The following is a 72,089-nucleotide window of genomic DNA, read 5'->3' on the forward strand; positions in this document are numbered from 1 at the left end:
GTCATATATATTCCCCAATCCCCATCCAGTTCCCCCCACACCTCTCTATACAACTGTAATTCTCGCTTTATTACTCCTTACTTCTGCATTCTTTCCCCCAAAATATGCACTGCTGAGATGACATGGGAAAGGGTCCCATTATCTGCATCTTCAGAAGGTACGGATGTTCAGCAGGCACTCACGGTTTTTCGGCAAACACCACCGTCCATTGCTGTGAGGAGATCCAGGACGTAGCGGTTCTGCATTGTAATTAACCGGAGGGCGCAGAGTTCAATCCTTCATCAGTGTCGTTGGCCAGTTGGATCAGCTCCCAGTGCACGAACTGCAGCCATTTGGCGTTTGTTCGCGCCTGAAGTCCTAGCACCAGGAGGGAGGCAAAAAATGTTTCAGCGGAGTTGAAAAGTTTATATTTATCTGGGATCTCAGCCAGGAGTTCTGATGGTTTGCTGGAGATGTAGTTTGATGATCTTCTTTTGCGGGACACTCTGTCTTGTAGTTCGTTTTTAGACAGAATGTCATATGCAGAGGGCTCTGTAGTTGCTGGCTAAGGTGCTGCCGATATGTCAGCCAAATTTTTCCCCCCTTGGATATGGCTTTCTGGAATTACCATTAAGGCCGAGTGCAGTGTGGCCATGGCATCGGTACCCCTCCATGATGGTGGGAGATGCAGGTATGCTTGCTTGCCACATACCATTTACATGTCCATGAGTGTTGCTGTACCCTTTTTCATATCTGGAATGATGATCGTGTTGTTGTCTTGTCCTATCTGTACCTTCCCTTCGCCATGGAAACAGAGTTGATGTGCGATTTCTTTCTGTGTTTTGATGGGTTTCTCGAGTGCTGTAACCCACGTGAGTTTTGCGATGTGCTGTGAACAGACCGGAGTGCATGTCTCTTTAACCCATTGAAAGTTCTCCTATGTTAGACTTCACAATGCCTCTGCTTTGCACATGATTGTCTTGTCATGCCACTTATTTTCAGTGAACTGTGTCCCTTTGATAACAAAAAATGGTTCCTTGAAGCAGATCACTCCTTGTGGCTTACTCGTGCAGGTTTTTTAAGTTTGCAGAAATTCTATTGTAGCTGTGTGTGATTGGAAGGAGCTTTGAATCCTGCACAATACTAGACGGACCAAACATTGGGCATCTGACAAGGGCACTTCTTGGGGTATATGGACTTTGGGTGTGCCAGAGGCATGAGGAATGAGACAGCAAATGTAACAGCTCTCGTTCATTGCTTGTTTGGCTGTGGCGCTCATGTCTGAGTACCATTTGTGATGTGATTGATAGGGGTGGCGGGGGTCTTCAGTCTTGTCTAATCCCAGACCATGGTAAGCATCATAACTCTTTCCTCCCGCCCCCCTTTTCCACCTCCTGCTCCCCCCTTGACCATTATATAACATTTTTACTCTTTGATATTTTATAGGAAATATGTATGCTCATGTTGCATCACTTCATTCATTATCATTTTGCCAAGACTGTGGAACCAAAGGATCTTGGGTGGTTGGGGCTTTGGGGCTAAAGTGCATATCAGTGCCATAGGAGGTAGGTTCTGTGGTTGTGTGTGCACATTTCTATATGTCAGATCAGGTCTACCGAACAGGGAATAATCACCATCATATTGATTAATTTCATCATCATTCTCAAAACCCATAGCAGCATATGTAAGGACAGGGGTTTTGACAGTTCGTTTTTTATATAATGTTGTAAGATTATCATTTAGGGAGGCATTATGTGACCAAATAGCCTTAATTCCAGTCCATATAAGGCTTGATCCTTCTCGTATTAGGTTTACCCCACTCCCCCCTCTTTCATATCCCCAATTATGAAAGACACACTCCAGTACATACCAAGGTAAAATAGCAGTACATGGTAAAATATAGACCGCACTCGTAATTATAGTATCTATTCACTCTGTTATCTACCCTATCACTATCTAAATTGAAGTCGTTGTTAGTGGGGGCCCTCCTCTCCGTTATATTTCCACCTGAAGGGGCGATATAAAAGGGTTAAGTACACAAAAAATTATTTTATTACACGGCCACGGTAGTGGCCGTGTAGTTATGGTTAAGTTGCTGTTTCCATAGGAAGAGCACTTTTTGGCCGGCTTATAACTTCGCTCCCCCTGGACGAATCCTCACCAAACTTTGCAAGAGAAGTATATGGCCCACTTTGCAAAGTTTGATGAAGTTTGGTCCAGGGGGGGCAAAGTTAAAGGGGGGTCACAAAACTTATTTTTTTCCCATAAACTGAATGGGGGAAAAACTTTGCGCACGCCTACAGCCCAAACCACTGGACGGATTTTCACCAAATTTACGGCAGGGGCTTGTTCCCAAAAGCATGCTTTTGTAAATTTGGTGAAAATCCATCCAGTAGTTTTCTTTAAAACGACCAAAAAGTAGGTCTAAAAAATGTAGTGATATCTATGTCCGCTCCGCAGAGACACTTCCCTGTTCGCTCCACGGGCAGGACACCGATTGGCTAATGGCCTCGTGTCATGTTCGCGGACACGCGACATGTCCGCCGATTGGCTGAAGTGAGGTGTGATGTGCGTCAGTTTGTTCCGATGCACCCGCCATCTTGGATCCGCCGACAGCGCTGCGGTGAACAGTGGTGAAATGCAGTTTTGGAGAGTGTTTTGGTGTGCAAGAGTGCTTAAGGAGGTTTAGGGATGAATTGATGGGTGAAATACTTTATTTTTTAGGTGGGCTGTCCGGCATGTTCTTAATTACTGAAACTGAGGGGTGTCCATAGGATAGTATTCCCATCCGTGCTGTGCACAGGCAAGTTGAAACTGTTCTAAGGACACACCTGGTGTCAGCGGACTTTAAAAATGAGTATATGTCGCAGTTAATTTTTTTCAATCTATGGGTGTGATACTGAGTTATAAACCACCATGGGTGTGATATGCTGTAGTGGTTGTGGCCAGGGCCTAGAGTCTTGTGTGCATGGCCGCAGGCCATAGGCCATAGGACGACAATATGTGCCACATTTGTGTCTTTGAAATTGTACAATTTGTGCATGAAGGTCACTATGTATCGTTTTGTGAAGGGATTTCACAAGTGACATATTTTTGAATGAACTGCAAAACAGTGACATCACTGTCCTGGCCAAATTTAGGAGCATCTTTAATCCATAAAAGCATGTCGATATGTCGTGCTCCTCTGGCTTAGTATTCTTTTCTCCAAAAGAAGTGTTGCACTTCTCCGAGAGGAGGAACAGTTTTATTACAAATAAAGGCCCTCATTCCAACCCAGGCGTTAAGGGTTTAACGGCGCAGTCGGCGCCGTTAACCCTTAACGCCTGATTTCCACCTTAATGCCTGCTTTTAGCAGGCGTTAAGTACCAAGGCGCTAAGCGTCCTTGGCGCTAATTACGGCACCGTAATTTACGGTGCCGTAATTAGCGCCTTCCCCACTCCCATTATGCCCTAAGGGGCAAAAATGGGAATGGGGAAGGGTAAATGGGGATTGGGGATTTACCGCCCCACTCACCTTGGAATGGGGCGGTAAATCCGCCATCCACCATGGTGTAAAGTAGGGAATTTACCACCTGGGTTGGAATGAGGGCCAAAGTGTAGCATAGCAATGAAACGATGGTGGAAATATCTTGAAACATTAACAGGATCTAGAGAGAAAAGTTCTCCAGGTGTTAGTATATCTATGTTTGTTTTGTGCTTGTTTGATATGCGTAGGAAATCATGTAAATGTTCCCATGCATATTCTGCACAACTTAATGTAACAAACCAAGTAGGCGGTCCAAGGTTTCTTATTATACAACATACATCTCTGTGACGTCGGAACCAGTATTGTTTCGTACCACGCATGTTTGCAAACAGATTTGTAATGCTTGTTTGTAAAACCTCATCTTTTTCTTGCACTTTTTGTATTAACATATTTTGAAAGTGGGTTCCCAATTTCAATATGTGTGCAACTCTGTAACATAGAGTTGCTAGTTCACTTTCAAAGAGCAGGTGGAATATGTATTGAACATTTTGTCTAAATATGGGATCTTCAGAATACATTTGAAATGAGCGGTATTCTGATGCTGTTATCTGAGTGGGTCTATCATCGTTCCTTCCTCCTTTGCCAGTGGGAAATAGTACAGGAAAAGCATGGGCTTCTATACATTTTCCCATATGCTCATTGGTGAACCTTTGGTTTGTCACATCTGGTACGTTTATAGTGCATCATCTATGCTGTCATTAGAGTGCAATGGATGAATTGTTTAATGGTCTAAAATATTGGATACTGCAGCAGGATCCAGAAGTTCAAATTGACCAGTTTCTGATGATTCTTGAATTTCTTCAGTTGTTTCCCTTACATTTTCTTCAATATTTATTTCTTTGTAGTATTCATTATTGTCTTTTAGCTATTGCAAGGCTTGTCTAAATTTATGTAAGAATTCAACAAAGGTAGCAGGCGCCCCTCTCTCGGAAGAAAAAGGCATGATGAGCGGTTGAGTGGTTGTTAACCACATTGAGAGTTCGCAGCCATCTGTTTTTTGCTCACTGTACCTTTCACAGATGGGAAATATTCATTTACATATAAGTCTTTGTCCCGACCACATGGGCAGTCCAGCACCGAAATGCTATGGCAATTCCTCTCTGAACATGAGTACCAACAGAAAACCCATACATGTGTTTCAGCCTTGTTAGGCATCATCAGTGAGGTGAAGCTGAGCCTCACTAAGCACAGTGAGCAGGGAGTCCATGTCTGGTTGCCCCCAGGTAACCTAGGGTGACCAACCCCAAGTTCCTTCAAAGAATTCAACAAAGGTAGCAGGCACCCCTCTCTCGGAAGAACAAGGCATGATAACCTGTTCCGTGGTTGTTAACCACATTGAGAGTTTGCAGCCATCTGCTTTTTGCTCACTGTACCTTTCACAGATCGGAAATATCCATTTGCATATTAGTCTTTGTCCTGCCCACATGGGCAGTCCAGCACCGAAATGCTATGGCAATTCCTCTCTGAACATGAGTACCAACAGAAAACCCATACATGTGTTTCAGCCTTGTTGGGCATCATCAGTGAGGTGAAGCTGAGCCTCTCTAAGCACAGTGAGCAGGGAGTCCACATCTGGTTGCCCCCAGGTAACCTAGGGTGACCAACCCCAAGTTCCTTCAAAGAATTCAACAACGGTAGCAGGCGCCCCTTTCTCGGAAGAACAATGCATGATAACCTGTTCAGTGGTTAATAACCACATTGAGAGTTCACAGCCATCAGCTTTTTGCTCACTGTACTTTTCACAGATGGGAAATATCCATTTGCATATCAGTCTTTGTCCCGCCCACATGGGCAGTCCAGCACCGAAATGCTATGGCAATTCCTCTTTGAACAAGAGTACCAACAGCAACCCCACACACGTGTTTCAGCCTTGTTAGGCATCATCAGTGAGGGGAAGCTGAGCCTCTCTAACCACAGTGGGCAGGGAGTCCACGTCTGGTTGCCCCCAGGTAACCTAGGGTGACCAACCCCAAGTTCCTTCAAAGAATTCAACAAAGGTAGCAGGCGCCCCTCTCTCAGAAGAACAAGGCATGATAACCTGTTCAGTGGTTGTTAACCACATTGAGAGTTCGCAGCCATCTGCTTTTTGCTCACTGTACATTTCACAGATGGGAAATATCCATTTACATATCAGTCTTTGTCCCGCCCACATGGGCAGTCCAGCACAGAAATGCTATGGCAATTCCTCTTTAAACAAGAGTACCAACAGCAACCCCATACACGTGTTTCAGCCTTGTTGGGCATCATCAGTGAGGTGACACTGAGCCTCTCTAAGCACAGTGCGCAGGGAGTCCACGGCTAGTTGCCCCCAGGTAACTTTATGTAAGTCCACGAGTTGTTGCCAAGTCTTTTCATCTTTTGTTGGTACACCATTTACTAAGACAATTAAAGATTGCTCTATTGGACGTTGCACTCCTAGAGTGTGCACATTTTCTGTCAGATGTGTGTGGGAGCGAGGGGCCAGCAGGCCCCTCTCATCCTTTACTTCTCAGTACAAGACTCGGACCAAGTGCCTCCAGTAGTGGGTTCCCCTTTGCCCTTATGTGATGTTAACTTTGGGTTACATTTGCGTAGATGGGACCACTGAGCAGGACACAGGGCATTCATTTTTGTACCCCCTTTCGACTCCATCTTGGTGACCAGGCCTCACTGTGATAGTACGAAATGCTTCTCTCCCTTTCCTCGGAGCGCCCAGGTGCAGGGCACATGGCCCCCACCCTCGTTCCCACTCTGACTGGAAAACTCTGCGGCTCCATTCTCACGCTGAAGCCAGAGGTATTTGCAAACTAATAAATGTATCACATCAGTTTTCCTCTGAGATCACTGTCCTGCATGTGAACCGGCATGAACTAAGCCCATAGCTCGTTCATCTGCACAAATGTGTCCTTGCCCCCACAACCTCGCCTGTGGAAACTTACTGCCATTCTGACCCTGTGTCCCTGCAAAGTATTCCTTTTATGTACCAGACCATTGACCACGCCATAATGCCCACCCAGCAGACCCCCAACTAACATTAGACCCCTGCTGCAGTATATCGTGCCCAGTACTAACAAACGCCACATACCTGAGATTATTGTAAGCATAAACCTACACTCTGGACATTGTATTATATTGGTGAAGACGCCTAACCTTTGACTTGTATAATCCAAAGGTTATAGATGATATAAATACCTGTGTGACTTTTATAGAGACATGACAAATTACTGAGAGTCTTTGAATCACTATTATTATAGAGAATACATTATGTTACCTGAGATAGTGACCATCCTGTTTCACAGCGACCTGACCTTCACCCATCCAGAGCACAGATGTCTGACGTCCATCCTCCCGCCAACCGAGCAACCAACCAAGAGTACAAGATGATGCCCACACCTAAGACACCACCCTGGCTGACCAATCCGGGTCCAACGTAGTATCATATGTTAGATGCATCATTGTACCTATATAATGTACTGTAACATTATTTTTGCCACAGCGCTCTCAGAGATCTAAATAAACTTTTCCTTGAACTCTCGCAGCCCTCTCTTTTGCCTTATTCCCTGTCCGGGGAGTGTCTGTTTTATTTTCTTGCACGTGTAAGACAAGGAGGGCACAAACAGATCTAATGGTAAATAAACTACTTTGCCATGAATGCCTTTCACCAATTCAGAGGGAGGTAATTTTGCTGTTTTTTGTTGAAGTCTTATTATTGCTTGAAATGGGTGCACTGTTTGAATTATGATGCTCTCATATAAATTGAGTTGTTGCAGGGGTTTTGGGAGTGGAAATAATTCCAGGTTATTTGTGATAGCACGTGAAGGAGTTTGGTTGTTGTCAAGTTTTGTAGTGTATTAACAGCAAAGTATTAAGGGGTCACTTATTTCGTATTTGTTCTCTGCTACAAGGTAGAGAGCTAATTCAAACCATTTGGAATCTTCATTGTCTTCTATTTTGTATGTTACGTCTATAGTTTTTGTGTTACATTTGTAAAAAGTTCTGCAGCGGCAACATACACACACACGCACATGGTTTTGTACTTCAGCGGATGTACTTTTAAATGTTAGTATTTCTTTTTTGTACGTTTGTAGTAGAAGGTTGCCATGTGCAGAATTGTTGCTAATCTGTTCTAAAGCTATTGCATTTTGTAAGTGGCTTTTACATCCAAAATATTTTCTCTGGATACGGTCGGTTTCTTCTTGTAGGTCTTTGGGCGTACCATGTAGAAGAGTGTTATTTAAATTGGCTAGTTCTACAGCAGAACTTTCAGCATAGTACAGTTTATAGACTAGATTTTGTACAGTTGAATGATGTGTTGATATCATTTTGATATCATGGAAGGTGCTTTTGCAAATAGGTTCTGAAATGCAGGCTAATGAATGTCCTTGTAGTCCTGTGTATTTGCGCACTGGACAGGTAGCCATATTGTGCAGCACTTTCATTTTGATTTTGTCTTTACTTTTCCCATACTGATTGAGGAACTGCCGTAAAGATTTGAAAGATTTGTTGGGAATGTTATACATTGACGTGCAGGGCCATTTGTATACTGGAAGTTCTGGTTCAGTCGAATGGAGAGGTAATTCTGAGTTTTCTGGGGATATTTTTGTAAGCAGTGTTTCTTGTTCCATGATGGTATTATTAATTTTTTCATAACCTCGTCCACTGCTATGGATGGCAATTGTGTTTGTTTGGTTTTGTTTGTATGCTTCTTCATTAAAATATGGTTCTGTGGTCGTGGTGTGACTCCATTCACCTCCACAGATATTTAAGAAGTTATTTTGTTGACATTGCGTTTATTGAGAAGTTTTTTTGTGTTAATGGTTTCATCCTGTTTAAAACAAAAATAAATAACTTTTTAAAAGGATTGCACTGTCTATGAGAACTTCTAGGATTCATTTTCTACGGTAGGCTTTAAGGGTTGTGCATGATTTCGCTCCTGTTTTTCTAAGATTCTGAAGGACTCTGTGGCATAACATTTTTGCTAAAATACATTTTTTGGTATGGTTACTTGCCACTACATCAAGATTTATAGGAGCAGTGTTAGCAGTAGTGTTAATCACTTTCTGTTTCATTTTACATTTTGCATTTTGATAGAGGAGGCAAAGTTTCTGTACTAGAAGCTTCTTTTGTTTTGCTGAATGACTACATTAGCTGTTTTGTTTGAATGTTTTGTAGAAAGTCTGGTACAGATGGATGCTTATTTTGGACACTTTTATTTTCATTTGCTCTATTTCTGCGTTGTTTTCTACGGACTTGCTTTTTGGTAGGCATTCTTTGGGGTCTGTTAAAAAAAGAAGGTATGGGTTGATCAGTTTTGCAATGTATGTGTGCTGTGTGCATGTGTGTATGAGTATGATGGGGAAGATGTATGATGTGGTGTGTGAATGTTCATTGGGCAATTACCATGAGTAGGGAAGGCTATTCTTCTGTTTGTATGTTACTACATTGCAGTTCAGCTGAGAGAAGAAAGTGAGCTGGTGGTGAGGAGAAGCATTAATAGTAAACATAATGGTGTAAAATTAAAACAGTTCTTTGTTTTGTAGTACTAACATTCTAGGGTTGAGTATGTTATTTGTGTTCCAAACAAACAGGGATTTGTGTGCCATTCTGCCTGCTAATCTCTGTTTTATAAATGGGGATTTGTGGGCAGAATGGTTCAGAAATCAATGTTTTTTTTGGTGTGCATATTACATGAATGTCTTTGAGGAACAGTAAGCATATAAAGGTAGTATTGTACTTAAATCTTTTTGTGGAATGAGGAGGTTTCTTCGGATATGTTGTTTGTATTTTAGATGCTGCTGATTTTCAGGAGAGTGGTCTTCACTGCAATTGTAAAAGGAAGAAGTTTGTAATTTTGTGTGTCTATAGCACTGATGTTAATGTACACATTGATTTTATGTTTTTGTGGTAGTATTCTTGTTTGATATCTGAACATAGTGTATGCATGCATTTGATTTCACTATGTGCAGCCTTTATATGTTATTTACAGTATGTTAGTTCAACATGCTTCGCAAATGAGTAGAATTTTAAGTTAATGAAATTCACGTGTTTTTTTACAGCTGTGTTGTAGATAGCAGAGAGGTTTGGAAGTGATAGTTCATTATAGTAGATGGGAACAATTTGAATAATTTCATATTATAACTTGACATGCGAACAATCGGGAGCACCTGAGAGGGAGATTTCACCACAGCAATCGGGAACATTTATTTTTCTCATACAATTGCATTGGGATGAGCATTAATTTACGCGGGAGACGGTTAAAAATTGTGACATTTGTCAATGAAAAATCGAGTCTCGCACTTACATCGGGAGGGTTGGAATGTATGTATATGTTATGCGGGAGACAGTAAAAAATAGTGTGATGTTTCAATTAAAAATTGGGAGTCTCGCGCTTAAATCGGGAGCATTGGCATGTATGTATTGGCTATGTTTATATGGAATCATAAGAGTTGTACATGTACTCTGAATAAAATATGCATACCTATACTTTGTAATCATGCATGTGGATATGCATGGAGCTGTAAATAGAAACCTTCGAGACTTGTACTGTAGTTTTTGTAGTAGGTGCTTTCCAATGATATGAGATTTGTATTCAGAGTGATCAATAGTACATTTGAAGTGCGGAACTCTGATGATGAAGTTAGATGTTGAGGTCATAGATGTGATTGGTGGATGGTTGTGTGACTGCTTAGCTGTATCCAATGAGGGAATGGAACCGAGAGTGATGTGGAAATGGTAGAATGGCTGGCTAAGAGTTACGTGCCGCGTGGACACGGTGGCTGTCTGCGGCTAGGGCGTGCCACATACGGGGTTTTCCAGCAAATCCAGCATGGAACGGGGACTGTAGGGATCAGCCAATCAAATGTTGACGTTGTTGATTTGTACAGAAAGAGAGTGTGTGTAGTGAAGATGGCAGAGGTGCAGAACGTCAGGGTGTTGGTGCTCGGAGAAATGTTTGTGCATGGTTTACAGCAGTATTCTCAATGCAGGCATGTGGCAAACAATTTTGAAGTTAGAGGAGTGGAGGTGGTGTGGAGCGCTGTGACTGACTGCAATGCAGAAGCAATTCTCCAAGTTTGTAGAGATATGTGTAGGATGAACAGTCCCCATGTGGTAGTTTTGCACCATGGTGCTTTCCATTTGGGCTACGTGAGTTCCCCTACTTTGTTGCCAGATTTGGAACTGTTGGTTCTAGCAGTAATCAACATTTTTCCAAATACAAAAATATTTTTTTCTGGATTACTGCCTAGAGCAATATGGGACAACAGTTCTGTGTTTTGTCCTCAGCAAAACATTGCTAGGTGTGCAATCAATCACGGCATGCATGCTTTCATGCTAAGAGCTGGTATGTTTTTCTGTAACAACGAGAATATTGTTTCGAGTAATGCTGCTTATTTTGAAGCAGATGGTGTTTCTTTATCTTTTTTGGGAAATGCCATGTTCTTTTGGAATGTAAGGGTTGCTTTGCAACAGGTTATGTGAAGGATTTAGTTGTAAAATAAGAAGAAAAAAAACCCAAAAAATAAAACAAAGGCTCTTTTCATAGCCCACCTCAAAGGGTAATTGGGGCACACTATTTAAATGTACTTTCACCGCGCTCAGATCTTCTACATGTCCGCGGACATGGCGGTAGTCTGCGGACAGCACGTATTACATACAGGCATTCTGGGGTGGAGAGACATGCAAATGAGAATGAGCGGAGCTAGGGATTGGTCAGTAAAGATTAGTGGGTGTATTGTGTAAGGAGAGATTAATAGTGACAACGTCTTTTTCCTGAGAGAAGAACAGATAGCTATGGCTGTGTGTTTTCGAAAACTGATTATCTGGATTTTGCCAGACTCATGGATACATTGGTTGGAGGTGCATGCAGTACGTTGTGGTGTATCTGCAGATCTTGGATTCCCTCATGTGGAAGTGTACTGGCATGGAGTGCGTGGAATTAAGTGGCTGGACTTGGTACCGCTCTGTGCTACTTTACAGACAGAGAGTCATCCTGACATAATTATAATTCCTTGTGGAGGGAACAGTTTAGGACATGTGGCTGGAATTTCTTAGCAATTTGCAATGAAAGAAGGACTTGAGAAGGTCATGGACATGTTTCCAAATTCCCAAGTAATTTTTTCTCGTATTGCACAACGACAAATGTGGCTGCGTTCTTCTTCATTTGGTCCACAAATGGAGAAAGTGAGGTGCAATGTCAATAAGGCTGTTTGTGCCTTTCCAAGAGACGTTGGCATGTCCTCTTTTCACAATGAAAATATTATGTTTCGTAGCACATTCACTTTTCGTAGAGATGGAGTCCATCTCACATATGCTGGCAATCAGATTTTTCTTAGAAATGTATAATATGCATTGCAACCTTTTTTGGAATTATAGTAATCTATTTTGCATTTGATGGTGACGATTCCAAAACATCACCAAAAGGCTCTTTTCAGAGCCACCGCTTACTCCCAGAGAAAAGTGCATTGGTTTTGCTAGGGCAGCACCCCAAAATGTTATCTGTCCTAAGACTGTCCGCGCACTTTTAAAAAATGTGCAAGGACCTGCACTGTTTATTTGATAGTTCTATTTTTAAACTGAGAAAAGCGGCTCTGAAAAGAGCCTTTTTTTTGGTGGGGGGATTTTTGTTGTTTTATTTTTTTGGCTTTTTTACACACGACACACTAGGAGAGGAGGGGAAAGGAGGGTAAGGAAGGGACACCAACCACAGGGATAAGAAAGGGCAGGTGGAGAGAGGAAGGTGTAGGGTGGGTCTTCTGGTGGTTCGTGACTGTAGTCTCGAAAGCACTTGGAAGACTCTCCCCCCTGCAGAGTACTGCATCGCATTACATACCCAATATTGTGACCCTCGAAAGGTAAGGGTCAACAGCATCGCAAAGGGCCTGTGATGCAGCTGGAGGGATGCGCTCTCCCACAGGAGTGTCTCTTGTGGTGAGAGGAGCGGAAACGGAGGATGATTGATTGATTGATTGATATTTTATTTCTATCGCGCTCGTGCACAAGTGTTTCAGAGTGCGACAAGGCAAGGGAGGGGGAACAGGGGAGAACAAAACAGCGATCTTACTAGGCCCAGTGACATTGAGAACGCGCAAGTGCATGGGAGAGGGGGGAGGGGAAAAGTGCATGGAAGGGGGAGAGGTGGAAAGTGCGAAGCAGAGGAGGAACAGATAAATAACAATGAATAAATAATAAAGGCAACAAACAGTGGTAATAGTGGAGGAACTCAACCTACTACGTTCATCACAAGGTACAACCTTGTGAATGTCCGCACTGTGGAACAAAGTTAGGTGTCGCTTCATGGATGTCATACCAAAGCTGCATGCAACACGTCTCCCATGACTCAGCACTGATTTGCCCTGGTTAAAGGTGACCTTGTCCGCACATACTTTTGGTACGTTACCATAAATGGTAAACAACCGCCACACCCAAGACTCCCGGCGAGTGCTGGTAGTAGGGTGTTCCTCCACCTCATTCTCTTCATCCTTGTTCTCTCCATCCTCACGCGTGTTCCCCTCTGCAGGCCCTTGGGGAGGTGGTGGTGGTGGAGGGTTTGGGGGTGGTTCTGAGGCTGATGTAGCAATAGCAGCCATGGATGCCATTAGGGTTGATGAGGTAATCTCAGCTAGAGCACTAAAGGCAGCAAAAGTCACTCTGCAATAGTATAATGAAGATCAGCTCTGGGGTGTGGCTTTTTATAGGGGTGTAGGGGTGCACCTCGGGAACATATCGAACACTCAGAAGCGTTCATAAAAGTTACAAAAAATATGTGGAAATCCAGGGCCATTGTCTGGAACATGTGAAATTGTGATTTTCTTACTGTAAAATAATTTGGAATATCTGAATAAGTTATGAACACGTCCGCGAAGGGAACAGGTATCCGCAGGACACCAAATGCACCATAGCGGTCATGCGAATGCGCGCAGGTGTTCTACGGACAGTGTTCGGGTCCTGAAACTAATTAAAAGTGCAACACAAGTGAGATGGACAGTTACGGACAGGCGCAATGTTCGCAGGACTTATGGGTATGGTGCACATGTGTGTAGATGTTCTGCAGACTGCACGGCCAGGTATAGTGTCTGTAGGACACCTTCATTTTGTTTGACTACGGACATCCCGGACACCTCGCCTGTTCTACGGACAGTCTCATCTTGGTTGCGAACAGTACGGACAGGTATAGTGTTCTAAGGACACCTCCATTTTGTTGATTTATGGACACCCCGGACAGTTGTTGTGTTCTAAGAACAGTTCCATCTTGTTTGTGAATGGTACGGAGAGGTGAAGTGTCCTAAGGACATCCACATTTTGTTTATTACGGACAGGCCAGATAGGCGCGCTGTCCGCCAACATTTTAACTGCTTTTTAAAAAAAAATAAGAAAATAAATGCACATGTGATGTCATCATTGATGTTATCAATTACATTTGTGATGTCATCTTCGATGTCCTGGGTGTTAGTCATAGCAGTGCACAGTGATGGCGCGAGTTATGGTTGCTTAGCTTACCATAACTGGCGAATTTCAAGGGTTTTTCGGTTTTACTTGGAACCATAACGTCCCTTTAACAACGTTTTTTTTTTTACTGAATTTCAGGTTTTTGTAGCGCAACTTAACCATAATGTCCCTTTAACAAAGTTTTTTTACTGAATATTTGTATACATATTTTCTTTCCCATAAAAAATGGCACATTATTATTTACAGATTTCTACTCACACTCTTTATTTTATTTCAACCAATCAAAAAACTTTGTAGTAAGTCATCTCCTAATTTTTCTGACATTCATTTTTCTACTTGTATTTGTTTAACTTGTATTACAGTACAGTAAAATGCTCAGAAGAGGTAAGCTGAGAGAAAGACATGAAGAAATAGCCAGCGACAGAAAGACAAAGAGAGATGTATGCTGTACACTTCTTTAACATATTTTTATATTCATTGTTCATTTTTGCATATTTTCTTTTTTGCATGCTCTTTTCAATCCTTTCATTTTGTATTTCATGTTTCTTTCCTCTACTTTAGCTAGTTGCAACGTCTTCGCTCTGCTTTTGTTCACTCTGGGATGCTGTACTTCAACCCCTTCACGTTTACTTTGGTGGACGTGCAATATATTACCTCGTAAGGGCCGTGAAATCATGGGGAGTTCCATCTCCGCACGAAACCGGGTAAGATATTCCTTAAATTCATCCCATAGCACTGTGACAGCTCTGTGAGTGTCTGATGAGCTCCTTACTGGGGATAGTGGCATATGTATACGCCGTCCCGTCACTATTTTGTACGGGCTCAAATGAGATTCTTGCTTGGTTGTGTTCTGAGTTGGAACAGTGCTAGGGGCAAGCAATACACCCAGTTCCTTTTAAGTGTGTTGCATAGCTTGGAAAGTTTACTTTTAAGCAGCCTGTTGGTTTTTTCTACCACCCTGTTAGCTTGCAGGTGATAAATCAAACACAATTTGTGTTTTACCCCTAACAACGTTGTCACCTCCTTGAAGAGGTCATTTACAAACTGGGTGCCATTATCTGACCTGATCACATCACGTATACCCCACCTAGAGAAAACCTCTTGTACCAAAAACTTTGCTGTGCACTTTGCGTCGGGGTGGGCGCATGGCCCAGCCTCGACCCACCTTGAGAAGGGGCACTCTAACACAAAGAGGTATCTTGCCCTGTTACATCTTTCTCCCATATCGACATAATCAATATGGAGTTCCCTGAAAGGCGCTTCAGGGCATGGCAGTGTTCCTCGTAATGTCCTTAGTGTCATACCTGAATTGTATGTTTGACATGTCATGCATTCTATTGTTAACTTCGATAGGTGCTCCTGTAAATTGGGGACAAACCATTCTTCTTGAATGTCTGCCGCAATGTGTTGTTTTGTTACATGTGTTGGAAAATGTAGTTGTTGGAATGCTATTTGTAGCAATTCTACGGGCATCACTACTTTTCCTGTCATTTCCTGTCGCCATATTAATTCTGTGGGTGACTGCTTGCATCCTCTTTTTCCCCATAATTCCTACTCTTCTGGCGGTGCATGTCTTTGTAATTCTATCACTTGAAGAATGGGCATGCAGTTGGATCCTTCTTCCTGTACTTCTGAATTAGGTGTTTTTACAATGCATACAAGCGGTTGGGGGACATCAAACTAAGTGATTCTTTTGCTGCGGCATCTGCGGCTGTGCTCCTGAGCGAGATCCCGTCTGTGTTGTTGGTGTGTGCCTGGGACTTTACCAACGCTAACATTGATGGTTCTGCTAATGCCTCAATTAAATCATTTAATAGTGCTGCATGGTGTACCAGCAAGCCATCTGCCCCCCTAGACCCTCTTCTTCGCCATCGTGACAACCCCGAATGTACCGTTGTTGTTACGTATGCTGAGTCAGAATAGATTGTTACTGCACATCCTTTGGCTGTATGTAATGCTTCAATCAGCGCAATGAATTCCGCTGCTTGTGCTGAGTAATGTGATGGGAGGCGTTTCTGCACTATAACTTTGTACTCCTCCCCTTCTATTCTTACCACTGCTGCACCTACATGTTGTTCTCCTGTCTCACTGTCAATTGATGCCAATCCATCCACAAAGTATATTTCCCCTTCTTTGAGGGCATTCTCACTTGCTTTTCGAATGTCATCTTCCTCTTCCCTCATATGTGGCACAATCATGTTCTTGCATGTCCTCTACAGTACAGGGATCTGTAATGAATGTAGCAGGGTTCACACTTTTACATCTAATTACATGGAGATTTGGGCTGGATATTATTATTTCATACGCAGTTGCTCTTTGTGTGGTGAGTGTTGATTTTGATCCATCCAGAATGGCAAATAGTGAATGCTCTGCATACAGTGTCACTAAGTTTCCCATTACAATAGTGGTGCTTTTCTCTATCGCGAAGGCTGCTGCTGCGAGAGCTTGTTTGAAATGCGAAATGGCCTTGCATTACTGAGTCTAATGTGCCGCTGTAGTAGGCCAATTGCTTGTGGCCTAGTGAAGTGTTCTGTGTTAGAACTTCTGTCATCAGTATTCCATTGCAGTGTGAAAATAGGTAGAACTACCAGTCATAATCAGGATTTGCTAAAACCAGGCGTGTGTGATGAGTTCTTTTAATTAAAAATATTGTGTTATCATTTCCTGGGTCCATTTTATTGGGGCACTATTCTTTTGTGCCTCCTTTAGTCCTTGCAACAAGGGGCACGTGTAGACCGCATACTCTAGAATCTATGCACTGCAATAATTACATATGCCAAGAAATGTCTGCATGTCCTTCACTGTCTTGGGTATTATTGTGTGACGTATTGCTGCTGCTCTGTCTGGTATAATTCTTTTACCATCTTTTGAAATCAACTGTCCTAAGTATAACACTTCTGCTAGGCAGTATTGCAGTTTACCTTTGTCCCCCTTGTATCCTTTTGTGGCCAGTAAATTTAGCAATTCTATCAAATCAGCTTTGCAATGTTCTTCACTCTTACTGCAGATGAGGAGATCATCCACGTACAGGATTATCATGCTCTCTACATCCACATTACCAAGGTCTTCATGCAAAATTCTATTGAAGATGCTGGGGCTCTCACAGTACCCTTGTGGTAGTCTACAATGTTCATATCTGTTGCCCCCCAATGTAAATGCTGTGAGATACTGGCAGCTGGGGATAAGTGGTACTGAGAAGAAGGCGTTTTTCAAATCTACAACTGTGAAACATGTGGCCTCCTTTGGGACGCTACACAAAATGGACGCTGGGTTACCCACTATAGGAATTCCTTCTGTATGACGTCATTAAGTGGGCGAAGGTCCTGTATCATCCTCCAAGCCCCACCCCTTGCTTTTTTGATTGGGTAAATCGCAGTATTACAGGGTGAATTTGATGGCACTATTAAACCTTGTTGTAAAAATGCATTTATTGTTTCTTTTATTCCTTCCTCTGCTTCTCTTGATAATGAGTATTGTTTTGCTCGAGGTGGAATGGCACTGGGTTTAAATTCTATTTTTATGGGCGTGACCTCTTGCAAAAACCCTACATCGTGTGGGCCTGTTGTCCATAGTTCTGGCAGTACTTTTCCCATATCATCATCAAATATAGTGGGTGGTGCACTAACGCTAGTCATGAGAGGGTTGTGTATTTCTCTGTGCTGGATCATTATGTCACAAGGTACACTTATTCCCATTATAATTTCCCCATCAGTATCATTGTCAGTGAACAATTCCTCATCTGTCAAATTGCGCAAAGCTACATTTGGGTCTTTGCACAGCACTGTTCTCCATTGGCATCCATGCGTGTATAGATATTATTGTACCTGGCACAATATCTGAGTATGCAATGGGGCAGAAAACAAAGTCAGATGCCACTCTCCATTCTTTGCATGTTATCTCGGACACCACTCGATCAAGCACCCGTATTCCATTAATGAACATGTCTATATCTATGGGCGCTCCCCTTACTGCAATTTAGTTTGTCATAATACTTATCATCAACATAACTCTTACTGGTCATACCCCAGGAGTGGAGCACACTATCCCTCATTCTGTGAAGGAGAGGTCATATTCAATTTGCTCAGGATGTCCCATCCCAACAAATTTATTGGCGAGTCTTCATGATATAGTAGGGGTGCTCACACTGTTTTTCCCCCAAACATTATGTCTAGATCTTTTGTGTGAGGAACTTTTAAAATAGCCCCAGAGAACCCCTGCGTTTCCCAATTTTTTCCAGAGAGCGGGAAGCGGCCTTCTATGAGGCATGATTTTTTAGCTCCCAAATCCACCCTAAAGATGAACTGCTTGTTGCCTATCTCCGCACCTACAAGTGGTTCCTCTTCTGCACGAGGGGTAGTTGATGGGACTGGATACGCAAGTGCTTTCTATGGGCTGTCCTAGTCTGGGTATGTTTCTGTTCCAGGGACGGAAAAGACATGGTCCTCCACTACAGGTGCGCCGCGAAAAGGTGCCGGGGCACCATTTTCAGTTGTTGCAAAAATGTTAGTGTTTGCGTTTCCCATCATGTTCTGACGTGCTACCTGTTGTTGCATGCCTTGCTGCTGGGGCTGCTGTCTGGGTTGCATCTGTTGTGTTCTCTACGGATACTCATTATAGCACTGTTCGTGTTGCCCACCCCCACTCATTGGTAATCCGTAAGGACTCCATGGGTGTGGGTGGCCAAACTGCTGTTCGTTTCCCATTGGAGGCGGCCCTTGGTTATACCCCGTTGGCTGCATCTGGCATTTTCTAGAAAAATGTACCCTCCTCCACAATTCTAACACAAACCTAGTGGTCCTCCCCTCATTCCTTGTCCTCCAAATCCTCTGTTTGCCATCCCCCCAAATCCTCCTCTCTGTCCCTGGTATCCACCTCATCCTCTTGCGGGTCTGCCCTGCCAGTGGGGCCTTCGTATTGCTCCTCTCCTGCCCATTGCTATTGTCTGTTTGTGGTCCAAGTTGCTTCCATCCTTGCTGGTGTACTTCCTGATCCCTCCGCCCCTTCTCCCATCCTTTCAGTGGGTAGCGCTGAATTGATTGCGGCGACCTTCACTAATTTATTCTGAACTAACTTTGCTTCATCTGCCAACCTTATCCTACAATGATGTACTATTATGCTCTGAATCTCAGGCCAGCCTTTGGCTTCAATCCCAGCTATTTTATCCAAGGGCTTCTGTACCACTTTCGGGAGCCCCCGCTTAATTATAAAGTAGAATAGGGTGGTAGATTGCTCCCACGCCGTGCCTGTTTCTGATCTCCACAAATCCTGTACCCGAAGGATGAATTGCACAGCCTCTTCCTCCTCTCCAATAGTGCATTGCATCACTAAATGCAAGTCTGGGGTGTCCGGGAAGGTTTTCCTCAATGCATCCCAGACCTGTGCCCTCACATTGTTGAACGATGACCCATCATGGCGGTCACAGTTTATTGTTATTCCTAGGAAAATGGCCTTCACCCACACCCCATCTGCTTGGTCCCCAACTGCAGAAACTAATAAACTTTTTATATCCCCTATCGCCAAGGGCACTCCTGCTGTGTGCTTTTCAAATGTGTGTATCCATTTCCCTGCCTCACCCTGAAGTGAAGGGAGTACTTTCAACAAGTTATTTTTTATCCATCTGTGCCGATGATATGTAGTGGGGCCTCCCCATGCCCTTGTGTATCAGAGGCATCTGTAGTTTGGCCTTACTTCCTTTTTTACTTACCGTTACCTTCTTTGCTTTACTTAATGACATGCTCTTTGTCTCAGTCTACCTTGCCATCTTGGGAGCCCTCCCCCCACCTCTGAGTCCTTCTATAATGGAAGTGAGTTTTCTGCTGCTGCAACCCCCTCTTCGTACTCATCCAGATCACACCATACTTCATCTATCTCCCCATCTGATTCTCTCTCCTCTTGTCCCTCTCCTCCCTGGTCGTGTGCAGCTTCTGCTCGCACTATTCTTATTGGCTTGTTATTAAAATAGAAGAAAAACTCTCCTGATTGCCACTCATGTTCTGGTCCCTTAAGCACATTCCCCTGTAGCGGCGGAGATGGTGTAGACCCCCCCTCTATGCTGGGTGTAGGCGTCAGGTCACTGGCTACACTAAGTGATACCTCTCCTCCCCTGGGCAACATCTGTCCCTATCACACAGTGCTCTTAGCCGTGTTATTTCCATTTGAGTATTAGCAAGTTGTCTTTCTAAATCCCCAGTAAGCCGCGCTATGTCCACCGTAGGAGCACTAATGGGCCCATATAGCCGTCTTGAGTCATAAGGTGGTGGTGCCATGACAGCTGGGGTTGTCAGGGCACTCAGCGCAGGCACATATCTGGGATCACTGTATCCGGCTGCGGGCCTGGTTAATAATGGATAAAGCCTAGGGAGGTCATTCCCCCCTGTTTTACTGTACACTCCTCCGCAGTTACTCCTTCTCCCCCTGTCGGCACTGTAGGCCCTTCTGAGGACACTTCCTTATTTGCATCACTGCTCGGGGCTGTTTCTCCAAACATCCTCCATAAATCTAGTACTTCACGCCTGTTTTGCAGTTGCTTACCTTATCATTTGCTAACAAATCAGCTGCTACAAGATCTAACACTCTTTTCTCAAAGGACCCTCCTTCTGGTCATATTTGGGACAAGCCCTCTCCTTTTATTTCTGTGAGCCATTGTTCATGGTACTTCTGTATTTTTTCACTGTACATAGGGAGGTGTTGACAAATATGTGCTAATGTTGTATTCCCACCCATGATGTCTTTATTCTTATACCATGTATCTGACACAATGCACCCAACAAAAAACCTTTTCCAGTACTTCCTTCAATGCCTTTTGACCCACACCAAATTAAATGGCAATAACCTTTTTTACATACACCTTATTTCAGGAACTCTAAAACACTCATCATCAAAGCTTATTATATTAACATAAACCACAAATACTTAATCGACAGACCAACATAATACACTGCAATACATTGAACATGCAACATGTACTACCTTCTAATGCTAATCGCCCCTTTGATTTATTGTAATCTCTTGTTTCTTATTCTTATTTTATCATTCACTCCCCACCTCTGAGCCCCTTTGAGCTACCTCCTTTAAAAATTCTGCTCACACAGAAAAAGAATATTCTAAATTACTACTCCGAGCCTACTAAACATATGAGACACATACGTTTTTTTTTTCGTTTATCTCCACTTATACGCTTCACTGGTCAAGACAATGCTACGCAGCTCCGATTTCTACCCCCCCTTCGTAAGATTCCTTATTCCTTTTGATCTCTTTGTCCACAACAACCTAATGGCCATATAAAGGATAGATAAGAAAAGCCTAACAGTTTCATTCACACAGTCCTTAATGCCCAAATTTCACTTTCCCCTATTCTCTTGGCCTTATTTTTACACCAACTATTTCGCAATCTTGCTCCTAATTTGAGAATCTCACAACCAGAAATCACATGTCCGGGGGGGGTCCGAGAGCCTCCGTTCACAGTTTGTTTGTTTGTTTATTTCTAATGCACGCCAAATTCAGGGGTAATAGGGCTCAGCAATAAGAAGGTGCAAGGCTTACAAAGTTTCAAAATAGATAAGAATATAACATAATAAATGTACAGGTAGGGTTAAATGCAAGACAGAGTATAGATATAAGTGTAGATATAAGTGTTCAGATAAACTATAATTACAATACAGTTCAGTTCCAACAATAATGTACAAAAATGTACAGTGATCGGCAGTAGTGTGGGCAATTGTCTCAATTCAAACTAGCCTTCAGTCAGGTTGAGATGGGTGATATAACTCTTTATAAGTGTAGATAGGGTTGGTCAGCTCTCAGCTCGTGGGGCAAGGAGTTCCAGAGTTTGGCAGCCTTCACAGGAAAACTGTTACCACCAATCTTGGTAAGTTTGAATCTCGGTACCACAAGACAATTCATGTTAATAACTCTAGTAGGCCGGTTGGAAGTTCTTCTCATCAGTCTGTCAGTTAAATAACTAGGGCAGCATTGTTTAATGCTTTATGTGTCAAGGAGGCAATTTTTAGCTGTATCTTGTTATGGGTGGAGAGTCATTTGTATTGACATCTAGTCGAGGTCATGTGTGCCCTTTTGTTAATGCCTAGTGTGGCTCTAAGAGCGTTGTTTTGTAAGATTTGTAATCTCTGGATGCTGGCTTTGTTGGTGCACCCTATATAGAGCATTGCAGTGATCTAACCTGGAGAGAATTAATGCTCTGGCCAAGATAATGCAACTGTCATTTGAGAGGAAAGGCTTGCCAGCTCTGATATGCTTGCACGTGTAGGCTGTAGTAGAGGCCAGGGATTTCACTTGGTTATTGAAGGACATGGTTGAGTCCAGGTAGAAACCCAAGGTTTTTACCTCCTTGGAAACTATGGTGTTATTTGCATCAATAATGAATGATGCGTATTCATGACCTAGTTCAGTGATGTTAAAGGGGGTACCTAGAATTATCAATTCTGTCTTGTCTTCATTCAGGCAGAGACCGTGGGTGTTCATCCATGCCTGTATGATGAGATAGATCATATTCATCAGTGCCAGGTCCTTGCCATGATCCCCAGAAAGCGGGAGGAGAATCTCTGTATCATCTGCATAGTTAGTGTAGGTGATACCCAGAAGGTCCAGATCATCGAACAAAGGTTTGGTGAATATATTGTATAGAGTTGGAGACACGCATCAGCGCTGAGGTACCCCGCACACGATCGGGGGGTGGGGTCCGCCGCTGCCGATGGGGAGAACACTCTCATAGTTCTATCACTCAGGAATGATTCTATCCATTTGACAACATCTACAGAGAAATGTGCTGCTGATTCAAGGTGCTTGCAGAGGACCATGTGATCCACCAGGTCGAACGCAGCTGAGAGATCAAGTAATAAGAGCAATGCTGTCTTCCCATTATCTCTCAACTCATCAATTTGGGTTTTCAGATCTATCAAGGCAGTTTCTGTCCCGTTTAATGGGCGGAAACCTGATTGTCTAACCCCTAGGAGCTTGTGAAGCTCAAGTTGTTTTTGAATCTGCGTAGAAGCAACTTTGTCCAAAATTTTAAGTAGAAATGGTACCATCGTGATAGATGGTAGTTTGTGCAATAAGTGGATCTAGGGTTTGCTTCTTTAGAAGTGGCAGAACCCAAGATTGTTTAAAGTTGGCTGGGATGGTGCCAGAGGAGAATAAAGCGTTGATAATTTTAGAGATAAATGGAGAAAGGTCTCTGGCAGCATCTTTTATAATATGTGCTGGGCAGATATCTCCTTTGCAGTTGGATGGTTTGAGGGATAAAATGATTTTTTATACCTCTAAAACAGATGTTTAGGTGAAGCGGAATCTATTGATCTGATCAGTAGTCACGTCACTAGGTGGGAGAGAGTTGGCAGGCTGTGGTAAGGTCAGATCGTTTTTCTTTATTTTTATTTTGTTTTGGAGAGTGTTTATTTTGTTGGTTAGTGCTTGTTGAATATCTGAGCACCAGATCTTATTTTTGTTGCATATGTCTGGTAGAGGGATCAGGGACTCCAGTTCTTTTACTATGGTGCATAATTCTTTCATACTTGAGTTGGATTTGGCAATGCGTTCATTGTAAGAATTTCATTTTGCCAGACAGATTTTGTTTTTATAGTGCGTTGAGGTAGTAGTTAACTTCTTTTTGTTCTCGCTAGAGGGGCATAGTCTCCAAGTGGTTTCACACTTTCTTTTCAGTAGTAATTGTGGAGTGAACCACATGTTAAGGTGTGCTTTGGCTTTGCTTGATCTTAGTTTGAGAGGGGCAATTTTATCCAAAGTAGAAAACATGATTTTGTTACATTCATGCACCAGGGTGCTCGGATCAAGATTATCCTGCAGAGAGTTTAGGATAGGAAGAATATCCAGAATCACGTTGTCCAGTGTGATATTCTTTTTATTTCTAGTTAGACAAGGTGGCGCTTTTTGTAGGGCCATATGTCGAGGTCGGCCTATCCACAATCGGGCCGCACCCCAACCAAGCCAGGACCCGCCTCGGCGAGCAGTTGGGTATTTGCAAAGATGATGGGGATCCTTGGAACATTTCTGTTTGTGCGCACACTGGTCAACTGCGGAGGCGATGGTTTTGCTGGCGGCGTCCCGGATCTCGCCTCACGGCACGGGGGCCTCTCTCGGCACACTCTTCTCGATCACGTCACGGAGGTCACCAAATGTAAAGGCTCACTCCCCGACTTACCAATGCAAATTTATAAAATATAACACACCCCAATAGGGAATGAGACTAGGAAAATAGGTTGCAAGATTAATGAGTTTATATAAAGTTGGCATCCAGAAACCTCTGCTGCCATGAGAGTGCTCTGGCAAACAATACACTTACATAGAAATATAAAGCAACACAACATCATTGCTGATGTCATTAATTAGTACAGAATTGGTGGGGGAGCGATGTTACAGATGTAGCTTTAGGCGCTGCTTTCTCCGGATAGGCTACCCAGTTGGCTGGAGGGTAAGCAACACGAGGTCCAGCTGCCTGTGTCCGGGAGGGGCGAGGGTTAGGTCACGGTGAGTTAGAGTTCACACTAACTAAGTTGGCATGAGAAACTACCCCCTAGACATATAATAAACAACAATCATTAGTATACCTTTGAGTAAATCTTAAAAACCTATAAATTGCATACATGTGATTACATCATCTTTCAATGGGACTTTTATGGGGTACAGGGCTTAGGAGGCTTGTCCTCTGTGATAACCTGGGCGACTGGGCGGGTTTTAGCACATCAAGGCGAGTGGGAAGTATAGTGACATGTGTTACTTTTAGGGCACAATATACTGTGACAGAGGTCTGGATTCAGTGGGGGCCCTCTGGGGTGGGCTGCACAGCATGGTCACAATTTTGGTACATCAAGAGAATACCTTAGGAGGGCACAGGGTTAAACTGGCAGTAATTTTCCAACAGCGGGGCAAGGGAGTAGGAGCAGGTTTGTGGAATTGGATGAGCTACAAGGCATGGTTTGAGCCGGTTCACACACAGGACAGTTATCACAGAGGAAGGGTGAGATGATACATTTTGCTATTTGTTGCAATAATCCCCAGCGCATTCATGAGAAAGGGATTTGTGAGGCTTTCAGACAGTGGAAGAAAAGGTGGGGGCCATGATCGCGCTGTGCACGGCACTGCAGAGGGGAGTGAAGCCTTTTCGTATTATTGGAGTGAGGCCTAGTCCAAAGATGGAGTTGAGGGCACACAAAACGGAAGCAAGTGTATCCCACAATAGCCCCATTTATGCTAATGTTAGCATAAGGGCAATGGAGGCGTCCCCTGCTAATGCGTGAGCAAGTGGTTCTTCTGTGCTGAATGTATGAGGCGGGGCCCAAACAACCCCTCACTCCCACACAAGTGCTTCAAAACATACCCTGCGAAACTGTGAAACTATGAACAGTTTGAATACGCCAACTGGAATCTAACTTCACCCATAATACTGCAATATTACTTTCCATTACTATGAAAGTTAAAATCCACCACAAAAATGAAAGCTCTTCTGAAGATGCCCTTCAAGACTTGTAAAATCCCAACAGTCAGAATCTGCCTACTAGTATCTCAGTACACCCATATTACTACAATACTACTTCCAGTAGTGAAACTGCTCAAATCAACCTTCAGGAATCAAACTAACACCATTTCAATTCCTCCTACAGCAACAGTGCTTGTAACCGCAAAAATACATAGTTGTGCACCTGAAACATTCCTGTAAGTACTGCACTCTTCAATGGAACATAGTGTGACACATAACATCAAATATATGTTCTAGGTTTTTGTTTTATCCAGCATGGATTTTTTTCCCACAGACCAAATGATTGTGCAACCGTACACAGGAACTGCAGATATTGCACAGTAAAGTTGTTTGAAGCATAGTACTTGTATTGTACTAATTATGAGGATCTACAAAGTACATGAATGTGTGAAATTGTGTAGAATACTGAATTATGAAGTACCTTACCTAACATATTATGCTGTTTTTTTTCACAGAGAAAGAAGCTAAGATTTCTTCTGCATTACCTTGGGCAAGAAACAGAATGTGTGCCAGCAATGGAACATTAATCAAAAGTGCTATTTCCACTTCAATGGTATTCTGTCACTGTATTCCAAAAGTATACAGTGCTTGGACTGTATGTATAATGAGTATAAACATATTAGAGTCATGCTTCTTTCCAAGTGTCAAATTGAATTTCTATATACATATTTGTGCAATGATTGTGCCAGTGGGCACATTCTTGGGTGCATTTCCGTATCCTGCTGTGGTGGTTGCGGCCAGCCCCTAGACACTTGGGCGCATGGCCTAAGCCTCCCGCCATGCACACAAAAGTGTAGGGGCTGGCCACAACACACACTCAACAATTTACCCTTACCTTCCCAAATTGAACACCATCTACACATATTGAAGTAGACCGCCAACCATATTTTTTCCCCAATGCCAATATCACCATATCATCCAGACTCCACTCTCCTACTGTAAGAAGCCCTCATGCAGTCACCAAATAAGCCCAAACATGTTTCTGCAACTGCCCACCAAACAATAGCTACTGTAACAGTTATGGGTAAAGTCTTGGTTGCATGGCCATCGTTCTGCCAGTGACAGTGCCTAGCATCTTGGGCGTATGGCCTATTTTTAACCTATTAAAACATCCTCCTATCAGCTACATTCCACTCCCCTAACCTAATAAACCCTGCCTGCAGTCACCACATAAGCTGTCCACCTAAAGGACTGGTCTATGGGCTACTGTACATATATTATTGTAATGTTTTTTTTCCAATGGCTACATTCCACATCTGTACACATACTATTACAATACTTGCAGCCAGTGGCCAGACTCTTGGGTGAATGGGCGTATTATGCTGTGGTGGTTGTGAGCAGACCCTAGACTTGTGGGTGCATGGCCTACGGCCTACAGCCTCCGGCCAAGCGACCAAGAGTCTTGGGTCTGCCTACAACCAACACACGACAATTTCCCCTTTTTCACCAATGCCAATATCACCATATGATCTAGACTGCACTCCCCTAGTCTAATAGGCCAGTGTGCAGTCACCAAAAAACCCTAAACATGTTCCTCCAAGTACCCAACAAACACTACCTACTGCAATAGTTGCAAGCAAATTATTGGTTGCATAGCCGTATGATACTGCAGTAGTTGTGCCAGAACCCAGATTCTTGGGAGCATGGCCTATTTTTAACCTACACAAACATCCTCATATCATCGGCATTCCACTCCCCTACCCTAATGAAGCCTGCCTGCATTCACCACATATAGCCGCCCACCCAAGGCCCTGTCCACGGAATACTGCAGTGTTCATGGACTGCTGCACTCCGCACTGTCTTCAACAAATACATGATATCAACCATCTTTCACTCCCCCACACTTCCCAGCCCCTCTTTCCAACACCAGATACCCAAAACATGTTTCCCATCTCTGTCCCCAACCGTGCTGTCCGCGGACAGCCATGGCTATACACGGATAGAACATGGCTGGAGTTTTGGAAAAATGTGACACACATCACACTTTTCACCAGCCAATCAGTGGGCACATTGGGTGTCCGCGGACATCACGCTGCCCTCCGGACCAATCGCAGTCCTGTCCGTGGAGCGAACAAAACCTAGATATCACACATTTTTGGGGACCTACATTTTACTTTACTCTTACTTTAAAACATTTGTAGCCTGCAAACCATGGACCCATGGACATCAGTGCACAGGCAAAACATCAAAAACAGAAATAAAGAGACTATCAGTAAGAGAATACTTGACCGGAACTGCCCAGAAAGATCAGGCAAAAATCCACGTTTTCAGTTTTTTCTTAAAAGGGTCAATAGTTTCCTGACAACTGAGATCAAGATTTTGCCTGTTTTAAAGAAAACTACTGGATGGATGTACTCCAAATTTACAAAAGCACGGTTTCGGTACCAAGCCACCGCTCCTGCAGCAAATTTGGTGAAAATCTGCCCTGCTGTTTGGGCTGTAGGCGTGCACAGCATTTATTTTTCATTGTGTCTATGGAAATAAAAAAATCATTTGGACCGCCCCTATAACTTTGCCCCCTTCATGAAACATCACCAAACTTGCCAAAAATTCTGATCGAGCCATAAACTTTTTATTCAACGTTTCATAAGGATTCGTCCAGGAGGAGCAAAGTTATCAGCCGCCCAAAAAGTGCACTTCATATGAGTTGAGTAACTTAACCATAACTACATGGCTGCTACCGCAGGCTGTGTAATAACCCTTAATTTTATATATAGAACTATGTTAGCATATATTGTAGTGTGTGGACCTTCCTTTGTGGGGGCTTGGGGACTAACTGTACTTAAGAACCAGCTTGCATCACCTCCTGAGAGCTTAAGCTTTGGTTGCTCATCCATAGCTACCATATAGAGAACCTTAGCTTGGGTGCTCTGTACCTCTTCTCTGCCATATTGAGGGCAGAAGTACAGATACCCCCATGCAGTCTTTACACAAGGGATTACGATTCGGGTACTGTAACAATGAAGAGACAGTTGGTGATAATATAACATATTACTAATGGGGTAGGTGAGAAAGACCGAGTTTGAGTTAATGTAACATAATACTAATGGGATACTGGTATGTGGAAGAGGGAGGTTGTGGGAATGCATCTGACTACAATTGTGTTGTGGAAGTGGTAGGCGGTGGTGGGGGTAAATCCACTTTCTACTATTGGGGTAATGGGATGAGGAAGAGGGAACAGAAGGTAATGCCATGGTCATGCAATGAATTACTATTGGTGTACTGGATCAAAGAATATGGAGGTGGGGAAATGACTGAGAGTACTAATAGGGTACTGGGATGAGGAATAGGGAGGTGGGGGTAATGCAACTGATTACTATTGAACCACTGGGATCAAGAAAAGGAATATGGGAGCAATGAACAGATTCTAAATTGGGTAGTGGGACAAGGAATTTAGAGTTGTGGGCAATGCAAGTAGAAATATGTAAGAAAAATGCCACATATTCAAGGCCATTTAGCAATCCCAATTGTGGTTTTGAAATGGAAGTATGTGTCGACAATGGCAGCAGAAGAGGTTTCAAATGTAATACTTTCAAGACTGTGTTATTTTGGAATCACATTTCATTGTTTGGAAAATATTAGTTGTGCATACAATACACATTTACAGTTGCACTTTACTATTCATTTTAAATGTATATACTATATTGTTTAGCATACTTGACTAATCTTGAAAATTGAAACGTGCCTGTAAAATGTTTTTTTGGATGTTGATGGGTGTAGACTCTGGAAGGAGAAATCGAAAAAAGTTTCAAATATAGCTTGTGATTGAGCAGGCTCTGAATCACAATATAAATGCACTCTCAGAGTTTAAAGATACATCTGAACTGATAAACTGAGGTGAGAAGCTTAGATGTAGTATTTGCAGATATGATTGGGAAATGGCCCTGTGACTGCTTGAATGGCGCTGTTCACAGTGGGTTACAGAGATAAGACACAGAGAAATTAGTAAACAGGGAAGAGGTGGTGCTATATTGAGCTTCGGCGCTAACCACAGACACATACACTTCTCAATACCATGCAGGGAAAGAGGATTGTTGTGCTTGCAGACACTGGAGATGTCCGTGGACATCGGAAGGCTCAACCAATCAGACATACAATTTGTGGAGGAGTAATTGGACTGAAGAGAAAAGACAGCAAGTTCTCAATTTCGTTTTCTGTATTGCTGAAATCATGACACTGAACAAGAAGACATCTTGGAATATTGGCGATTTATGGCTTTATTGGTTGAAGATATATGCAAAGAAGGCTGGTTTCTCACATGATCTTAGTTTTGATCATTTGGAGATGCTATAGTTTGAATTGTGTAGTATGCAGTGGAATCTAGTGTTACCTGTGTGTCAAGGCATTGGAAATTGCCAACACTCACAGATGATGATGTGGAGGTAATAGTTTTGGAAATATTACTGCTATAGGTTTGCAGTTTGCCATGAAAGATACATTTGGAGATGTGTTGGGTCTTTTACCACAAACCACTTTTATTCTTTCTTAAATCACACAAAGACAAGTCTAGAAAAAGCCTAAAGTATTTTATCGACAAATTGACAAAGTGAGGCGGAATGTGAATAAAGCTGGCTTTGCATTTCTCTGAGATATTGGTATGCTATTTTTTGAAAACACCCACATTCAACATGATGCACTGAATATTTTGAGTAGATTTTACAAATCATGGAAATTAGAGTTTTCAGTGCACTATTCAGAATGTGGTGCATCATGTTGTCTCTGGACATTTCTGCATGTTCGCGGATACCAAAGAGGAGTACACAGGTGGGGTTCATTGATTGTATTATTCTGCACTCAGAAATGTTTTTTAATGTTTTGTTAAACTTTTTGTGTGTGTGCGGGGCCACCACCCACCAGAAATGGAAGAGAAGGACAGAAGGAGGAGGGAAGAATTGGGGCACATGTGATGTTAAACTATAGTAAGGGAAATTCTTCTTGTATGCTTTTACTGCCACCTCAATGGCACTACAGAATTGCCCCCCCCCAGCCCCTGGCAAAAGAGTGCATTAAAGTTTATACAAAGGACAATTGTCCATTGGAGGGACGGGTCAACTGACTTTTGTATATCCTGTCATGTGGTAGTAGGAACTCTCTGTCCAACTGAGGAGTTTTGAATGTGGGTAGAGTTGGATGGTGATGACAATGTAGTGGAAGTCCAATGTCCCGTAAAAGCAAAAGCCCATGTAAAAAGCAATGGAGCATGCGGGTGTCGTGGCATATGGACGTTGTGCCAAAAATGTACTACCTTTCTTGGATGCAACTGAGTGTAAAGCCACACTCAGTGCAGAGCAAATGGGCAGACTATGCTTTTGGCATGCCTCCATTTAACGCAAACAAAGGCTATACCCAAGATTCTTTGTGGCCCATCCTCTTCTTCCTCCTGTGGTTCATTTGCCTTAGTGCCCCTAATATTACATCCTTTGTGCCGTGAAGGTGGTGGTGGCCGATGAAGGGGAGGAATGGCCGTCACAACTGCCATGGTTCCAGTTGTTACTGTTAATGAACAGAAGAAATGGGTGCTTCCCCCTGGATGTGCTCTCTGTGGACTGGGTTAGTGTCTGCAGATGTTTAAGGCTGGAAAATGGCCGGAAATCTTTAAAGAAGTGGAGAGAACAGCTCGAAATGACAGTAGCACCTTCACAAGGGCACAGATTGAACTTTAAAGTCGGTAGGAAGACAATAACATATATGTTTGTGTGCACCAGGCTCTGATTGCAGACTCCATCATCACGCCAGATGGGTGTGGTTGCGTTATGATATCTGCAGCCTTCGGTGACCACCTTATGGCATTTGCAGATGTCGGCGTGCTCAGATTGACGTTAAGTGGATGCATCAATGTGACTGTGGCTCTGTGTTAGTGTTCGCGGACGAATTAAGAGTGTGTCATGGAACTGTGGCCGTTTGCACCTGTACATGAACATGTCTATTATGAACAGACTTTTTTGTTGACCATGGAAATTGTAATATTGTAAGGGTTGTACAATTTGTATAGTAATCTATTATATTTTCATTTCTTTGCAGATGAAGACAACACTCTATGAACTCTCGGTATGATAGCCCAAAACAGCCTGCTCAATGTGCACAATCTATATATAAAAAGGTACTCCATTTCTATGATGCAGGCGGCTGCCATTGCCTATAATAATACATTTTTAGATTGCTGTATTATCAGAAGAACTTCAGTAGACAGCTTCTGTTTAAATAAGTACATTTTGAGATACATGGAGTAGTTCTTGAGAGGCCATCCTATCACCCTGCATATGTGGATAGCAATACCATAAACACCACCCCTTATAAGGAATTTCTGTCAGAATTGTTACAAATTAGTGACGTCGTTAGTGATGCCATTGATGATGCCATTGATGATGCCTTCTTTGATGTGCGGGCTGTTCGTTTGAGCAGTGCATGCTGGGGATGGGGGGGGGGCATGAGTTATAGTTGCTGTTTCTCAATACCAAGTATCGTTTAGGAAGCAACACGTCTATCATATTAAGGCCCTTTTTCTTTTGACACCAAAACGCAATGTAAGCCAAACGAAATGAGCATCATCTCCTGTGGCTGCTGGCTTAGATGCATTCAAGAGAATCTGATGGTTTGCTGTTTAGGGATCCCCTTGGACCATATTACAGAAAATGTGCTATGGTGCAAGGTCAAATGTGCAAAGCATGCGCAAGGCCAAAAATGGAGCTTCTTCAAAAAGGTAACGTTTTGGCGCTATTTTCCTGCATTATTGCCCTACTTGCCTAGCCCCTGCCCTGACCCTGATTCTCTTAGCCCCCATGAAATGCCACACTGGGTGTCTTGGTGCAGATTTACAGCCCTTTTACTTCTGTGTCGAGGGCACTATGTATGGTAATTGCTGCCGCCTCCCTTTCTTCTCTCCTTCTACAGATCCGTTTGTTTACATCTGGGATTTCTTATGAGAGCCGCTCATAGGTTCATGAGGGTAGCGTGTTAATGCTATAAAATATGAGTATATCCAAGGACCTGTAAACTCATATCGGTTTAAATGTTCAGAATATAATTGCAGTGTGGCCTTGCAGTCACACAACTTGGATGTTATCATCCCCCAGAAGCACTAAGACATACTATAGGGGGAAGAGAGAACATCAAGGCCTATCTGGTCCGTCACTGAAGACTGGGACAAACCGGCTGAGATCCTGAGAGAGGTTATAAGGCATAGGGGTAATGGGAGTGCTGAGTCCCAAGCTACAGGGACCCCACTACATTCTCAATGGGCAAGCACAGGCAGCCCTCCCTCCCACAACAGTGCAGGTAGATTGGCCTCTATGGACTTGGAAGCTTTGGTTCTCGGTGCAACAACCCCAGGTTCAGGGATCTGCAATGCTTAGGATCATCTAGGCCTCTGGTGGTTTCAAGCACAGATAAAGTAGCAGTGGCAATAGGAATGATGGTGTCCCTTGAATGGGGGCTGGTAACTGAATGGGTTTCAGGGATTCTGTGGTCCTGTGTTCGGGCACTGAGCCTGACATCAGCATTGGCGACCAATGAGCAGAGGTCGCGCACAGAGCAGATGGGGAGGGGTGTAGATGCAGAGACAGAAAAACTCCCAAATTAACTTAAGAACCCACTTCGTTTAGTGATCAAACGTAAGGGTACCTGGTAAGAATCCACAGGAAGCACACTTCATTTGCATTATCAGTACCACAGTGGCGGCGCCAGGAATCAAGTTTAGGAGGGGCACAGAGGGGGCCAAAGACAAAAGTAGGTGGGCACAGACAAAAGAAGGGGGACAAAATGGTCACTGCTTGTCTTTGGTGGGGGGGCACAAGAGGGGGCACAGGGTTTCACAGCCCCTCTCCTCCTCCCCTCCCTAGTGACGCCACTGCACTACCATATGGCTCATAATAGCCACTGCTAGAGCACTGGGCTTCATCGTTGATTTCTATGGTATTTTCTTGAAATTGCAGGGGAACGTGTCTGTTTCAAGCTTCACTTTTACAACAGTAATAGATTTGTCCATAGTTTAATATCTTCAATAAATGCAGGTATATCAAGTGCAAAATAGCATAACGTTTCTTTAATGGCAGGTTGTGTCTCTTTTAAGCAGCCTGAACAACAATGTTATGCTGTTGACTTGTTTTATGTCTTGTAACATGTAAACTTTAAGTACAAAATGTCGACCTCGCAACGTGTGCTTTGAACATTTTTTTTGTATTCATTACTTCAAAACAAATCGTTTTAATGGCATTGTTAACAGGAAATATTTAGCCATGTTCAATTGTTAAGCCCCCCTGACATTTCTAGAATACTCAGTGGCAGGGACTTCCAGGTCTTAGAATTCCATGGATACCTGGCTCACAGACGCTCCGCATTATAGTGACTAATGAAGGGACACGGCAGTGCTCATAACGCGGGTGAGGCAAGGTAGCATGAGAGTCAACGATGGGCCATACCATCCCAGAATCATGGACTACAGTGTCGGGCTTTAAAAGTCAGGCTTGTGTACTTCCTCTCAAAGTAGAATGTGTAGACTAGGTGCACAATTAGAGAGATGTGTGAAAGTGCAAGTTTCCGGAGGGACACACTTACTAGTATGATTTAGCAATAAAGGTTAGCACACATATAAGCTAAACAAATGGAATTCAACTTAAAGCAAAACATTAACGTTTTAATGATTTGAAATGAAGTCAGGAGTAATGAAGATGAAATAGCCATACATTATTGTAAAATAAGAGCAAACAACCATTGGAACCTGCAGATTATAAAACTAATAATAATAATAATAATAACGTGCTGAGCTTGAATCTTGAATTATTTGTATCATTTGCTAAAAGCAAACACATCCACATTTCACAAGTCGGAAACGGAGCATTGAACTTTGAATGACCACTGACCTTTGGAAAAGGGATACGGCATAAATATCACATGTATTTATCCGTGTAATTGCTCTAATTGCTGCCTGTTCTATGTGGGCTAATCATATGAATTACCAAACCGCAGTGAGCACCACTGCAATATTTTACCTCAAGCAGAATCCAGAGGGACCGATTACATATGGTGTGAGATTGTAATCGTTTCAGCCATTTTGATCTCATACCTGTTTTCTCACTTTGACTAGTGCCTGGGTGGTGTTTTGAAACGAAACATTCTTCAAGGAAAATGAATTTTCCAGTTATGGCTCATGTGCATTAACGGAGGAAAATGCTGCAGAAGGAAGTGTGTCCTAATCTTGTATCCAGACATTGCCGAAAACCGGACAAGACAATTCGATGGTAAAACAGTGCACATATATTTGTTGGGGCTTATATTTACCGTGTACTCAGTAAGATAAACGCCTGAAGTAAATGAAACGCATGCATATACATTTGGTAATACTAACATCAGTTACTAACAATGCCACACATGTGACAAAACTGATGCAGAAAACAATATATGAAAATACAAGCTATGTTTTCCCCAAAAAGTGCAAGTTTAGGTAAAAAGATCCTTAAACCATGGCCAGAGAAGACACTTCCAATCCTATGTCAGAAATTGAGTGGTTTTTGGAGCATGTGACCCAACATAAGCATGCAGAAAATCTGAGGAAAACAGTTAAGCAGGTCGTTTGTAACTGGGGGTATGATGTATGTAATGTTACATTGTTGTTGGGATTCGTACTGTGCTCCACTGCCTTATCATGGCCACCTGCTGATGTTCCGGATCTGAAGCATAGAGGTGGGGTGTTGTGAGGATAGTGGGTCAGGGAGGGAAATGCAACATGCCTTTGCAGTTGTGTTGATGTGTTGTGTGTGTGCTATTTGGGCAAAAGCAGGGTGTGAGTTAATAGGCGAGGCATCCTTCTTTGAAATCAACTTTGCCTGCTGGGAGGAGTGTCAATAGCTGGGAAATGCGTGTGAGGTATACACATAGAAAGACCAGGGAAGCATCAGCGAGCAGCAATTAGCGACTAGCCCCTGGTACAGCTTGAGGGGGATTAAGGGGAAAACCACTTGAGACTTGGTCAAATCCACAGATGTATCACATTTAAAACATGTTTTCTGCAAAAGAAAACAAAAATGAGAAGTAGAGTTTTTCATTTACAAAAAAAAGTAAACAATAATTCTTGCGTCACCCGAAAAAGCAATGTTAAGGGCTTGAAATGAAATAGAGAAAATACCTCCTCGAAACATAGTTGCACTTTTAATATTATGACTGTGAGTTTATATAGCGCTTCATGCCAGAATCCTCCAGCTTCCAATCACTGGAATATGCGTGTTCTGATCACCACATTGTATAATGGTACTCAATTAAACCTCGATAGGATGAAAGGCTACGTTGGCCCTGCTGCAGGAGTCAAGCGTGCAGGCGGCTCTCACCTCAGAAAGCAAGGTTAGCAGTGCACCTGTCCAGCCTAGCCACCCTTCCAATAGCACCATCATAACACATACAACATGACAACAAAGAAGTGTATATATTATGCATGTAGATTCTCTTTAGCAAAAGGCAGCAGCCAAGAGTGATATCAAATCCGGGAATAACGATGTTTAATGCCTCTGACAAATTCCCAAAGAAGAGGGATTTGACTTACTTCCACAGTTTTTCATTAAAAGGATTCGGGATACCCTGTGAAAAATAAATGTGGCCTGTAGTATAACTTCATCATCACACAATTTAGTCAGAAATCCGGTTTTGGGCAATGCCGCAGGACCGGCCAAGGCGAGGCAGAGTAAATGATGTTACCATCCGGCAGGCTAGGAGAGGGGCAGCTCATGCCCCCACGCCTACTCCTCTCCCCCACAAGCACAGATACACGCAGTCTCTGTCACACAAAGCCGAGGAAGGGTGAGGTGTGAACAAGCGCCTCACCCTTCCTCCAAACAACAAGGTGCTAAGCACCTATGGAAAACTAACAGGCACAAAGGGCCCAGGTTCAAAGACCTGCCCCCTCCTCAGGGGGCCAGACATGTCGGCTATCTGGCCGGGGGCTGGCGCACAGCCCCCACTACTATACACATCAAAGACCTAGGGCTTCCCTGGGTCTTATAAATAAGAGCAGAATGCTCTAAGAGAACACAATGTGTTTGTGGACTCTGAACGGGGATCCAAACTGACAGGAGGTTCGCTGTTCACTCAGCGTCTTCCACACTTTGCTTCTTTAGCAGTCTTTAAAAGTTCCCTGCTTACGCAGCGTCTTTCCTCTGCTCCTTTGAACATTGTACTGTTCAGAAAACTTGCAACTACATGCGAACTGCGAGAAACTGCGCTGAAACAGAAGACACCCCGTGGAGAACACGTGTAGAAGCAGGATCCAAGGCTGGCACGAACGAGCACGGAGGAAAAACAAAGCACCCAGACACAGGCATCCGTGTCTATTTCACCTTTGTGACCTAAAAAGACATGGGTCTCAAACGAAAATCACGGGAACCTCTAGCACCATATCAGAAACTGAAATCACCCCACTTGCTAGCAGTCATGGAGGCAGCGGAACACTACAGCTTACCAAAAGAAGGGGTCCCCATACCAACCAGTCATGGGGACGAGAGGACACCGGCAAAAAGAAGGAAGTCTGTGGAAGGCATGGGAAAAGATAACAAAAAACTGTCTAAACTGTACGAGAACATGAGTGAGATGCAGCAATTATTGCTAGAAATTAGGGTCAAACAAACACTTCACACAGCTGAGTCCACGCATGCAGTCCCACCTCACCACTAGTACCGGACATCACAGTTACCACCCTCCACCAGCAGCAGCTGCAGCAGCACCAATGCCAGCAACACCAATAACGCAGGTGCCAACAACACCAACATCAGCCGTCACAGTTTTAACTACACCAACTACGACAGCTCCTGACACAATGGGTGCTTTAGAAGCATGGTCAGTCCCCAATACAAATACCCCAGGACAGTCAGGAGCGAGCAACAACAACCCGCCAGACACAGTAATGATCAGTAGTTCCCAATTAGACAAAAAACTTAAATCTTTTCAAACAGAAATATTGAACAGATACAAAAGGTGTTTAGCATGGAACATTGACATAACAATCAAAGAAGCCATATGGGCGAAAGAATTAATCGAAATCTTTTCACTGATAGAAGCCCAACGCAAAGGGAAGGATGCTTTTAGGGATCCAAAAAAGATAGAGGAGAAAGCCGTAGCCAGAAACGCCCAGGTAGAACAAAACTGGGACAACTGGCTACAGGCTTTTGCCATCTTGGCAACTATTTACAAAGAAAAATTCCCCTACGATGGCAGAAAATTATGGGCATACGTAGATAAAATCAGAGAAGTAAAAATCGCACAAAAAGGGAAACCCTGGCTAGCATATGATATTAGATTCAGGAGAAGCATGTCAGAGAGACCAGCCATAGAATGGGATGAGGTCCAGAACGACTTATACATGTTAAACGCAGAGCCTCCTTCAGAAGAAGAGACCATGCAGGCAACCCCCAAAAATAGCAAAAACTCACAGGGCCCCAGACCCTCTGGCAATGAAAACCACAAAAAAGGGGAGCAGCCCTTTTGGAAGAACCAGCCATGGGCGGATAAATCTAATACCCACAGGCAGATCAAAAACCATTCTCAAAAAGTAAACACCCCATGTAAGAACTTTGGGAACAACCAGTGCACATGGGGAACAGAATGCTGGTACAAACACATGTGCACAAACTGCAATGGTGACCATGCAGCAAGTAACTGCACTAGACTACTAGCCAAAAATACAAAAGAATACTGTCAGACGCACCCCGCCAACCCCATTGCTAACCCCGGGTTGCTCCCCCATCAATCCAGACAATTTTAGAGAAGCCCTCATGAATTATCCAGACAGAGAAACCAGCGAAACAATCCAGCAGGGTTTCACACAACCTGAAGTCAGCCAGGGATAACCCACAAATGGTTGAAAGCAAAACTTAGAAGGAGTTACTATTACGCAGGTTTGCGGAACCTTGGGACCGCATGCCTCTCAAAGAGTACATAATATCACCTCTAGGACTGGTCCCCAAAAAAGAACCTGGAAAAATGAGGCTAATTCATCACCTATCCTATCCCAAAGGCCAATCACTAAACAACGGCATTCCACACACGGAATCCGCGGTATCATACACACACTTTCAAGAAGTGGTAAGACTCATACAGGAATGTGGCCGGAAGGCCCTTATGGCCAAACTGGACATCAAATCCGCTTTCAGATTACTGCCAGTTCATCCAGACTCACAGCGATGGCTAGGTTTCACTTTTAAAAACAAATTTCATGTAGACAGGTGACTCCCCATGGGATGCGCAGTATCTTGCACCCTATTTGAACAATTCAGTTCCTTTTTCCAATGGGCCTTTCAAAGACAGAGACCAGGGTCCAGGATAATACACTACCTCGATGATTTCATGGTAATGAGGCCAACAAACTCTGGAGAATGCAGCAGAGCCCTGGTGATGTTAGAAGAAATGGTTGCGCAATGGGGCATCCCCCTGGCAGCTGAAAAAACTGACAAACCAGCCACCAGCATCATTTTTTTAGGCATTGAAATAGACTCCGCAAAGGGCCTATGCAAAATTCCAGAAACAAAAATGTTAGAACTCCTGGAAAAAATACAAATCTTGACAACAAAAGACAAAGGCACAGTGAAAGAAATCCAGTCACTAGCTGGAAGCCTTAACTTCGCAGCCCGAATTAGCCCTCAGGGGAGGGTATTCTCCAGAAGTCTGGAACTAAAAATCAAATCTTGCACCAAACCCCACCTACAGATCCGACTAAGCACAGAGGTGAAACAAGATCTGGAAATTTGGGGGAATTTCCTTAAAGATTTTAACGGGACAACACTTTGGCGTACGCCATTGAACACATCGACAAAAAGGGTCCTTTTTACAGATGCAGCCGGGAGCAGGGGGTTTGGAGCCATACTAGACTCAGAATGAGTGGCCCATAACATGGCATGCAGCAGGGTGGACAAGAAATATCACCCTCCTAGAAATATTTCCCATCTCGCTTACTTTACACATCTGGGGCAGGCAGCTAGCGAACACGTAACTCTTGGTCTGGTGCGACAACATGGCCATGGTAGGCTCCATAAACAGAAGTTCCACTATATGCCCTTTAGTCATTACAGCGGTCACATTACAAGAAAACATTGTGGTCAGAACAAAGCACATTGCAGGAGCAGACAATAATATTGCAGATGCTTTATCTCGCTTTCAGTGGCCAAGATTCCGGGAGCTAGCGCTGCACGCCCACGAAAAGATGAGGCCAATATGAGCAGAATGCTGGGCAATAATGGTGACCAAAAAATAACAGCATCGACGCCAGCGCCAAAGAGCAATGGCTGGGTTGCCCAACAAGAACCAGGCACCTCAAAAACGGGTGCCAAGAAAATTACAGCATCAACGTCGGCGCCAAAGAGCAATGGCCGGGGTGTTCAACAAAAAGCAGGCACCTCAAAAATGGGGGCCTACAAAATAACGGCATCAACGCCAGCACCAAAGAGCAATGGCCGGGGTGCTCAAAAAGAAACAGGCACCTCAAAAAGGGGTGCCTACAAAATACCGACATCAACGCCAGCGCCAGTGAGCCCAGGCCGGGATGTCCAACATGATACAGGCACCTTTAAAATGGGTGCCAACAACTCGCTGCCCATAGAAAATACGAATCCTGGTCCAGGGTTCTTAACAGAGATGGCAGAGTGAGCACTGGCAAGCACTACTGCAACTAAGTGCTTACAAACGGTATTTAGAGCCACAGGGTTAAACTATGTTGAGTTAATAACGATTAAAGACATAGAAATATTCTTAAAATGGGCGCATGAGCGGGGCTTTAAGAGGGACTGGGCAAAAAGACACCTGGTAGCAATCTCATATTTCTCCCCAATTTTTTTTTTTTTAAACTTTATTTTTGGTATTTAAAACACAGTACAACTTCACACCCACATTAGGGTGGACTTAAACTTTGCGCCACACCCAAAGGAATACGTCCAGTGCAGTGTTGCCCCCTTTCAATTTTGCTTGATCAGGAGTTAGAAAGCCATCCTCTGTGAAGAGGTCCCCTAGGGTGTTTATGTGCAGTTTTTCGACCCATTGGTGAAATACTTTCTCTGAAGTCAGTGGAACTCCTGGTATAAACTTGACGGGCAAAAGAGGAGAGTATCGTGTTTGTACCCCGAACTTTTGTGCTAGTGTCTTCCAAACTTTGTACGTCGAGAGCATTACATTCATTGTGGTGTTGGGGACAGGAATCTGGCTAAAGATGACACCAGTCAGTAGGTTAGGCGTTGCCAAGGCACGTTCCACTTGTACATGAGGTTGGATTACTTGAGTGACATACCAATGACTGAGGTATTGTGCTTGCGCTGCCCAAAAGTATTTCTCCAGATCTGGTAGGGCCAGCCCCCCACTTGATACCGAGAGTGTCAGTGTTCCGTGTGCCACTCTGGCCGGCTTGCCCGCCCAAAGTAGTTCAAGGACCAAGCTTTTCAGTTTTTTCAGAAAGGTTTGCGATAGCAGCAAAGGGATATTGGTGAATAGGTATAGCAGTTTTGGCAGGATCACCATCTTGACCAGGGAGGCCCACCCCCAAAGAGTTACTGGAAGAGTCTTCCAACGTGACACTTTTTCTTGAAGGGACTTGACCACCTCTTCGTAATTGTCTCGAAACACCTCATGCTGATTCAATGACATTTGTATCCCCAGGTATCGGACCTTGGAAGTTTTCCATGTGAATTGTAAGTCGTGTGTAAATGGCTTGGTGGCTGGGGTCAGTGAGAATACGATGGATTTTGATTGGTTGATTTTTATTCCAGAGGCCGCTCCAAATTTAATGACTTCCCTCATGACAGGGTTCAGATTGTCCTCGGGGTCGCGTTTGAACAGTGCCACATCGTCGGCGTAGAGGGATATGATGAGCTTGTGTGGTCCTATGATGAGTCCCCTTTGCTGATGTTGTTCTCGAAGGTTGGAGGCTAGTGGTTCCATTACCAAGGCGAAGATTAATGCCGATAGTGGACAGCCCTGTCTTGTGCCTCGCTGAAGTTCTATTAAGGCTGATTTGGCTGTGCCTACAATAATATTAGCTTGTGGCTTGGTGTATAATAGAGAAACAAGTTTGATGAAGCGGGCACTCAGTCCCATCCTGGTGAGTATAGTGAACAGAAACGGCCATTCCACCGAATCGAATGCTTTTTCGGCATCGAGAAGAACTGCAATTGCCTGCTTTGAGGGGTCCAGTGCCTCGATGATACCGAACATTCTCCTGATTTCGAAGGTTGTATTGCGGCCTGGGATGAAACCGGCTTGGTCTGCTAGCACAAAGGCAGGCATCAGTGGCATCAAACTTTTAGTAAGCACCTTAGCGAGTATTTTATTGTCGAGGTTAAGCAGGGAAATAGAACGATAGGATGCGCAGTCTTCTGGTGGTTTGCCAGGTTTGTGCAAGATGATGACATTGGCTTCACAGGAGGAGTGGGGAAGGTTCCCTTTTTCCAGTGCTTCTTCGTATACCGCCGCCAGAAGGGGAGCTAGGGTGCTTGCAAATGCTTTATCGAATTCTCCCGTTAGGCCGTCTGGGCCCCGCGCTTTGGAACAAGGGAGGGTATTTATGGCCTCTATAATCTCTTCCTGTGAGATCAGCTCATTCACAGGTTCACGCAGGGGTTGATCGACCCAGTATAGCTCTCTGTTTTCCAGATACTCTAGCGGGGCGTTTGAGTCTTTGTTAGGTTTGGCACTGTAGAGATCTTGGTAGAAGAGTCTGAATTCCTCTGCTATCCTTTCATCGGTGTGGATCGCCTCGCCCTGTTTGGTTCGAATCCATTCGATTTGAGACTGTTTGTTGTCAGCTCTGATTAGGTTCGCTAGAAGGGCGCCGGGTTTTTGGCCCTCACCATATTGTCGGACTTGACTGCTGCGATTTAGAAATTTGATCTCACTGTCTGCTGTGGAATTGAATTTTTGCAGTTCTTTTTTCAGAGCGACTGCTATTCTTGGGTCAACCGTGTTTGCGTTCTGGAGCTCAAGGTGTTTTAATTTCTCTTCGCTGGTTGCCAGCTCGCGTCTGATGAGTTTGAGGATGCTGTTTTCTTTGGCGTGGCATACTCCTCTAATAAAGCATTTTAGAGACTCCCAGATTGTGCCAGCAGAGGGGACCGATCCTATGTTGGCTTCGAAAAACACATTGATCTCTTCCCTTAGTTCGGAGGCAAATACTTCATCACGCATCAAGCACGTCTTAAAACGCCACTGCTGTAGTGGCGATGTAGGGTTGGATGGCTTAAGACTGAGGAATAGTGGGGAGTGGTCGGAGAGCGTTCTTGGATGGATGCAACACCGGCCGCTTGTCAAGGGGCCATTCACTGAGGTGAAGAGGTAGTTGATTCGGGAGCTCGTGTTGTGTACCGCAGAGTGAAAAGTGAAATCTCGTTGTTCCCCATTAGATACTCTCAAGGTGTCTTGCAGATCGAATGCTTTTCAGATTTCCTTTATTTGGAGGTAAGCTTTGGAAAGAGGCTGTGGAGTAGCTTTCGATCTGTCCCTTGTTGGATCTAATACCGTGTTCATATCACCTCCCCAGATTATAGCTGCCGGGTCTTGAGTGGTGAGCTGAGTTAACACCCATCCAAAATTGTCGGAGCCGTCCACGTTTGGTGCATAGGAGTTGATGAAAGTCATTTTCTGGCCTGCTATGATGCCGCTTACTAGGACCGCTCTCCCCTCGGTGTCCTTCACCGTGCGAACCAGTCGGAAACTGATCCTCCTATGTATGAGGATGGCGACTCCTCTAGAGTAGGAGGAGTATGAGGAGAAGTATATGTGGCAGCCCCAGCTCTTAGCCCACTGGTGATCTTTCCCTGGGGGTAGGTGAGTCTCTTGAAGCATGGCCACGTCCACCTCATGTCGCCTGAGGTATTGGAGGATTTTCCTGGTTTTGGATGGGATATTGCCTCCTCATATGTTCCAAGTCAAGACATTGAATGGGACGAGTTAATCTTTATGTTGGACCACTTTTAGTTGTAATGATCATCATTGAAGCAGCTAAGTTTAGCCCAGTGTTGAGGTCAATGCCTGGAGGTAGGGAGCCTGAATGATGTGGGGGTATTGATAGTAGGCTGATGGATTGGGGGCAGGAGGGCTGCGGGGAACGGGCAGCGCTGAACTTTCCTGGTGTACTCTGAGAGCACAGTCCAGGGGCAAACCCCAACAGGCCCGTAACGTTTCTCTCCTTAGGGTGGGCAACCCCCAACTGGCCCACCGAGAGGTCCCTCGTCAACCAACAAGAACAAATGGCGGACCATGGCATAACCATGCCGACGGGTGTATTCCACCCCGAAAAACTCAACTTGTGAACCAAACAGTTGCTGTGCTAGGGGCACCTGGGGCCTCCCAAGTATCCCAGCCCCGTCTTACGCTCATTGTGGATGTTCCGGCGTTCTCAGTGATGTGGATAAACTTGTACCGTGCCGCCCGTCCCTTCTGTTTATGGTGGATTCCTGTGGTTTCTATCTCTTTGTGGTCTTGGGCGAGCATGGTTCTGTTCTGGGTAGCCCAATTGGTCTAAAAATATGTTCACCTCGTCCGGGGTTTGAAAGATGTGGACTCTCCCGTCGTGCTGTAGTCTAATTCACGCAGGGAAGAGCATTGAGTACGCAATTTGACTGTTTCTGAGTCTCTGCTTGACGCTGGCAAATGTTTTCCGCTGTGACTGCACCGCTGGGGAGAAGTCGGGATAGAAATGTATTTTGTCCCCCTCATGGAGTAGTTCACCTTTCTCTCTGGCCAGCCGGAGGATGGCGTCCCGATCCCTATAGTTAAGCAGCCTCGCTATGATTGGCCTGGGCGGTGAGCCTGGAGCAGGTCTGGTCGATGGTATCCTATGTGCCACTCTATTATGAAAAGTTGAGATAGTGCATCTCGGCCGGAGAGGGCTATGCAAAGGGACTCCACGTAGTCTTCCATTTTCTCCTGCGTTTGGTGCTCTCTCACCCCAACTATCCGTAGGTTATTCCTTCTTGAACGGCCTTCTAGATCCTCACACTTGGCAATAGTTGATTTCATTTGGGATTCCAGTTGTGAGACTTTATTGGCTAGCGTTGTTGAGTTATCATCAAGAGTAGATACTCTCTGCTCAACATCGTTCATGCGTTCAGCGTGGGAGTCCATACGATGTTGCAGGAGGTCAACTTTAGAGGTTAAACCATCCATTTTATTGTTCAGGCTGCCAATGCCAACTTTCAAGTCTAGGAGGATTTCTTTGATCTCGAATGGGTTATCAAATGTTTCCTCCTGGTGTGGACAGACTGACGATGAGGCCTGGTCCTCCTGATGGAGGGGTGCTTTTGGGGTTGTGCCACTTTCGAAGTTCAGTTTCCTCTGGGATTTGTCATTTTTCCCCATCGTGACTGCAGATTTGGGTATGTCTGTTGAGTCTGGCGGTTGGACCGTTATGTTTAGGGCACTCTGGGGACCCTCCTGTGGGCAGGTCTGTTCCTTGTTCATTCTGACTGTGGACGTGTGACAGAGCACGATCGGTACAATCAAAGCTTTAACGGCTTCCTCTTCCTTCAGGGAGGGGGGGAGCGATGCAGCGGAGGGCTATGGGGCAGGTGTTTGGTAAAAAACTGCTTTGTGATGACGACCGCTGGTTGCTTTTTATACAGGAGGAAGATTAAAGACCTCCAGCTGTTGCAAGTGTGTTGAGAAGGGTGGGATCTAATCCTCTTGTGGTATGGCTGGCTTCACTTTTCTATGGCGTTGTTATCCTCTGGGGTGTCGAAAGCAATCGGGCCGCTCAGGGACTGGCGGTGCACCACCAGCGCGGGGCCGTAGCCAAGAGAACAGCAGCAAAGAAGGATGCGTGTGCCAAACCCCTCCGCTGCCACAGCCGCCCCGCCACCCGGACCGGTGGCACGTGTGTTTAATTGCACGCGGGGGGGGCCCGCGTCCGTGCCGGCTTCGTTCAAGGAGCAACGCGACCTCCTTCCCTCTCCTTACCTCCGCACGCGGCAGTCCTCACACCCCTTAGGCGGACGGGCTCTCCTTGGGTGTCTCAGCGCTCTTGGGTCCCTCGACGTGCCCCCGCCCCCGAACCTGCTGATGGTGAGCCGGAGTCCGGAGCAGGCTGGATGGTTGCTGGGGGGGAAAAGGCGGGAGCAGCAACCCGCTTCTCGCCCAGTCGCCTTGGCTGCCGGCAGCCCTGTCCTCCAGGCGGTTGTGTCGCCGAGGCCTCGTATCGTCCCCCGGCCCCAGATGGACAAAGGGGGGCAGGATCCTCCGCTGGTCTGCTGGTGGACGCCTCTTTCCCAACACTCCAGGCGTACTCACTGGGTCACCACATCCGGAGCTATCGGGCCTCCACAGGGGGTGGCAGCGGCCACGGGTGGGCCGGCGCTCGGCAGGCCTGTTACACGCAGCTCGGCCTCCAGGCCGCGTGGGCCGTTTGTCATTACAAAAAGGCCGATTTTGCCCAGTTTTCGTAGGATGGTAGCTGGAGAGAGCAGATAGTCAGGGATCAGGGATAGGGCTTGCAATATCACCGGGAACAGCAAGGATTGCTCAGGATTGATGCAGGGCTGAGTGGGAGCCTAGACCAAGGCGGCCATCTTGGTTGGCCCTCTAGCGCCCTCTACTATTTCTCAAAATTACGTGGTGACTCAGATCCCACCAAGAACCCCCTCATTTCCTACACTATGAAGGCATGGGCCGGAGTGGAAGGGCCCCAGATAGACACTCACCGCCCCCTCGATTTCCACAAACTGGTAAAAATAGCAGACCAGTTGGAAGCCATATGCTGGCACCCATATGAGATTGTACTATTCAAAACAGCATTTTTTCTGGCCTACTTCGGAGCCTTCCGGATGGAAGAGCTCATCGCTTCCAGCACCAAGGCCACAAATGGTTTAGGCATCATGGAAGTCAGGGTCAGACAAGACAGCGTCAACATAGAAATCCAAAAAACAAAAACTGGGGCCAAAAGAACCATTAACATTTGTTTCATCGCCGATGCAACAAACTGCCCAGTATGTATCACCAACCTTTATTACGCACAAAGGCCCAAGGTTGGGGGGAGGTTTTTAATCCACCGAGATGCTTCGGCACTAAGCCGCTACCAATTTAAAGGGGTGCTGATTAAAGCGATCGGCAATGCGGGATGGGACCCAAAGGACTTTGGTACCCACTCCTTCAGAATAGGTGCCACCACCTTGGCGTGGCAGGGGGGCCAGGCACCAGCACAGCTAAAAAAACATCGGGGGATGGAAGTCAGATTGCTACAAAAGTTACATCAGACCACAGCTAATATAGCCATCCCCGTTCTTTTTCTCCCCCCCCCGCAGAACCAACAGGCGACGGAAAGCCCTCGCTCAACTCAGCATGGATTGTCGGTAACTCATTCGTCTTCAGGACAGGCCGATGGGCGGAAGAAACCAAAGAAGGTCCGCCGTTTAAAAATGCCATTGCTTCATGGTGGGGGTACAGGGGCCTACGGTGGGCTGACATCCATGAAACACTAGCAGAGCTGATCGCATACAGAGATCTGCCTGAATTTCTCATAATACACTTGGGGGGCAATGACCTGGTGAACTCAGGAAAGAGAAACTTATTTGAGGAAATCTGCTCCTCCTTGGCGGGCATTTCCCACAACTGGAGGGAAACGGAAATTTATTTTTTGGCCATCCTTCCCAGAAAGAAATGGCTGGGGGCCGACTGTTACATATCTGTAGACATTGCTAGAAGAAAACTCAACAGGTGACTAGAGAAATTCTGTGCAGCAAGAGGGCTGGGTTTCATAAAACACCCGTCCATTACCCTGGGTGATCCGAATCTTTTTCACAAAGAAGGCACCCACTTATCAATCCAAGGCATGGAACATTTGTTTCAGGAAATCTCGGCTTCTCTCGCATCTAGAGGCTATTAGGAGATACTTTCGGGGGAACACGGCCAGCCGGAACCCTGCCCGTGTGTAGCGGCACGGGCCAGAGGGGGTAACCTCAGGACTCGATGCCCAAAAGTATGATATTATTATGATATGTGATTATTTGTTTATCTGCATAACCATATCTGTACAATAAAATCCTACAGCCTTTTATTGGCAACACTTGACAAAATGTTGTGAGACAAATCATTTCGCGTGAGGGTCATGGTTTGGCCTACAACGATGCATGCATACGGGTTCATTAGTTATGGGCAATGCCGCAGGGCCGCCCAAGGTGAGACAGAGTAAATGATGTTACCATCCGGCAGGCTAGGAGAGGGGCAGCTCCTGCCCCCTCGCCTGCTCCTCTCCCCCACAAGCGCAGAGACACGCAGTCTCTGTCACACAAAGCCGAGGAAGGGTGAGGTGTGAACAAACGCCTCACACTTCCTCCAAACAACAAGGTGCTAAGCACCTACAGAAAACCAACAGGCACGCAGGGCCCAGGTTCAAAGACCTGCCCCCTCCTCAGGGGGCCAGACATGTCGGCTATCTGGCCGGGGGCTGGCGCACAGCCCCCACTACTATACACATCAAAGACCTAGGGCTTCCCTGGGTCTTATAAATAAGAGCAGAATGCTCTAAGAGAACACAATGTGTTTGTGGACTCTGAACGGGGATCCAAACTGACAGGAGGTTCGCTGTTCACTCAGCGTCTTCCACACTTTGCTTCTTTAGCAGTCTTTAAAAGTTCCCTGCTTACGCAGCGTCTTTCCTCTGCTCCTTTGAACATTGTACTGTTCAGAAAACTTGCAACTACATGCGAACTGCGAGAAACTGCGCTGAAACAGAAGACACCCCGTGGAGAACACGTGTAGAAGCAGGATCCAAGGCTGGCACGAACGAGCACGGAGGAAAAACAAAGCACCCAGACACAGGCATCCGTGTCTATTTCACCTTTGTGACCTAAAAAGACATGGGTCTCAAACGAAAATCACGGGAACCTCTAGCACCATATCAGAAACTGAAATCACCCCACTTGCTAGCAGTCATGGAGGCAGCGGAACACTACAGCTTACCAAAAGAAGGGGTCCCCATACCAACCAGTCATGGGGACGAGAGGACACCGGCAAAAAGAAGGAAGTCTGTGGAAGGCATGGGAAAAGATAACAAAAAACTGTCTAAACTGTACGAGAACATGAGTGAGATGCAGCAATTATTGCTAGAAATTAGGGTCAAACAAACACTTCACACAGCTGAGTCCACGCATGCAGTCCCACCTCACCACTAGTACCGGACATCACAGTTACCACCCTCCACCAGCAGCAGCTGCAGCAGCACCAATGCCAGCAACACCAATAACGCAGGTGCCAACAACACCAACATCAGCCGTCACAGTTTTAACTACACCAACTACGACAGCTCCTGACACAATGGGTGCTTTAGAAGCATGGTCAGTCCCCAATACAAATACCCCAGGACAGTCAGGAGCGAGCAACAACAACCCGCCAGACACAGTAATGATCAGTAGTTCCCAATTAGACAAAAAACTTAAATCTTTTCAAACAGAAATATTGAACAGATACAAAAGGTGTTTAGCATGGAACATTGACATAACAATCAAAGAAGCCATATGGGCGAAAGAATTAATCGAAATCTTTTCACTGATAGAAGCCCAACGCAAAGGGAAGGATGCTTTTAGGGATCCAAAAAAGATAGAGGAGAAAGCCGTAGCCAGAAACGCCCAGGTAGAACAAAACTGGGACAACTGGCTACAGGCTTTTGCCATCTTGGCAACTATTTACAAAGAAAAATTCCCCTACGATGGCAGAAAATTATGGGCATACGTAGATAAAATCAGAGAAGTAAAAATCGCACAAAAAGGGAAACCCTGGCTAGCATATGATATTAGATTCAGGAGAAGCATGTCAGAGAGACCAGCCATAGAATGGGATGAGGTCCAGAACGACTTATACATGTTAAACGCAGAGCCTCCTTCAGAAGAAGAGACCATGCAGGCAACCCCCAAAAATAGCAAAAACTCACAGGGCCCCAGACCCTCTGGCAATGAAAACCACAAAAAAGGGGAGCAGCCCTTTTGGAAGAACCAGCCATGGGCGGATAAATCTAATACCCACAGGCAGATCAAAAACCATTCTCAAAAAGTAAACACCCCATGTAAGAACTTTGGGAACAACCAGTGCACATGGGGAACAGAATGCTGGTACAAACACATGTGCACAAACTGCAATGGTGACCATGCAGCAAGTAACTGCACTAGACTACTAGCCAAAAATACAAAAGAATACTGTCAGACGCACCCCGCCAACCCCATTGCTAACCCCGGGTTGCTCCCCCATCAATCCAGACAATTTTAGAGAAGCCCTCATGAATTATCCAGACAGAGAAACCAGCGAAACAATCCAGCAGGGTTTCACACAACCTGAAGTCAGCCAGGGATAACCCACAAATGGTTGAAAGCAAAACTTAGAAGGAGTTACTATTACGCAGGTTTGCGGAACCTTGGGACCGCATGCCTCTCAAAGAGTACATAATATCACCTCTAGGACTGGTCCCCAAAAAAGAACCTGGAAAAATGAGGCTAATTCATCACCTATCCTATCCCAAAGGCCAATCACTAAACAACGGCATTCCACACACGGAATCCGCGGTATCATACACACACTTTCAAGAAGTGGTAAGACTCATACAGGAATGTGGCCGGAAGGCCCTTATGGCCAAACTGGACATCAAATCCGCTTTCAGATTACTGCCAGTTCATCCAGACTCACAGCGATGGCTAGGTTTCACTTTTAAAAACAAATTTCATGTAGACAGGTGACTCCCCATGGGATGCGCAGTATCTTGCACCCTATTTGAACAATTCAGTTCCTTTTTCCAATGGGCCTTTCAAAGACAGAGACCAGGGTCCAGGATAATACACTACCTCGATGATTTCATGGTAATGAGGCCAACAAACTCTGGAGAATGCAGCAGAGCCCTGGTGATGTTAGAAGAAATGGTTGCGCAATGGGGCATCCCCCTGGCAGCTGAAAAAACTGACAAACCAGCCACCAGCATCATTTTTTTAGGCATTGAAATAGACTCCGCAAAGGGCCTATGCAAAATTCCAGAAACAAAAATGTTAGAACTCCTGGAAAAAATACAAATCTTGACAACAAAAGACAAAGGCACAGTGAAAGAAATCCAGTCACTAGCTGGAAGCCTTAACTTCGCAGCCCGAATTAGCCCTCAGGGGAGGGTATTCTCCAGAAGTCTGGAACTAAAAATCAAATCTTGCACCAAACCCCACCTACAGATCCGACTAAGCACAGAGGTGAAACAAGATCTGGAAATTTGGGGGAATTTCCTTAAAGATTTTAACGGGACAACACTTTGGCGTACGCCATTGAACACATCGACAAAAAGGGTCCTTTTTACAGATGCAGCCGGGAGCAGGGGGTTTGGAGCCATACTAGACTCAGAATGAGTGGCCCATAACATGGCATGCAGCAGGGTGGACAAGAAATATCACCCTCCTAGAAATATTTCCCATCTCGCTTACTTTACACATCTGGGGCAGGCAGCTAGCGAACACGTAACTCTTGGTCTGGTGCGACAACATGGCCATGGTAGGCTCCATAAACAGAAGTTCCACTATATGCCCTTTAGTCATTACAGCGGTCACATTACAAGAAAACATTGTGGTCAGAACAAAGCACATTGCAGGAGCAGACAATAATATTGCAGATGCTTTATCTCGCTTTCAGTGGCCAAGATTCCGGGAGCTAGCGCTGCACGCCCACGAAAAGATGAGGCCAATATGAGCAGAATGCTGGGCAATAATGGTGACCAAAAAATAACAGCATCGACGCCAGCGCCAAAGAGCAATGGCTGGGTTGCCCAACAAGAACCAGGCACCTCAAAAACGGGTGCCAAGAAAATTACAGCATCAACGTCGGCGCCAAAGAGCAATGGCCGGGGTGTTCAACAAAAAGCAGGCACCTCAAAAATGGGGGCCTACAAAATAACGGCATCAACGCCAGCACCAAAGAGCAATGGCCGGGGTGCTCAAAAAGAAACAGGCACCTCAAAAAGGGGTGCCTACAAAATACCGACATCAACGCCAGCGCCAGTGAGCCCAGGCCGGGATGTCCAACATGATACAGGCACCTTTAAAATGGGTGCCAACAACTCGCTGCCCATAGAAAATACGAATCCTGGTCCAGGGTTCTTAACAGAGATGGCAGAGTGAGCACTGGCAAGCACTACTGCAACTAAGTGCTTACAAACGGTATTTAGAGCCACAGGGTTAAACTATGTTGAGTTAATAACGATTAAAGACATAGAAATATTCTTAAAATGGGCGCATGAGCGGGGCTTTAAGAGGGACTGGGCAAAAAGACACCTGGTAGCAATCTCATATTTCTCCCCAATTTTTTTTTTTTAAACTTTATTTTTGGTATTTAAAACACAGTACAACTTCACACCCACATTAGGGTGGACTTAAACTTTGCGCCACACCCAAAGGAATACGTCCAGTGCAGTGTTGCCCCCTTTCAATTTTGCTTGATCAGGAGTTAGAAAGCCATCCTCTGTGAAGAGGTCCCCTAGGGTGTTTATGTGCAGTTTTTCGACCCATTGGTGAAATACTTTCTCTGAAGTCAGTGGAACTCCTGGTATAAACTTGACGGGCAAAAGAGGAGAGTATCGTGTTTGTACCCCGAACTTTTGTGCTAGTGTCTTCCAAACTTTGTACGTCGAGAGCATTACATTCATTGTGGTGTTGGGGACAGGAATCTGGCTAAAGATGACACCAGCCAGTAGGTTAGGCGTTGCCAAGGCACGTTCCACTTGTACATGAGGTTGGATTACTTGAGTGACATACCAATGACTGAGGTATTGTGCTTGCGCTGCCCAAAAGTATTTCTCCAGATCTGGTAGGGCCAGCCCCCCACTTGATACCGAGAGTGTCAGTGTTCCGTGTGCCACTCTGGCCGGCTTGCCCGCCCAAAGTAGTTCAAGGACCAAGCTTTTCAGTTTTTTCAGAAAGGTTTGCGATAGCAGCAAAGGGATATTGGTGAATAGGTATAGCAGTTTTGGCAGGATCACCATCTTGACCAGGGAGGCCCACCCCCAAAGAGTTACTGGAAGAGTCTTCCAACGTGACACTTTTTCTTGAAGGGACTTGACCACCTCTTCGTAATTGTCTCGAAACACCTCATGCTGATTCAATGACATTTGTATCCCCAGGTATCGGACCTTGGAAGTTTTCCATGTGAATTGTAAGTCGTGTGTAAATGGCTTGGTGGCTGGGGTCAGTGAGAATACGATGGATTTTGATTGGTTGATTTTTATTCCAGAGGCCGCTCCAAATTTAATGACTTCCCTCATGACAGGGTTCAGATTGTCCTCGGGGTCGCGTTTGAACAGTGCCACATCGTCGGCGTAGAGGGATATGATGAGCTTGTGTGGTCCTATGATGAGTCCCCTTTGCTGATGTTGTTCTCGAAGGTTGGAGGCTAGTGGTTCCATTACCAAGGCGAAGATTAATGCCGATAGTGGACAGCCCTGTCTTGTGCCTCGCTGAAGTTCTATTAAGGCTGATTTGGCTGTGCCTACAATAATATTAGCTTGTGGCTTGGTGTATAATAGAGAAACAAGTTTGATGAAGCGGGCACTCAGTCCCATCCTGGTGAGTATAGTGAACAGAAACGGCCATTCCACCGAATCGAATGCTTTTTCGGCATCGAGAAGAACTGCAATTGCCTGCTTTGAGGGGTCCAGTGCCTCGATGATACCGAACATTCTCCTGATTTCGAAGGTTGTATTGCGGCCTGGGATGAAACCGGCTTGGTCTGCTAGCACAAAGGCAGGCATCAGTGGCATCAAACTTTTAGTAAGCACCTTAGCGAGTATTTTATTGTCGAGGTTAAGCAGGGAAATAGAACGATAGGATGCGCAGTCTTCTGGTGGTTTGCCAGGTTTGTGCAAGATGATGACATTGGCTTCACAGGAGGAGTGGGGAAGGTTCCCTTTTTCCAGTGCTTCTTCGTATACCGCCGCCAGAAGGGGAGCTAGGGTGCTTGCAAATGCTTTATCGAATTCTCCCGTTAGGCCGTCTGGGCCCCGCGCTTTGGAACAAGGGAGGGTATTTATGGCCTCTATAATCTCTTCCTGTGAGATCAGCTCATTCACAGGTTCACGCAGGGGTTGATCGACCCAGTATAGCTCTCTGTTTTCCAGATACTCTAGCGGGGCGTTTGAGTCTTTGTTAGGTTTGGCACTGTAGAGATCTTGGTAGAAGAGTCTGAATTCCTCTGCTATCCTTTCATCGGTGTGGATCGCCTCGCCCTGTTTGGTTCGAATCCATTCGATTTGAGACTGTTTGTTGTCAGCTCTGATTAGGTTCGCTAGAAGGGCGCCGGGTTTTTGGCCCTCACCATATTGTCGGACTTGACTGCTGCGATTTAGAAATTTGATCTCACTGTCTGCTGTGGAATTGAATTTTTGCAGTTCTTTTTTCAGAGCGACTGCTATTCTTGGGTCAACCGTGTTTGCGTTCTGGAGCTCAAGGTGTTTTAATTTCTCTTCGCTGGTTGCCAGCTCGCGTCTGATGAGTTTGAGGATGCTGTTTTCTTTGGCGTGGCATACTCCTCTAATAAAGCATTTTAGAGACTCCCAGATTGTGCCAGCAGAGGGGACCGATCCTATGTTGGCTTCGAAAAACACATTGATCTCTTCCCTTAGTTCGGAGGCAAATACTTCATCACGCATCAAGCACGTCTTAAAACGCCACTGCTGTAGTGGCGATGTAGGGTTGGATGGCTTAAGACTGAGGAATAGTGGGGAGTGGTCGGAGAGCGTTCTTGGATGGATGCAACACCGGCCGCTTGTCAAGGGGCCATTCACTGAGGTGAAGAGGTAGTTGATTCGGGAGCTCGTGTTGTGTACCGCAGAGTGAAAAGTGAAATCTCGTTGTTCCCCATTAGATACTCTCAAGGTGTCTTGCAGATCGAATGCTTTTCAGATTTCCTTTATTTGGAGGTAAGCTTTGGAAAGAGGCTGTGGAGTAGCTTTCGATCTGTCCCTTGTTGGATCTAATACCGTGTTCATATCACCTCCCCAGATTATAGCTGCCGGGTCTTGAGTGGTGAGCTGAGTTAACACCCATCCAAAATTGTCGGAGCCGTCCACGTTTGGTGCATAGGAGTTGATGAAAGTCATTTTCTGGCCTGCTATGATGCCGCTTACTAGGACCGCTCTCCCCTCGGTGTCCTTCACCGTGCGAACCAGTCGGAAACTGATCCTCCTATGTATGAGGATGGCGACTCCTCTAGAGTAGGAGGAGTATGAGGAGAAGTATATGTGGCAGCCCCAGCTCTTAGCCCACTGGTGATCTTTCCCTGGGGGTAGGTGAGTCTCTTGAAGCATGGCCACGTCCACCTCATGTCGCCTGAGGTATTGGAGGATTTTCCTGGTTTTGGATGGGATATTGCCTCCTCATATGTTCCAAGTCAAGACATTGAATGGGACGAGTTAATCTTTATGTTGGACCACTTTTAGTTGTAATGATCATCATTGAAGCAGCTAAGTTTAGCCCAGTGTTGAGGTCAATGCCTGGAGGTAGGGAGCCTGAATGATGTGGGGGTATTGATAGTAGGCTGATGGATTGGGGGCAGGAGGGCTGCGGGGAACGGGCAGCGCTGAACTTTCCTGGTGTACTCTGAGAGCACAGTCCAGGGGCAAACCCCAACAGGCCCGTAACGTTTCTCTCCTTAGGGTGGGCAACCCCCAACTGGCCCACCGAGAGGTCCCTCGTCAACCAACAAGAACAAATGGCGGACCATGGCATAACCATGCCGACGGGTGTATTCCACCCCGAAAAACTCAACTTGTGAACCAAACAGTTGCTGTGCTAGGGGCACCTGGGGCCTCCCAAGTATCCCAGCCCCGTCTTACGCTCATTGTGGATGTTCCGGCGTTCTCAGTGATGTGGATAAACTTGTACCGTGCCGCCCGTCCCTTCTGTTTATGGTGGATTCCTGTGGTTTCTATCTCTTTGTGGTCTTGGGCGAGCATGGTTCTGTTCTGGGTAGCCCAATTGGTCTAAAAATATGTTCACCTCGTCCGGGGTTTGAAAGATGTGGACTCTCCCGTCGTGCTGTAGTCTAATTCACGCAGGGAAGAGCATTGAGTACGCAATTTGACTGTTTCTGAGTCTCTGCTTGACGCTGGCAAATGTTTTCCGCTGTGACTGCACCGCTGGGGAGAAGTCGGGATAGAAATGTATTTTGTCCCCCTCATGGAGTAGTTCACCTTTCTCTCTGGCCAGCCGGAGGATGGCGTCCCGATCCCTATAGTTAAGCAGCCTCGCTATGATTGGCCTGGGCGGTGAGCCTGGAGCAGGTCTGGTCGATGGTATCCTATGTGCCACTCTATTATGAAAAGTTGAGATAGTGCATCTCGGCCGGAGAGGGCTATGCAAAGGGACTCCACGTAGTCTTCCATTTTCTCCTGCGTTTGGTGCTCTCTCACCCCAACTATCCGTAGGTTATTCCTTCTTGAACGGCCTTCTAGATCCTCACACTTGGCAATAGTTGATTTCATTTGGGATTCCAGTTGTGAGACTTTATTGGCTAGCGTTGTTGAGTTATCATCAAGAGTAGATACTCTCTGCTCAACATCGTTCATGCGTTCAGCGTGGGAGTCCATACGATGTTGCAGGAGGTCAACTTTAGAGGTTAAACCATCCATTTTATTGTTCAGGCTGCCAATGCCAACTTTCAAGTCTAGGAGGATTTCTTTGATCTCGAATGGGTTATCAAATGTTTCCTCCTGGTGTGGACAGACTGACGATGAGGCCTGGTCCTCCTGATGGAGGGGTGCTTTTGGGGTTGTGCCACTTTCGAAGTTCAGTTTCCTCTGGGATTTGTCATTTTTCCCCATCGTGACTGCAGATTTGGGTATGTCTGTTGAGTCTGGCGGTTGGACCGTTATGTTTAGGGCACTCTGGGGACCCTCCTGTGGGCAGGTCTGTTCCTTGTTCATTCTGACTGTGGACGTGTGACAGAGCACGATCGGTACAATCAAAGCTTTAACGGCTTCCTCTTCCTTCAGGGAGGGGGGGAGCGATGCAGCGGAGGGCTATGGGGCAGGTGTTTGGTAAAAAACTGCTTTGTGATGACGACCGCTGGTTGCTTTTTATACAGGAGGAAGATTAAAGACCTCCAGCTGTTGCAAGTGTGTTGAGAAGGGTGGGATCTAATCCTCTTGTGGTATGGCTGGCTTCACTTTTCTATGGCGTTGTTATCCTCTGGGGTGTCGAAAGCAATCGGGCCGCTCAGGGACTGGCGGTGCACCACCAGCGCGGGGCCGTAGCCAAGAGAACAGCAGCAAAGAAGGATGCGTGTGCCAAACCCCTCCGCTGCCACAGCCGCCCCGCCACCCGGACCGGTGGCACGTGTGTTTAATTGCACGCGGGGGGGGCCCGCGTCCGTGCCGGCTTCGTTCAAGGAGCAACGCGACCTCCTTCCCTCTCCTTACCTCCGCACGCGGCAGTCCTCACACCCCTTAGGCGGACGGGCTCTCCTTGGGTGTCTCAGCGCTCTTGGGTCCCTCGACGTGCCCCCGCCCCCGAACCTGCTGATGGTGAGCCGGAGTCCGGAGCAGGCTGGATGGTTGCTGGGGGGGAAAAGGCGGGAGCAGCAACCCGCTTCTCGCCCAGTCGCCTTGGCTGCCGGCAGCCCTGTCCTCCAGGCGGTTGTGTCGCCGAGGCCTCGTATCGTCCCCCGGCCCCAGATGGACAAAGGGGGGCAGGATCCTCCGCTGGTCTGCTGGTGGACGCCTCTTTCCCAACACTCCAGGCGTACTCACTGGGTCACCACATCCGGAGCTATCGGGCCTCCACAGGGGGTGGCAGCGGCCACGGGTGGGCCGGCGCTCGGCAGGCCTGTTACACGCAGCTCGGCCTCCAGGCCGCGTGGGCCGTTTGTCATTACAAAAAGGCCGATTTTGCCCAGTTTTCGTAGGATGGTAGCTGGAGAGAGCAGATAGTCAGGGATCAGGGATAGGGCTTGCAATATCACCGGGAACAGCAAGGATTGCTCAGGATTGATGCAGGGCTGAGTGGGAGCCTAGACCAAGGCGGCCATCTTGGTTGGCCCTCTAGCGCCCTCTACTATTTCTCAAAATTACGTGGTGACTCAGATCCCACCAAGAACCCCCTCATTTCCTACACTATGAAGGCATGGGCCGGAGTGGAAGGGCCCCAGATAGACACTCACCGCCCCCTCGATTTCCACAAACTGGTAAAAATAGCAGACCAGTTGGAAGCCATATGCTGGCACCCATATGAGATTGTACTATTCAAAACAGCATTTTTTCTGGCCTACTTCGGAGCCTTCCGGATGGAAGAGCTCATCGCTTCCAGCACCAAGGCCACAAATGGTTTAGGCATCATGGAAGTCAGGGTCAGACAAGACAGCGTCAACATAGAAATCCAAAAAACAAAAACTGGGGCCAAAAGAACCATTAACATTTGTTTCATCGCCGATGCAACAAACTGCCCAGTATGTATCACCAACCTTTATTACGCACAAAGGCCCAAGGTTGGGGGGAGGTTTTTAATCCACCGAGATGCTTCGGCACTAAGCCGCTACCAATTTAAAGGGGTGCTGATTAAAGCGATCGGCAATGCGGGATGGGACCCAAAGGACTTTGGTACCCACTCCTTCAGAATAGGTGCCACCACCTTGGCGTGGCAGGGGGGCCAGGCACCAGCACAGCTAAAAAAACATCGGGGGATGGAAGTCAGATTGCTACAAAAGTTACATCAGACCACAGCTAATATAGCCATCCCCGTTCTTTTTCTCCCCCCCCCGCAGAACCAACAGGCGACGGAAAGCCCTCGCTCAACTCAGCATGGATTGTCGGTAACTCATTCGTCTTCAGGACAGGCCGATGGGCGGAAGAAACCAAAGAAGGTCCGCCGTTTAAAAATGCCATTGCTTCATGGTGGGGGTACAGGGGCCTACGGTGGGCTGACATCCATGAAACACTAGCAGAGCTGATCGCATACAGAGATCTGCCTGAATTTCTCATAATACACTTGGGGGGCAATGACCTGGTGAACTCAGGAAAGAGAAACTTATTTGAGGAAATCTGCTCCTCCTTGGCGGGCATTTCCCACAACTGGAGGGAAACGGAAATTTATTTTTTGGCCATCCTTCCCAGAAAGAAATGGCTGGGGGCCGACTGTTACATATCTGTAGACATTGCTAGAAGAAAACTCAACAGGTGACTAGAGAAATTCTGTGCAGCAAGAGGGCTGGGTTTCATAAAACACCCGTCCATTACCCTGGGTGATCCGAATCTTTTTCACAAAGAAGGCACCCACTTATCAATCCAAGGCATGGAACATTTGTTTCAGGAAATCTCGGCTTCTCTCGCATCTAGAGGCTATTAGGAGATACTTTCGGGGGAACACGGCCAGCCGGAACCCTGCCCGTGTGTAGCGGCACGGGCCAGAGGGGGTAACCTCAGGACTCGATGCCCAAAAGTATGATATTATTATGATATGTGATTATTTGTTTATCTGCATAACCATATCTGTACAATAAAATCCTACAGCCTTTTATTGGCAACACTTGACAAAATGTTGTGAGACAAATCATTTCGCGTGAGGGTCATGGTTTGGCCTACAACGATGCATGCATACGGGTTCATTAGTTATGGGCAATGCCGCAGGGCCGCCCAAGGTGAGACAGAGTAAATGATGTTACCATCCGGCAGGCTAGGAGAGGGGCAGCTCCTGCCCCCTCGCCTGCTCCTCTCCCCCACAAGCGCAGAGACACGCAGTCTCTGTCACACAAAGCCGAGGAAGGGTGAGGTGTGAACAAACGCCTCACACTTCCTCCAAACAACAAGGTGCTAAGCACCTACAGAAAACCAACAGGCACGCAGGGCCCAGGTTCAAAGACCTGCCCCCTCCTCAGGGGGCCAGACATGTCGGCTATCCGGCTGGGGGCTGGTGCACAGCCCCCCTACTATACACATCAAAGACCTAGGGCTTCCCTGGGTCTTATAAATAAGAGCAGAATGCTCTAGGAGAACACAATCTGTTTGTGGACCCTGAACGGCAACCCAAACTGACAAGAGGTTCGCTGTTCACTCAGCGTCTTCCACACTTTGCTTCTTTACCACAAAACCCTCCAACCCTACAAATAAGGGAGAAGAACAAAGGAAAAGAAGTACAGGGCACTGCACGGTGTCCACAATGAGTCATGGGACATTAGAAGGCGGCACGGGCCAGAGGGGCTAACCTCAGGACTGTGTGCCCAAAAGTATGATATTATTATGATATGTGATTATTTGTTTATCTGCATAACCATATCTCTACAATAAAATCCTACAGCCTTTTATTGCCAACACCTGACAAAATGTTGTGAGACAAATCATTTCGGATGAGGGTCGGGGTTCAGCCTACAACGATGCATGCATACGGGTTCATCAGTTACAGATGTAAACAAAACGGGTGCAAACGTCCAGTATTTTTGAAGCATTCATGCAAACATATTTTTATTACCCTTAAACGTTTTTAAAGAACACTTCTAAAGCGTTCTCCTAGATCTTTCACTACTCTCATGTGCATGTTTTCACATTGAAGAATACTCGCGTGTGCACGTTTTCACAGTGAAGAATACTCGCATGTGCATGTTTTCACAGTGAAGAATACTCGCAGGTGCACGTTTTCACAGTGAAGAACATCCGATTGTGTGAAAATGGGCATCCTTTTTTTTTTGCTTTTTGCTAAAGAGGCCATGCAGTATCTATCCCCATGTTACAATGTACAGGATAAGAGATGCCAGCGCCTGTCTGCTGCCACGATGGCAAATGCCCTCAAAATGAAATCCCATCCAGGAAAACAGAAAAATTTGTCCGGCAGGGTGTACACACACGAGGTGAGGAAACATATGTGGGCAGAAGATACTTGCATACACCGAAGCAGGGAAGGCCACTGTGGGTCAGCCCAGGCTCAGCACCTACGCGCTGCACACTGTGCAAACATGTCTGGGCGGGTTTAGATTCTGCAACTCAGTGGAAGGATTCACTGCATGCTAATCCTCCCTGACAACAGACCTGTGTGTTCAAGAAGGTAAGCAGATGTATGGTCAAGTGGCGCACATTCAATGCTTGGCCTCTGAGAACGTGATACATATAAACAAACTACTTGAAGATTTTCCACTTTTAATCACTGTACATTCAACGACCACTGTAGGGAAAGCGGCAACAACCTCTACAGGTAGACATCCCACCACAGCATCACACCACGGCATCACCTGTTAGAGCATGGTATAGAGTACTGCAAGCCAGATTCTAAACACCTACTTCAACAGGGCCCCTGCGAGATTAGGACACAGATCACGATTAGGCTTTTTCTATAGTAAACATATGTTTTGAAACCCTAACAGAATTTTGACAAGCTTCAGGGATATACACAAATAACTGGTTACTTTGTATGTACAGTGTACAAGTGACACCTAGGGGATCATTACGACCTGGGCGCAAAGGGATACCGGGCACCGGTAATGACACCAGTGCCGGTAATCCCTTTGCGCCCTATTCTGAGGTCTCTTTGCGGGTCCTTCCTTAACGCCTGGTTTTAGTAGGCTTTATGGACGGATCTGCAAAGGGATACTGGGGTCAATGACGGTACCGCAATTTGCGGTACCATTATTTACGCCTTCCCATTGAGCCCTATGGGGGCTCAACGAATGGGGAATGGGGATTTACCGGTCCCGCAATGGTGGGAATAGGCCGGTAAGTCCCCATACCACCAAGTCGGTGGTGGTACCGGTATTGGTGCTAGATAGCTAATAGCGCCATGTCTAGCACCAACCTCGGATGAGGGCCCTAGTACGCATACTCACATGTCCAGATTGCCAAAAGCCAGTTTAAATAGTAGGTTTGCTATAGATAGTAACTTACTAAGCGTGTCCATTCACTGCATGTACATGTATTTGCTATAATGCCAACACAATGCCCCAAGTAGCTATGCATTGACTGCATAAGTGTATACCACTCTAAAGGGCTGACAACAAGCTTGAATATCGAACATATTTGTGAGATACATATACTATGTTTCCTTTATGGTCTGAGCCATTTAATTGTGAATAACAAATGAAAAACATGTTTTAAAAGAAAACTCCCTACTCTAAACTCAAGAATCATTCAGACTGCATAAACAGCAGCATGAACACGAATACAAAGCCAATTGCATAGGGACATGTTCTAATGAATAAACTAGTCAAAAGCAATCTGACCCAACATTAAGATGCACACTGAAGAACCTAAGCATCCAGTGAGTTAATGAAAGACTCGGCAATTTACACTTTAGATTACATTTAATAAACCATCAAAAGAGTACATAAGGGGCTTATGATTTGCTTAGAAAGGAGCAACAGAATGTCAGAAGAAGGATGAGATCCGTTGTTGTACTACACAGCTGTGTAGATGAGAAGAGAAAACTGAACATCCAGGGAGATGGCAGAGAGCCCCAAGTGGAAGGGAGAAAGTACCATGTAGAAGGGAGAAAGTCCAAGCAGATATGAATGCCAGCAAGATGCTAGCTGCTTGCAACTAAAGATACTGGTAGAAAAAGTCATAATCAAGCCAAACTAAAAAACGTTATTTAATGTTTCTTAGAGCACACACATGCTACTTAAACTAATTTAACAAGCCGCATTAGAAGTTTGCCGGTCCGGGAACTACAGCACCGGTAAGCATGCCGATATCGTAGTTCCCGGACCAGCAAACTATGAGTTGTGCTCGCGGGTGCCTTTCTGACCTGGCGGGCAGAAAGGCACCCGGGAGCACAGCATGTCGGATGCACCGGGAGCACAGCATGTCGGATGCACCGGCACCGTTATGAACCGTGCCGGTGCATCCGACCTCCCCATGCCCATTCAGCCCTATGGGGCCGAATGGGAATGGGGAGCATAATTTTTCCGGCGCCCGCAAATGGGAAATTACCAGGTCCAGCAGGGCCGTAATAACCCAGTAATTGCCCATTCGCGGGCGCCGGAAGAAAAATTACACCAGCGGCAGCCGTGCCTGTATTACAGGCACGACTACCGCCGATGTCATAATGAGGCCCAATGTATATTATTCAAAGAGAGACAAGGGGCCTTATTACGAGTTTGGAGGCAGCCATGCCCCAAACTCGGGTCCGGGTTCCCTGAATGGGGAAATACCGGGCCATTTCGACCATGAGGGCCCGGTATTTCCACATTCAGGGAACCCGGACCGGGACCATCCCCATTTGAGTCCCCATAGGACTCAATGGGAATGGGGAGCATGCTAACAAGGGGCCCGTTGTTAGCATGCTGGGCTGCTCGCGGGACCCGCTAAGGATGCCTGGTAAAACCAGGCGTCCTTAGCGGGTCCCGCGAGCAGATCTCGTAATAGGGCAGTAAAGGGTTAGCGGCTCCGGACCGTTTACCGGTGCCGTTAACCCCTTACCGCCCACCTCGTAATGAGGCCCAAAGTAAACATTTTCCGAATTCCCTGTGAGATTAGCAGGTGCTCTGAAATTACTAAAGAGAAACAATGAAGCACGCTATATTCGATTATACAGTACACTAAGATTAGTTCAGAGACAAAAAGAACGATTTAAGCATTTTGTCCTGAAGTACCATAACCTTGATTATAGGCATACAAAGGTAGGACTACATTTCATTTTTGATTGACTCCAATAAGGACATTATTTGAGCGTCTGTTCGCAACATGATGCATGTTAGACCTAGCTGTTCAGTCTGGAGGTGATGCATGGCAACTCATTGTTGTGCAACACTACACCTCATGTACAGACAGAAAAGTTTTACTGAGCTAAAAATTAGAAATACAATTGTAACACCACTGCATAGTGTTTTATTATGAATAATGGATTCATGAAAGGTGGACATGACCTCTTTTTTTAAGAGTGTCACATCAGTTTGGATGCATTTGATTGTATTTATGGTAGTTAAATCATTCAGAAGAGACCAGTGGCCGAGACAAAATTGATATATTTCGTTATCAATAAAATGTGCAAATGGGACAATTCCAGCGACAGGCTACTTTCTCCTATCCACAGCAGGGAAAGCCTATAAAAGCATGGTATAAGATGCACAGGAAGCAGATACACGCTCATGGATGGACATGCATATCTTTCTTTGTTTTGACAGTTCCATGGCTACATTTAACATTTATCCTGATAAACTCTTATCTGAGCAAAGGCCCCAGATGAGTCAGAAAGATTGAGTAAAAAAAATAGGAAGTGCTTTTGGTAAATGAAGGAGAGTTACTTTCATTCAGTACAAGATGTCAAAGTCACCAAACAGGAAATTCACTTCAAATGAGTACATTTCATCTGTGAAACACCCACAGCGAGCGCAGACTCATACAAACAGACAGTCCTGTACTTGAGAAGTGTGACAGTTTTGATGCACCATGAATCACTTTTGCTTGCAGTACTGCATGCCGCAGGGACAGCCTCCATGCACCACAAGCCCCTTCTGTCTATGGTAGTGTACGGTATTGTTAAGTAGACTTTGAGAACTCACAATGTTTTTAGGCAATGCACAGTGGGATTAAATTATTTGCCAAGGATCACACACTTTGGTTAAGCAGCGTGCTTCAAGCCCCTTGTTTTATGGCCGAACTCTTGGTGAATGTTGTGATACATCGCATGACCCCAAGTAAGCACATTTAATCAGCAGGCAAAAGGGAAAAATTACTGTTTGCAAAAAAAAAAACATATGTCCAGGTACTTCTGTCACCATACCGAAAAGCAAAAGCTGGCACCCATGAATATACACACAGTAAGTGAGCACATATCTTAAAGTTAAATATACACATGTAGTTCAATTGACCTCCCGCTTAGAAGAAAGTGTGCTAAACAAAATAGCATTGGACTTTAAAAAAAAAGGTAATGAACACTAGAAAAATAATCTGAAAGAGGAAATGTTCCACATATGCTGGCAAATTATAAAATGTGCTAACCTTTTAAACCAAGCAATCTGTCATGAAATATTCCCAGGAAACAAAAATCCCAATACGAAAGAAGTGCTTGTGATCTTGTGGGCAAGCATCTGCACAGGGAACATGACAACCTGAATAAAATTCTGCTAGCCAAATACTTGAGCAAAAGTGCAAACCTCAAAAAAAAACAAGGGGTTGCATCTGCCCTCTGAAAAATAGTTATGCTGTCCACCCACATGTACCCTTTACTTGTGCCCTGAAAAGCAGCCACAATAGGGGAACATAACTGCACCCGTGTCCGGATTGCAAACTCTCTTGCCACATTGTGGGCAAATTCTCAAGACTTACTTGCTCTCTCATCATTTCCCCTCTTCACCCCCATGCATGGCTTTCAACAATAATCAGCTTTATAAAGATAACTTGAAAAGTACACATACCGTAGTGTCACTCAACTATGTAAATCCTTATAGAACTATGTTAGGCAAAAAGTGTACAATTGTGGCGTTATTCCCCCCCCCCATCTTGCCTGGGAAACTACAAATACCAAAATGCAATTGAGCAAAATTGAAAATAATTGTCTCTAAGTGACTGTGGACTGTCACCCTTCCATGCAGTAACTTGGACTGGCCATGCTTAGCGTTAAAGTGAGGAAATGTTCTGCTCCCTCAGGCCATGCTGCTCTAAGTGGTCTTGTAAGTTGTTCTCATTTATTTGGCAACATGGCCTGAGGTTGAAGCCACTACATTGCTTTGAAGCTAAGCAGGGTCAGTCCTGGATGTCTGTTGTGTCATTGGCCATGGTAGATTTTTCACCCCCAATGTCAATCAAGCTGTAAAAATATTGATTTATTTGGTTTTACTTTTTTTCTATAGCCGTGGGTACAGAAGTACAGGTACCCTCGGCTATCTGTATTAATTTTTTATATGAATTGCGTGCAGTTAGACCATTTGCTGCTCGTCATCTTGTCAAGGGTTTAGATCCAATCCATTTCATCCCACTTTTTTTTAGCCTTTTTTGGGTTTTCTTCCAACAGTTTTGTGTCTATGTCCACGCTCCCAAGCTGTTCCTTCACCAGCAAGTCTAGCCTGCCCAAATATTGAGAGCTGCCCGCCTCCAGGTGTTTTCTCATGTCTGCATATAATGAGTCATCTTGGGTCGTCGTAATATCATCAATTTCCACCCTGCTTGAGATTTTAATGATCTAGGGCCCAGTTTGAATCTAAGGTTATCCATGGATAAGCTCATTGGTAGACCCAAGACATACTTCCACAAAAGACCTTACAATTTGCGCCAATACGTATACCATAGCTGAGGTTTGGCTTCGAGACCATATAACAGAACAGGGATGACTTTGGCCTAGTAGAATTTAAGGACTGGTATGATCGAAAATGTACCATATTTCCAGAGAATTCTTTTCATCTGGGCTGTTAGTGTTTTTATTTTTGCATCAAAGTCTGACTCTACCTTACAAATTGCCGGGAGAGGTTTAGATCTTATACCCGAGGTAGATCACATCCTCCAAACTTGTGATCACCCCCCCATTGACCACCTTGCGAACACAATTTTTTTGTTCTTTTGACTCAAGACCAGCACCCTTGATTTGCTTGAATTTAGGGAAAGCCCATTTTCCACAGCATATTTGTGAATGCCGTTGAGTAGACATTACAGGGCAATGGCCGTTTTGTCCAGGACCACCACATCATCGGCGTAGGCCAGCCAGTGTATTTTCTTAACATTTATGGATGGGATAGTCAACGCAAAAGGCGCTAGGAAGTCCCCCATGTCAGCTGTGTACAGATTGAAAAATAGAGGGGCCCCTAGACAAGCCTGCCTCACCCACCAGTTTACTCTCACTGGTTCTGACAAGTGGCCCTCTGCATCTAGTCTCACTCTGATGTCATTTTCCTTATGGAATTCGATGAGCATCGCCAAGAGCCCCTCTGGAATGCCTTTTGCTCTTAGCTTCAACCAAAGCCTACCCCTGTCCACTTGGTTGAAGGCCCTTGAGAAATCAACCCAGGCACCATACAATTGTTCAATACTTGATAGGTCAGGCCGTTTGGGCCAGCCGCTTTCGAGGAGGAAGACTTCATAATACAATCTTCGATATCTGAGGCATTGAAATCAAGACGCCAGGCAGCCTTAGTATTGTAGTGACAGAGTGTTCTTTCTGGCTTTCCAAAGACTGAGTTTAAATACTTGATCCAATCACTCTCGGATACCAAGTTGCAAAGTTGAGTTGTTTTATCCCCCTCCATCTCATGCATTGTGTCCCAAAACCCCTTTGGATCTCTCTTGCCTAGAACCTCTAGGATATGCTCCCCGTCCTGTTGGAACATTTTTATATTTCGTGCCACGGACAGTGTTTATGTGAGTTTTTTAACGTTCTTATTTCCACCTCTTGTTCAATCTTGGAGAGAAAGGAGTCTTTTTTTATGAGTTTCAACCTCCTATTAAAATCTCTTTTCTTTGCCATAGTTTCCCCATCATAGATGTGCCAGTGGACATGTTTACACCGACCCCCCTTAGGCTTCGGAGGACACGTTTGCCAGATAAATTTAATAAAGCCTAAGGGTGAGCAGTTTTCCTTTTGGACAACATCTGGCAAGGCTAACAGCCTTTCATTCAGATTAGCTCCCCCTGCCTTATATTTAAGTAGGCAAACTTTGCCTTTCCTGGCTACTAACCTCTGAGTATTGAGAGGCAAAGTTATCGATGTTATTTCTGGAAAAAAGAGTTCCAGTCTGAGATGATCGCTACCGCCCCCTTCTTTTATATTTAGACTTACTTTATGTTCAAAAAGGCCACCTGACAGAAAGAGATAATCCAGTATTGAGGCAGATGTGCCCTGAATCTAAGTTGGATTAGCCAGGATGTCTCCTGAGCATCATTCATAATGACTTATATGAAGTTACCAAATGAACATATTTCCTCTACTAGAAGAAAATATAAATGGCTATCTACCTCGGATAAAATCCAACTTAAAATCTCCACCCTCACATACAAATGCCTCAATAATAGAGCACCACCATACCTTACTGATAGAATCTGCAGAAAAACCTCTCTCAGACCGACTAGAATAGCCAACTCTAATTGCCTCCAAGTACGACGCTTTAAACTCTCGACTATTGGGGGACACAGCTTCCCAGTTAAAGCTGCACAATTGTGGAACTCCCTACCTCCCGGTATCAGAGAACACCAATCTCTTTCAAAATTCAGACAGAACTCAACTAACTGGCTGAAAGAAAATGATAAATAACTATCCGGATAAACACTCCTCCGACCATGTATACTCTCCATCACCGTACATCCTTTTGCTCATTGATTGTCCACTATGTTAGTCCCTTCTGGACACCCTGTCTATGTTGTACTGTGATCACTTTTGAACCCAACTATTCATGTAATTTATATTGTATTTATCCCTATGTATCTCATGTACCTTATGTTGCCTATGCATTCCATGTACCCATGTAACTAAGCTGAAAGTATCCTTATTTTCCTGCGCCCTGATGCCCTTGGGTCCGGTGCGCATTATAATTAAAAAAACAAACAAACAAACAAACCAGGCTTAGGAGTCTTGGTATGCATGATAACATTGATCATGGGTGGGTCTGCGCACATCAAAGCAATCATGGGGCATGCTGACATTTATAAGTTCTAAGGTGCAATATACTGTGACAGGGGTCTGATTTTAGTTGGGGGCACACTGGGGGCTTCACAGCAGGGTCACACATCTGGTACATCAAGAGAATACCTTATGAGGGCACAAGGTTATAGTGGCAGTAATTTTCCAACAGCGGGGTAAGAGGGCAAAGGCATGTTTGTGGAGAGGAATGAGCTACAAGTCATGGTTCGGGCCGGTTCACACACAGGACAGTGATCTCAGAGGAAGAGTGAGATGTTACATTCTTATGTTTGTTTCAATTGTCCCTGGCGCATCCGTGAGAAATGGAGCTGCAAGGCTTTCAGACATAGTGAAAAAGGTGGGGGTCAGGAGCGCAGTGTGCGCCGCACTGCAGAGGGGAGAGAAACTTCTTCGTATTGTCACAGTGAAGCCTGGTCCAAAGATGGAGTCAAGGATACACAAAATGGAAGCCCAAATGTCCCACACAACAACCCCACATCTGCCACTGTTAGCATGCATGCAAGCAATGGAGGCATCCCCCATTATTGTACGAGCAAGTGGTTTACATCGTGCTGAATCTATGAGGGGCCTCAACGACCCACACATTCCCTCCTTTCTTTACATCTAAAGTAACAAACTAATTCTTATTATTATTCCCCCTCCGATAATACTCAGCCTCTGCTACTGCCTCATCCCATGCTGGTGTACCCTTTATTGGTATCCAAGCCCTACAAACACCTCTTAGGCTCTGCCCTCTCCTTGCGTATTCATCAGGTGTGCATGTCATATATATACCTCCATCCCCATCTAGGTCCACCCACACCTCCCTGTACCATTGCAACTCCTGTGGTTCCTTAATTGTGGTGTGGTATAGATTATCTACCCTGTCCCCATGCTGGTGATAAACAGCTATCAGGCGATACTTTGGTGGGTTTGACTCCCCAGTTTGTATTTGTGCGTCTATCATGGTTGCTACCGTTGTCGGTTTGCCCATTGTTACCGTCATCAGTGTTGAACTAGGCATAGATTTTGCACAGCATTGTATGCCCAACTGGCACACGCAGAAAAAACAGTAAAAGAAAAATGAACACTGGAACAAGAAATTTCATCATAATGCTGAACCAGGAGGGTATCCATTTGAACATGTTGTCGAACCAGTTTCTCGGCTCTATACCACCTTCCTTCCTCATTTTCTCTCCCAAGTTGTGTACTGCTGAGATGATGTGGAAGAGGGTCCAGTTAGCCGCATCTTCAGAAGGTATGAATGTACAGTATGCGCTCCCTATTTTTCGGCAAACACCGCCGTCCATTGCTGTGTGAAGGTCTAGGACGTACCGGTTCTGCATTGTCATTAAGCGCAAGGCGCGCAGTTCCACCTTGATCACATTGAACCCTTCTTCAGTGTCATTGGCAAGTTGGATCAATTCCCAGCGGACGATATGCAGCCATTTGGCCTTTGCTCACGCCTCGAGTCCTGGCACCAAGAGGGAGGCAAAGACCGTTTCAGCTGAATTAAACAACTTGTACCTGTCAGGAATCTCAGCGAGGAGTTTGGATGATTTGTTGGAGATATAGTTTGACCTCTTTTTGTGGGACAATATGTCTTGTAGCTTATCTTTGGACAGAATGTCATATGGGGAAGGCTCTGTTGCTGTTACTTGGGGTGCTGCCGATGTGCCAGCCGAATCCCTTGTTTCCGATATGTCAGCTGACTCTCCTGCTGTTGATATGCCATCTGACTCTCTCCCCCCGTGGATATGGCTTTCTGGGATTACCATTAGCGCTGAGTGCAGTGTGGCCAGGCTGCATGTCCCCTTACATGATGCCGGTAGATGCAGGTAAGCTTGCTTGCCACACACCCAATACATGTCCATGAGCGCTGCTGTCCTTTTTTCATATCTGGGATGATGATCGTTTGGCTGCATTTTCTGTTGGCACTCATTTGTACCTTCTGTTCACCATGCAAACAAAGTTTGTGCGGTATTTATCTCTGTGTTTTGATGGGCATCTCAAGTGAAGTAACCCATGTGAGCTTTGCAATGTGCTGGGACCAGATGGGAGTACACGTTTCTTTGACCCATTGGAAGTTTTCTTCAATTAAGACTCGTAATGCTTCTGCTTTACATGTGATTGCCTCATCTTGCCAATTGTTTTCTGTGAACCTTGTCCCTTTGATAAAGAAAAATCGTTCTTTGATGCAAATCACTCCTTGCAGCTTGCTTGTGCAGGTTCTCTCGTTTTGCAGCATTTCTATTGTAACTGTGTGTAACTGGAAGGTGCTCCGATTTCTACATAATACGAGATGATGGGCATCTGACAAGAGCACTTCTTGAGGTATAAGTATCTTAGGTGTGCCTGAAGCGTGCGGTATGAGAGAGCAGACAAAGCAGCTCTCATTTGTGGCTTGTTTTGCTGTTGCACTCATGTCTGAGTACCACTTGTTTGACTGGTCTGGTTGGCGGGGTTCTTCCATTTCAAAAGTGGAGTTTTGGCAGTTCGATTTTTATACAACGTGGTAAGATTGTTGTTTACAGAACCATTATGTGTCCACATGCTTGTAACTCCAGCCCATATGCGCGTTGAGCCTTCCCATATCAGTTTTGCCCCACTCCCCCCCATATATGTATATATATATATATATATATATATATATATATATATATATATATATATATATATATATATATATATATATATATAAAATGTATATAATTTTCCTTATCATGCATTTTTACTTGTAAACTCTTTTTGGTTGCAGTTTTTATTTTGTTGCATTTTGCAAACCTGTATATTAGCCACTTGCAACTTTGTGGCTCTCATTTTGCTCACTCTGAGGGGTTGTACTATCGTGTGCTCTTCTCACATCTGACAGATGTGCCCAATATTTCAACCCCTTCACTTTAACTGCAGTTGGTGTACAATATATGACCTTGTAGGGTCCATGAAACCTTGGAGAATTCCACCACCGCACAAAACTTCACACATATACATTTCCCCCTGGCATCAATTGTCCCATTGGGCTGTCCTGCACTGGCGTTGTAGTATCTGTCTGTATGTGTTGTGTAAATGCAGGTTTGATCTGTCTTGCTATGCTATGCACTGCGCGGGTCAGTTGGGTAATGTATTCCTTAAATTCATCCCCCAGCACGGTTGCAGCTCTGTGAGCATCTGATGCTCTTCTTACTGGGGAGAGTGGCATATGAATGCGTCGTCCCGTCAATATTTCGTGCAGGCTCAAATGGTGGTTTTTACTTGGCTGTGTTTGTAGTTGGAACAGTGCTAGGGGCAAGCAATACACCCAGTTTTTCTTGAGGGTGTTACACAATTTGGACAGTTTGCTTCTAAGCAGGCCGTTGATCTTTTCTACGAATCAGTTCACCTGCGGGTGATAAATAGAACATCATTTATGCTTTACACCTAACAATGTGGTTACTTCTGTGAAAAGATAATTTACAAAGTGCGTGCCATTGTCTGACCTTATGACGTCACATATGCCCCACCTTGAGAAAACCCCCCTGTACCAAGAATTTGGCAGCACACTTTGCGTCTGGGTGAGGACATGGTCCAGCTTCCACCCACCTTAAAAATGGACAAACTATTACAATCAGATATCTTTCTCCATTGCATCTTTCCCCCATATCCGCATAGTAAATGTGGAGCTCTCTAAACGGACCATAGGACGCGGTAGTGTTCCTCGCAGCGTTCTAAGAGTCATTCCTGAAAAGTATATTTGGCATGCTATGCACTCTACTGTGAATTTTGGCAAATGTTCCCGAAAATTTGGGACGAACCAATGTTCCTGTATTTCGGCTGAAATGTGCTGTTTAGTCACATGTGTTGGGAAGTGCAGTTGTTGAAATGCTATTTATAACAATTCCACAGGCATCACTACTTCACTGTCAGTTCCTGTCGCCATATCAAATCTGTTGGTGACTGTTTACATCCTCTTTTTACCCATAATTCTTGTTCTTCTACAGGTGCACGTTTTTGGAGCTCTATTATTTGGGCAATTGGTGTATGGGTATATCCCTCCTCTGTTGTATCTGTGCCAGATGTTTTTACAATGCAATCTACTGCTTGGGGGATATTAAAATAAGCTTCTTCTTTCGTGGCGGCGTCTGCTGCCGCGTTCCCCAATGAGATCACATCCGTGTTATTTGTATGTGCTTGA

Source organism: Ambystoma mexicanum, chromosome 6p (assembly GCF_040938575.1).
Source record: "Ambystoma mexicanum isolate Mex_15411 chromosome 6p, UKY_AmexF1_1, whole genome shotgun sequence".
NCBI classification, from domain to species: Eukaryota; Metazoa; Chordata; class Amphibia; order Caudata; family Ambystomatidae; genus Ambystoma; species Ambystoma mexicanum.